The sequence below is a fragment of the Elephantulus edwardii genome, unplaced genomic scaffold (assembly GCF_000299155.1).
Source record: "Elephantulus edwardii isolate Elephantulus edwardi_28Jun2011 unplaced genomic scaffold, EleEdw1.0 scaffold00086, whole genome shotgun sequence".
NCBI lineage: Eukaryota > Metazoa > Chordata > Mammalia > Macroscelidea > Macroscelididae > Elephantulus > Elephantulus edwardii.
This window is the reverse complement of record NW_006399836.1, coordinates 5,454,081-5,525,510: the sequence shown is the minus strand read 5'-3', so window position 1 is coordinate 5,525,510 and position 71,430 is coordinate 5,454,081. Positions and strand designations below refer to the sequence as shown.

At 49.6% G+C, this 71,430-nt stretch overlaps 1 protein-coding gene across 1 annotated transcript; it reads left to right on the top strand.

The window, feature by feature from the left end:
• Window positions 1-24,031: 24,031 nt before the first annotated feature.
• Window positions 24,032-66,414, top strand: FAM83F (family with sequence similarity 83, member F). Its single transcript, XM_006890100.1, has 5 exons — window positions 24,032-24,505; window positions 56,739-56,906; window positions 57,337-57,458; window positions 59,525-60,195; window positions 66,365-66,414. The coding sequence occupies exons 1-5, from the start codon at window positions 24,032-24,034 to the stop codon at window positions 66,412-66,414; spliced, it is 1,485 nt and encodes a 494-aa protein (XP_006890162.1).
• The last annotated feature ends 5,016 nt before the right edge of the window (window positions 66,415-71,430 follow it).

Here is a 71,430-nt window from a genome sequence, read left to right as displayed (position 1 = left end):
TTGATCAGTCAATTGATCTGACTCATTGACACCTGATAACAATAAGATGATAGAAGCCAGCACGCAGTGGGTGCTTGGTGGAAAGCTAGATGGCTTGCTTCTGTTTCAATGTCCCAGGCCACCAACAGGTCCAGAAGCCCTTCCTAAGCCAAATGAGAAGGAATCCACATCTATTTTGGGGGCTTCTGATCTCTTTTCATCACCCTGCCCTCTCATGAGTCTTATCTTCTGGGCTAAGCCTTCCCCATCCTCCGAACACCTCCTGTTTGATAGAAGCAGACTTTCTTGTTACTCCACCTCCATCCCTTCTTAGTAACATGTTGCTACAAAAGCCTCCGCTAGCTGCTTGGGAAACTTGTCTGTCCTGTCTTAGACTCCCCGTCACCTCAGGCTAAAGCCATGGAGAAAACTGATAACTTGCTGAACCATCACCCAAAGTACTATCAGACCTCTCCTGGGCCTCTCCCCACCTCTTCAGGTGATGACTTCCCTTTCACGGCAGCCCTCAAGGGACAAACTGCTCATTATGTTGATTATTGTCATATTTTTATGATTCTTATTATGTTGATTGTTACTATAATTTTTTTAATTGAACTGGAGTTCATATAAAATTAGTCACTTTAATGTGAGCAATTCAGTGGCATTTAAAACCTTCATGATGCACCATCACCACCTGCATCTAGTTCCAGAACATTCCCACACATCAGAAGGCAATCTTGCACCCATTAGCAGTCACTGCCCTTCCTTCCTCCCCTCACCCCCTGACAGCAATCCATTTGCTTTTGGCCTCTAAAGGTTCGCCTATTCTGGATGTTTCCTAGAAATGAAATCCTAAAACATCGCATCTGATATCTTCCACTTAACATAATGTTTTTGAGGTTATACTATAGTCTTCATTCTTTTGCGTGGTTAAATAGTATTCCATTGTATGGCTAGACCACAAAATCCATCCATCCACTGAGAATACCAGGCCAGTCAGGACCATCACCAGTATCCTGGGGCCATGTTACTTCCTTTAGAGGGTCATCTTGTCTCCAGACCATTACCCCAAGGGAGAACTTTAGCCTCAATGAGATACATTGGCACAGTCACCGCCACCAAGGACTTGCACATGACAGAGATGGTTAGGACGGTGCGAGGTGGGGCCAGCTTCCGGTCTGTTGTTCACAGGGTCACTGTGAGTTCTAACTCCATGACACTTAACAACAACGGGGAAGGGAGCACTGGAGGGCTAATTCACAGGGAATTGGGCTTTGCCTTTTTGATGATAAGAATCCAGCAGTGGTTCCAAGGGAGAATGATGAGCAATCTGTTCTTGTGCAACTTACAGTCTCAGAAATCCAATGGACCATCAGGTATGAGTCAGTTCTGTAACAATGAGTTTTGAATCAGGCAATTTCTCTACTAGGTACCCTCCTGCCCTATCTTCTTGGGACAGTTTCAGGGGCACAAGATGGCCTAGATCGGAACAGACTCCAGAGGCCCTCTTTTATTAAGACAATAACAGTACAAAGACAACGGAGACAAGTCTGGCATGAGGGAGACCATCGACATGGTGCTGAAAGGGGTTCCACTGAATCACGGCGCCACTCTTATTAGAAGATGCAGAGAACCGTTTGTTGTAGGCAGGGCGGCCTCAGCAGGCAAAACGCCGTGGCTGCGATAGAGACCTGATTTCTCATTTAAAACTGGCAGGGTTGGTTCCAGGGTTCTTGGTGATATACAGTGTGTTATGTGCTGGATTATTAACGGAAAGGCAGCAGTTCAAATTTACCACAACTCCATGAGAGAAAGAGAGTTTACAGCCTTGGAAACTTGAGGGATGATTACCATGAATCACAATTAGTGCAATCACTAGGGTTTCAGGCTCTCTTGGAGGAGCCCTGATAACACAATGTGTTACGCGTTGGGCTGCAAACAGAAAGGACAGCAGCTCAAACCCCCACTCAGGCCTGGGTTCACTGAAGTGTGTATGCACTTCAAGCTTTGTGCTCCTTGAAGTCCTGCTTCCCCATTTCCCTGTACACTGTTAAATGCACAGGACCAGGGCAGGCAAACACTTAGTAAATATGTATCCCAACCCAGGTCCCTTGTTGTTGTTGTTGTTGTTAGGTGCCATTGAGTTGAATACAGCTCATAGCGACCCTCTGAGCAACAGTTCTGAACCCTGTCCTATCCTGTGCCATCGTCACAATCTCTGACACGCTAGAGCCCACTGCTGCAGTCACTGTGTCAATCCATCTTTTGGAGGGTCTTCCTCTCTTTCTCAGACCCTCCACTTTCCAAGCATGCTGTCCCTCTCCTAGCAACATTCTCAAAGTATATGAGATGAAGCTTTATCGGTTTTGCCTCCAGCGAGCACTCTGGCTGCACCTTCTCTGAGACATACCCATTTGTTCTCTTGGCCATCCATGGTGTCTTCAGCACTCATCTCTCCAACACCACAGCTCAAAGGAATCAATTCTTTTTTCTGTTGGTTTCATATTTGACTGAAAAGATTTCACACACACCCAGTTCCTGGTAATGCAGAAACTGTTCAGCCCCAGCACTGAGGTCACTCTGTGGGCAGCACACCACCCTGCAGGGAGAGGATTGCTCTCGCGGGCAGCACAGTACCAACAATGCCTCTGTACCAGGCTGCACTACTCCCGCTTCTTTGCTGCTGCCAAAAGGAAGTGAGAAGACAGCCGCCCCTCCTTCCCCCTCCGGAGGCTTCAGAGTCCTCAGAGCTTGGGCTGCCTTCTCCCTCAGGCACTAAATGATCTGGAGCTCCCTCGGCCTCTCCCTGCCTCCGTTCCAGCCTCTGCTCTCTGCCAGGTGCATCCATCTAAAGCATCGTTTCCATTTTCCCACGGCCCAGCTCACACACCTTCCCCCACCTGCCAACAGAGTTCATCTCAAGCCCGGTGTGCAAATTCAAGGATTCTCAAACTTTCATGATGCAACAACCCGTATTTCTGTCCCCTCCCCTGGTGTGTGGAGGCTGTCTGTTCTCCAAACACACACACTTTCAAAGTGTGTGTTTTAAAATCTATTTCCTTACTAGGAATCTTCTCTTGATACTAAACCAGCAACAATAGAAGCTAGACCAAAGGGCTAGACTAAAAGATAAGTGCATATTCGCAAAAACTACACGTACATATGTATGCAAATATACACTTATAACACACGCAGATTGTGTGTGTATGGATGTGCTAAGAGTCACAACAATGGACTTGAACATGACAATTGTAAGGATGGCACAGGATTGTACAACAGTTCATTCTGACTTATAGAAGATTGTCATGAGTCAGGGAGCTCTGGTGGCCTAGTGGCAAGAAGCTGTACTGCAATCCCAAAGGTACACGGTTCTAATCCACCAGATGCTCTGCCGGAGAAGGAGGGACCATTTCCTCCTGTACCTGTCAGATCTGATTTGACGGTACATGCACAAAAAATAATAAAATAAAAAATATTAATAAAAAGATTGTCATGAGTCAAAGTAGACTCCATGGTGGCTCACAGTAACACCACACTTGTGCACATCAGTACACACAGCTGTATACACCACACACACACACACACGCACACGCACACGCACTATATTTGCCTTGAGAGTTACACTCATTCACTCATTTATTCATCCATCCATCCATCCATCCTTCTATCCATCCATCGACATACCCTCTGTGCTGGGTGCATATTGGAAGTGAGTGTACGAAGTGGATGGATAGCGAAGAGAGTGTACGAAGTGAAGGAGACACTTCTTCACCAACAGCTTCTACCTAGAACTCTCTCCCACCTTCTTTCTGAACCCCTAAGACCTATAAGCTGGGCTTGAGTTCCCTCTCCGCGGATAAGCCTTCCCATTCTGAGCCCTCAAGTACCAGGGCTTCAAGCTGGTTAATCCTGGGGTTCTAGCCTCTGTTGAGAGTTTTCATTTCCATCCTAGAGATACCGAATCAGAACTTAGGTTTTGACAAGATTTTGATTGAGCAAACCTGAGGTGGAAATGCAAATTCTCAACGTGGGGTTGAACTGGGATGAACTGGCTCTGAGCCCTTTCAAGGCCCTCGTCCTGCTTTTGAACAGTTATAGCAGAGCTGCCTAAAAGAACTGCCTGTGACAACAGGAATGTCCCGTATCTGCACTGCCCAGGATAGCAGTCCCTTGGCAGTCTACAGATCTTGGAGCTGGACGATGATGCAGGAGGACAGAAGTAGTATTGTTACCTTTGATCTGTGCTGTGGAAGAGGAGTATTAAACATCCCACAGACTGTCAAAGAACACACAGTTATGTATTGGAGAAGGTGTAACCAGAATGTTCCTTGAAGGCAAGGATGGTGAAGCTTCATCTCTCATCCTTTAGGCGTATTGCTAGGAGAGGTTGTTCCTTAGAAAGGGACATTGTGCTTGGAAAGATGGAGAGACAGTGAAGGAGAAGAAGACCCTCAACCAGGTGGATTGACACAGTGACTGCAGCAATGGACTCAAGTGTGTCTGAGATTGTAAGGATGACACAGGAGATTCAGGTTTCAGACCTATTTGTTCTTAGGGTCACTTGTTCTCAACTCAATGGCACCTAGCAACAACAACAGTGTGGATTTTTAATACTTCGTGTGTGTTCTGTGTGACTGAGGAACTGGACTTTCACATTGGATCTCATTTAATGAAATGAAATGTGAATAACCTCATGGGGCTGGTGGCAATCCTATTGGACAGTGCAGTTCCATTGTCTAACCCATCTGGTCCATGGTTTCCATGCACTTGGCAGTGGATCTTGGATTGAACCCTTAGCTGTATCACTCTGGGAAGGTTGCTAAGCCCCTCTGAGCCTTAGCTTTTCTCACTATACCTTTTTGTTATTATTGTTGTTGTTACGTACTTTCAAGTCAGAACTGACTCATAGCTGACCCTCCAGTGGGTTTTCAGAAGCAGTAAATAGCCCAGGAGGAGATTGCCCATATTTTTCCGCTGGTGCAGCTGGTGAATTTGAACCAAATACCTTAAGCCACCAGATCTCCCTACTGTACCCTGAGGGGAGCCTAGTGTACAATGTGAAGGTGAGTTAGCTCACACATGAGAACTCCCAGCACAGTACCCAGTGCCTGCTCTGAGAAAATTGGTTGAATTTGAACTTTTGTTTCTGTTATTGTTATGTGTCGTCGAGTCGCTTGCGACTCATAACGCTATATACAACATAGTGCTATAGTACAACAGCCCTATACCCTGCTCTATTCTGTGCCAATCTTACTGTCTCTGACACACCTACCCCCTTAACCAGTCACTGAGTCAATCCATCTCATTGAGGGTCTTCCTCTCTTGCGCTGTCCCTCCACCCTCCCAAGCATCATACCCCTGTCCAAGGACTGGTCCCTCCTTATAACATGTCCAAAGTATGTCAGACGAAGCTTCAGAATCTTTGCCTCCAACGAGCAGCCTGTTTTCACCTTCTCCAGAATGAATCTGTTTGTTCTTTTAGCACACCATGGTATATTCAACACTTTTCTCCAGCACCACCGCTCAAAGACATCAATTCTCTTTCTATCATTCATCATCATAGTCCAGCTTTCTGACACATAGCATGTAATTGCAAAGACCATGGCCTAAATCAGGCACACTTTAGTCTCCAGACTGACATCGTTGCTCTTCAGTACTTTGGAGAGTGGTCTCTGACAGCAGACTTTCCCAATGCAATTCATCTTTTAATTTCGTGGCTGGTGGTATCAGGAATGTTGCTTTTGAATCCTAACAAACTGAAGCTGTTAACAATCTCAGTCTTTGTTTCTAGAGAAATAATTATTTGGGGATAGTGCTCTAAATTATACTGTCAAGCTCAAGTCCATGTTTTTAAAATCTTTGGGACAGACTTTCTTGGGCTGAAATAATCAAGAACTCATACCCTGACTGCAGCTTTGGGAAGAGGGATAGTTGTCTGGGAAGAAACAGAAGACCTTTGGAATCCCCTTGGTTTTCTCAGCCCTTTTTGAGCAAGGTGACCCATTCTTCTTCTTAAATCCTCTACAAAACAGGTCTGTGTGTGTATTTGCTGATGGAATGATTGTTTTCACTGAAAACAATACTCAAAATCCAACCCAGTAAATATTTACTGAGCACATTCACCGTGAGTGGGAGGAGGGGCGATGCACAGGCCCAGCTCCTGACCCTGGGAAACATCATCTAATGGTGGAAGCAAGTTTGCTGATGATTGTGCTGCCCTCTGACACGGAGGGTGAAGTTCCTGGCACGCGGCAGGGAGGCATGAGACAGGCTAAAGCCAGATTCGAAACCTAAAATGGTCTTGGTTGGATTACTGGCCCTGTCTCACCAAAACGCACCTTTGAAGAAAAGCCTGCTGATCTATTTGCAAAAGAACACAAGCATTGAAAAGCTACCTTATGGAACGCATTTGCGATTGCCATGAATCATGATCAACTTTATAGCAACTGCTGTGTGTGTGTGTGTGTGTGTGTGTGTGTGTGTGTGTATGGTGTGTGTTTATTATTTTATATCTGCTTCCTTATCAGGAATCTTCCCTTAATATTAAACTAGCAACAAGGGAAACAAGACCAAAGGGCAAGCTAAAGCCACTGTCAAGGTCAGTGCTCCAGTGACTGCTCTTGCCCTGATCACTGCACCCACAGGGTACACAATGAATGGGCTTCCCCAACAGGGCCAGGGCCCCCTGGGAGGCAGAGAGAGGACTGGCAGGAGTCACTGGGTAAGGAGAAGTGCAAACACCTCAGCCCTACCCCTAAATAGGCCTTTGGCGAACTCTGCCCTCTGCTACCTTTCGGTTTCAGCCCTGGCCCCTGGCCCTGTCAGAACACCGCCAGTCAGAGAAAGGGCCTTCTGTGGACCGTGCTTCCTGGAGAGGGCGTGGATGCTGCTGTCCTTTCTCTTCTTGGAAGAGGATCCAACATGCCCATAGTGTCCCTGCCACGCTCAATCTCTCTCCCTCCCTCTCTCTCATTCACACACGCGCGCGCACACACACACACACACACACACACCATCATTGTAATTTAATGGATGAAAGGATTCACTTACACCGAAAGGCCTTTTTCCGTCTAGACTTTCATTTTTTTATATTTTCTTTTTTGCTGTAGGTTTTAAAAAAAATCTGTTTGCTTTCAAAGTTTGTATACATTGTGTTTCACACTATTCTTCATTCACATTGTGCTTCATACATTCTCATACATTGTTGTTGTTATGTACTGTCAAATTGCCATAGAGATGTACAATAGCTCTGAAGCCTGCCCTGTCCCAAGCCAATCTCACTGACTCCGACACACCTACCCCCATTGCCCTAGTTATTGTATCAATCCATCTCATCTGGGGTTTTCCTCTCCTGCACTGTCTCTCCACCCTTCCAAGCATCATGTCCTTCTTCAAGGACTGATCTCTCCTGGCAACATGCCCAAAGAATGTGAGATGGAGTTTGAAAATCCTAGCCTCCAAGGAGAAACTTGGTTCCACCCTCTCTGAGACAAACCTATTTGTTTTCGTGGCAGTCCATGGAATGTTCAAGACTCTTCTCAACTCAAAAGCACCACAACTCAAAGGCATCAATTCTTCTTCTATCCTCCTAAGATATACATTATGTTTTATAAATTTAATCACCATTGGACCTTGCCCATCAAAGTGCCCTGGTGATGCAGTGGTTACATGCTCAGTTGTTATTTGAGAGGTTGGTGGTTCAAGCCCACTGGCAGCTTTGTGAGGGGAGGATGTGGCAGTCTGCTTGTGAAACAACCTTGGAAACACTGTGGAGCTGTCTACTCTTCCCTGCAGGGTTACCATGAGCTGTAATCAGTTCCGTGGCAGCGGAGGAAAGAGTCTTATGATCTTGCTGTTCTATGGGAGGGGAATGAAGAAAGTCCTATGCAGTTTTGAAAATAAATTCTTGGTAAGTGTAAAGTAAAGTGATTGGGAGACGGCAGGCTGAAGCCAGGCAGTCCAGTGGTTAGAGCACAATGACCAGGAGACACTGTGATGACATGACTGACAGTCCTGTCCACAAAGAAGGAGCCTGTGTTGGTGGTACAGTGGTTAAAGAACTTGACTGCTAATCAAAAGGTCAGCGGTTTGAAAAGAAAGATGAAACAGTCCACCTGCATAAAGATTCACAGGCTGGAAACCCTGTGGAGCAGCTCTAGCCTCTCCTGCAGGGTCACCGACTCAGAGTCAATCCAATGGCAGGGAGTTTGGTTTTGGTGGAGAGTCTCAAGGGATGGGTGATTGGATAGCAAAAATGGTTTGCAGACAAGGAAGATCTGGAGATCCTATCTGCTTCCAAAAGATGCTGTCAAGCCAAGTATGACTTGTAGTGACCTTACAAACCACAGATCTGACCCCTGTCTTCACAGTCTCCGATGCACTCAAGCCCATTTCTACAGTCAGTCCACCTGGTTGAGGTATTCCTCTCCTCCAACGTCCCTTCACCTTTCTAAACTTGATGTCCTTTCCAAGGAATAGCCTCTCTTAACATGCCAAAAATATGCAAGACAAAGCTTCACCATCTTTCCTTACAAGGGGCAATCTGGCTGCACGTTCTCCAAAACATAACTGTTTGCTCCTTTCGCAGTCCATGGGATATTCAGCACTCTCCTCCAAGGCCATAGTTCAAAAACATTCCTTTTTCTTCTTCTTTTTTCTTCTTATCCTTTTTCATTGTCCATCTCTCAGACACACAGCCAGTGACTGAAATGACTATGGCCTGGATAAGGCACACCTTAGTCCTCAAAGTAACATCATTGCTCCTCAGTAATTTGGAAAGATCCTTGATTGCAAACTTGCCCAGTGCGATGTATCGCTTGATCTCCTGAATGCTGGTATCAAGGGTTAGGAACATAGATAGCAATAGTATTAGAGGTAGAGCCCAGATTAGAAGCCAATCAAAATGAGGAGAAACAATCATATACATCCTTTAATAGTTTGAACATGGAATATTTGAAGTATAAATTATAGAAAACTAGACGTTGTGAAAAAGTAAATGGAACATGTGAACATCAACATTCTAGGAATCAGTGAGATGAGGAGGATTGGTTTTGGCCACTCCGAATTAGATAATTACATGGTATACTACCCCAGGAATGAAAAACAGAAGAAGAATGGTGTTACATTTAACGTTAAAAGGACAATTTCAAGTTCTATCCTGAAGTACAATATTGTGAGTGATAGGATATTGTCCATACACATACAACCTGTTAATACTATTCTGAAAGGACACAGCCAAGAAAATTCCACAGAGCTCAGTTCAGTTCTGTGACACTGTGAGTCACAATCCACACAGTGACAATGAGTTCTGACCTTGGTTTTATTCCTCAAGGACATCACAGCCTGCGAGGGAGACAGACCAACACCCACAAAAGTTAGATGTAAAATGGCAGTAAGGGGGACCCAAGCTCACCCGATCCAGATCTGGAGAGCCAGGGATGACTCCGTCGCAGACACGGCCACCACACTGCAGACTGGATGATCCAGAGGAGAAGATAGTAACCTCGGGAGAAAAACATTCCAGGGCCCGGAGCTTCCCAGGCAACGTGAATGCTGAGGCAGAAGAAGAAGGCGACCCAGGAGATACGACACGTGGCTCATTAGTGGCCTGACACTTGGACTCCAGCCCAGGGACAGCGGGGGACCGCTGCAGAATCTTAAGCAGGGAAATAGCGTGTCTATATTTGTATTTTGTAAAGGATTAGCGAGATAAGACTCGAGCTAGGGAGACCAGTTAGGAAGTCTTTGCAAGTGAGGATAGGGACAATGAGGAAATGGGGGTGTCAGCAGAGGTGGAGAGAAGAGGACTGAGAAGGCGATATCCCAGGATGTCCCTAGCTGGCCTGGTGGCAGTGAAAGGGAAGAGTCAAAATGAGTGTTTAAGTCCCAGTTGGCCAACCAGATGGATAGTGTCATTATAGAAGTGAGAAGCAGCAGGTACAGAGACAGAAGAGAAGGGGGTGTGGGTTCCACTGGGGACATATTCCACGAGAGGTGCCCACAGGGAATCCAAGTCGACATGTCCAGCAGGGCCTGGCCTGGAGCAGAGGAGAGCTCTAGAATTGCAACAGAAGCAGGAGCTATCAGAAAGCGGGGCTGCCAATGAAAAGACAGAGAGGGGTGCAAAAGCAAAGAGGCAAAGAGGCTGAGGGTAGCCATGGGAACACTCACGGGTAAGGGACAGACGACGGAGACTGAAAAGGAGGTGAGGGAAAAGGGGGCATCACAGTGCAGAGTGGAGCAAGGGCAGGTGCAAAGTGGTCTGGAGGGTTGGAGGGGTGTGCTTCCCAGACTGTCGTTAGCTGCCTCAGGTCACCCTCAACTCAGGGAGACCCCAAACACAAGGAAACTAAATGCTTCCTGATGCCCACGACCACAACTATTTGATTGATGGCATCGCCACTGATTTTAGACGTAGAGCACCAGGCCTTCCTTCCTAATCTCTTTTCATTTGAAAGTGCCCCTGACACTTGTTTATCATTCATTCTATCAATACACAAGTCTCCACTGATAGATAATGCCTATCTCTGCATGAGGACCACTGACCAGGAATCAAACCCCGGTCTCCAGAGCAGGAGGCAAGAACTCCAGATACAACAGAGTCCTCGAGTCTGGAAGCTCTATGGGGTGGGTGGTCAGAGGCTCAGAATCTACACCCATCTTCCCCAGAGTGCCCTTTTGTCCCCACTTCCCCTTCCTCTCTCACCCTCCCTGGGATGAAGCAGAAGCAAGGATTTTGCAGAAGCATCAGAGCCCCAAAGTTTTGTAACAGGAGCTCATGACACAAATTGCTACAGAGGGGAAAAAGTCAGCCCTGGAAAACTTAGCTAAGAATATATCATGAGGTGGGCTATTTAGGGACTCAAATTACACAGGAGGGTCTGAGAAAAATAGACGTGTGCAGGGGATGAACACAGCTACAATTAATGCTAACTATAAGGTGTCATATCTTTACGGAACACACAGGCTGCAGTATGCGTGAGGCAGCCAGAGGAAGGTGAATTAGAGCCAAGGGCCCAGAGGGAGGGGGCGGCGGCTGGGGAAGGAGGGGAAGCTGGCGTGGGATGCATGATTTCTCAAGAAGGCGCTCAGTCACCTTGGGCAAGGTGGCCTGGAAACTGGAAAATAACTGTGATCGGGCCTCGCCTAGCTTGGGGAAACTCCAGACCTGGGACTTGAGGAACCGGCGGAGGACTAGGGGCTTTCCTGGGGTGTTACGGCTTCAATAAGTCCTACCAACAAAAAAGTGCTTAACCCAATAATTGAGGCTTGGGCAGAGGGTGGGAATCTGTTTCCTAGCAACTTGTTGTTGTTGTTATGTGCCATCGAGTCGCCTGCGACTCATAGCGACCCTATGTACAACAGCCCTAAACTCTGCTCTGTCCTGTGCCAATCACACCATCTCCGACACTCCCATCCCAATTATCCCAGTCACTGAATCAATCCACCTCATAGAGGGCCTTCCTCTCCTGTGCTGTCCCTCCACCCTCCCAAGCATGATGTCCCTCTCTAAGGACCGGTCTCTCCTCACAACATGTCCAAAGTATGTTAGATAGAGCCTCAGAATCCTTGCCTCCAGGGAGCCACCTGGTTTAACCCTTTCCAGGACAAATCTGTTTGTTTTCCTAGCAGTCTATGGTATTCTCAATACTCTTCTCCAGCACCACAGCTCAAAGGCATCAATTCTCCTTCTATCCTCCTTGGTCATTGTCCAACTCTCTGATGCATAACAGGTGATTGCGAAGACCATGGCCTGTATCAGACGCACCTTAGTCTCCAGAGAGACACCATTGCTCTTCAGCACTTTGGAGAGGTCCCTAACAGCAGACTTTCCCATTGCAATGCGCCTTTTAATTTCCTGGCTGCTGGAGCCAAGCAAACTAAAGCTGTGTACAATCTCAATCTCTTCACCATCCATCCTGATGCTGCCAATTGGTCCAGTGGTGAGAATCTTTGTCTTCTTGACATTGATCCTCAATCCATATTGTATGCTGGAGTCCTTGACCCTCTGCAGCAGGCACTTCAGGTCCTCTTCAGTTTCAGCAAGCAGGGTTGTGTCATCCGCATAACGCAACTAAAGCAATGAAAAAAAACAGTTAAGCCCTTTGACCACTAGAAGAGAGGCTGACGCTTCACACTCACCCAGAGGCACCTTAGAAGAAAGGCTTGGTGATCTGCTTCCAGAAGGTCCCAGCTTTGAAAACGTTACCCTGCGCACACTGGGTCATGACAAGTCAGAATCAACAACCAACAACAACAAGTTTCCAGAAAACTTCAACAACCACAGGCAGAGTGTTTTACCATGTGGATGTGGGAGGCCTTCTGGGGATCCTACTGAGAGAATCTATGTCTCAACATGTCCACTTGCTGGCCAATCCCTTCAGCAGACCATTACAATTTCTGGAGCCTCAGTTTATTCATCTGTGTTCCTGTGGTTGTGTACTGTCAACTCTGAACCGACTCACAGCTGAACCTCCAGTGGGTGTTCAGAAGCAATAAACCCCATTGGAGGAAATTGCCCACTCTTCTCCCATGGAGCATCTGGTGGATTCAAACTATGTGTCTCTGGGATTGCAGTGCAACTTTTTAGCCACTAGACCACAAAAAAGCTTAATTTTTATTCATCTGTAACCTCACCATAATCTCTTCCTCAGTCAGCCTAGCTAAATATGCACACCTATTCGTCCTGCCAGGTCTCAGTAGATTATCATATGTTACAGTGCAGCCATAGCCTGCACCCTCTCTGGGAAAGCCATGACTTGGCAGCCTGCCTTGCAAAGATGGCTGTGAGTGTCTGAGCAGGTGAAAGCTATGGGAGCCACTGAAGCTGCTGGCTGTCATGTCTGAGTCTTCGTTTTCTCCTCATGCCAAGGATATTAGCTGCTGCTGTTATTCTTGTTGTTGCTGTTGTTAGGCACCACTGACTTTGTTCTGATTCATAGCCACCCTATGCACAACTGAATGAACCTCTGCCCGGTCCATCCTCACAAGCTCTGTTGCAGCTGAGCCCCTTGTTGGAGCCTATATGTCAATCCACCTCCTCCAGGGTCTTCTTTTTTCACTGATCTTTCCTTTTCCTGCAGTTGCAACTTCGGGTGTATTTTTAGAGCCAAAGATGGTGAAACTTCATCTTAAGTGCTGTGGGCATGTGGTCAGCAAGGACAAGTCCTTGGAAAAAACCTTATGAAAGGTAGAGGGTTAGAGAAAGAGAGGAAGCCCTCCAGCGAGATGGCTTGGCATGGTGACTACGAGTGTGGGCTTGCAGCATCCCAGAAAGGGGAGGATAAAGCAGGATTAGGGGAAAGCTCGGCTCGTCCACAGGGTTGCTACGAGTCATAGTTGCACCCAACAACAACAACAACAACTTTTCCAAGAATGATATCCTGCTCCAAGGTCTGCTCCCTCCTCTTGTCCAAAGTGCACCAAGGAAGCGATCAAGCCGTGTCTAACACCTCTCTGAAGATAGACTTGTTCATTCTTCTGGAAGCCACGATTTATTCAATATCCTTTGCTAATACCATAACTCAAAGGCTTCCATTCTCCTTCAGTCTTTCTTATTCAGTATAGTCCATGGACACTGACCCCAGCTTGTTAGAGATGCCCAGTCTCAGGCCCTGCCCTAGACCTGCTGACTCAGACTGTGTAACTTAATGCACTTGAATCTCCCTGGTGGTTATCATTAAGTCTTAGGAACACAATCATAAATACTTTCAGCCAGATGCGTATGCTTATTAATTAAGCATACGATCTCATAAATCCCTGCAACAACCTCAGTGTTGTTTTTGTTGTTGTTATGTGCCATCAAGTCACCTGCAACTCATAGTGACCCTATGTACAAAAGCTTCAAAATCTTTGTCTCCAGGGGGCAGCTCAGTTTCACCCTCTCAGGACAAACCTCTTCCTTCTTTTGGTAGTCCATTGTATGTTCAAGACTTTTCTCCAGCATCACAACTCATCATTCTTCTTCTATCATCCTTGGTCATTGTCCAGCTCTCTGATGCATAGCAAGTAATAAAAAAAAAAAAACAACCAAACATGGCTTGGATCAGGTACACCTTAGTCTATAGACTGACTTTCTTGCTCTTCAACACTATGGAGAGGTCCCTGAAAGTAGATTTTCCAAATGCAATTATGTTGGTACGAAGACAGGAACAAAACAAGCTGAAATCGTGAACAATTTCAATCTCTTCTCCATGAATCATGATGCTGCCAGTTGCCCCACTGGCAAGAATCTCTTGATGTTGAACTTCAACTACTTACACGCAAGTTCAAACTGAAGCTAAAGGAAATAAAATCAAATCCACACAAGAACCAAAGTTTGACCTTGAATCTCTCTCACCTGAATTTAAAGGAGCTCAGTGTTATTACTTCATTTTATAGTTGAGGTTACTGAGGTTCTGAAAGGTGAAGCCAAATTTGTTTTTATCAAGTTGATTTGGATTGATAGCGACCTTACACGTTGGAATAGAACCATAGAACCGCCCTGGAGTGTTTCCAAGGCTGTCATCCTTACAGAAACAGAAAGCCTCCTCTTTCTCCAAAGGAGTGGCTGCTGGGTTTGAACCATTGGCTGTTTGGCTAGTAGGCAAGTGCTTAACTACCAGGGCTCCTCTAGAAGATTGTTGTTGGGAACATCATGTTGACTTCAAGTCATAGTGACCCTATCTATGTTCAACATATGCTCCTCCTCACAATCTCGGCTGTGCTTAAGCCCTTTGTCATAGTCACGACGTCAGTCCATCTCATTGAGGGTCTTCCTCTCTTTTGCTGACCATCTACTTTCCCAACCATGGTGGCTTTTCTAGGGACTGACCCCTCCTGAGCACATGCCCAAAATATGTGAGATGAAGCCTTGCTTCTAAGGAGCACACTGGCTGCACCTCTTTCAAAGTAGATTTGTTTGTTCTTTTGGCAGAGATTAATTAAGTATCTGAAAATGAACCCTCCTGGATTGTTGCTAGTCCCAGTCGACCCTCTCTGTCTGGCATATCATCACTGCTTCTCCCTTCTTAAATGTTTCTCGCCCTTTCAGACTCCACTGAAAATCCCTTCCTGCCATAGAAATCTTTTTTCGCCCCCTCCCACTGGGAAGATTAATTGCTGCTTCTTCCCCAGAGTTCCCACAGCACCCTGGATACATCTTTCTCTTGGCCTGAGTTCATTCTTTTATTTAGGAATGATGTACTTAGCACCTAAGGCTTCTTGAACCACTTTGGTCCCAAAGCATTTCTGAGCAGCTTTATGAAAGCACTTCATCACACGTGTCTATCCTGCTTTAGTCCGCCTGTCCCCTGGGCTCCTGTGCGTCCCCAAGGCACAGGGCCTGGCATCTTGAAGGACTTCAATTCTTCAGGAAACAAATTAAATGTTCTCCTTTCTACAGATGTAATTTCCTTTTACTTAAGAGTGGAGTGTTGCCAGGAGTCTTACCTTCCAGTTCCCAAGGGTACAAAGGACACAGAGGAAGCGAGAGACTCTTTACTGTGCATCAGCCCTGAACTTCACACTGGCGCTGAATTCCAGAGCTGACGGTTGTCATGAAATTTGTATATATAAATCCACCAAATCAAAGTCCTGACATGATAGGCAGCCTCTGCAAATTTCCTGACTCTAGCAAATAAATAGCCAATAAGCACATGAAAAGATGCTATTCCAGAATGAAGGCTGCACAGTGCAGTGGGCTTGGGGGAAGGGATTGCATAGCAAGGAAAGAGTCTTTCTTTTACTCATCAAGGAGAAAAGTGAATTGGGGGGGAGGAGGTGGGCAGGGAGAAAAGTGCAACAATGAATGACTGGAAACCCTAAGTCTCTGTAAACTTTCATGAAAATTAAGTTTAAAAATATGCTGTTGCTGTTGTTATTACATGTGATGGAGCTAAAACTGACTCATAGCTGACTCTCCAGCAGTTTTTCAGAGGCTGTAGGAGGAGATCGCCCATCTTTCTTTCTTCTGCAGAGTTGCTGGTAGATTTGAACTGAGAGCCTGTGAGATGGGAGTACAACTCCTTACCCCTCCACCAGTGCACAACCTTTTTACTCATTGTTGTGAGGTGCTTGTCAGTCACTTTTGAAGTCATAAGAGACACCGTGTGACAGAGCAGAACTGCCACATGAGAGTTTCTAGAATCTGTATAGGAGGTAATTACCAAGTCTTTCTCCTACATGGTCACTAAGAGGATTTGAACCGCCAGCCTTTAGATTAACAGTCAAGTGCTTAATGTCTTGAAGCACCAGAGTTTCTTTTATTAGTCAGTAACTCTCTCACACACATTGTTGATGAATCAGGACACACTCACAGGTGATCTTCCATTGAGTTTCCAAGGTTGTTAATCACATGGGAGGAGATTGTCCATCTTTCTCCCTCCCCCCACACACAGTCGTTGATGGACTTGAACCACCAGAGAGGTGCAGCCATTGGGTTCGCAGCACAAGTCCCTAGGCACCAGGCCACCAAAGCAGCCTTATTAGTCATTGGAGGAATGCAAATCAAAACCACAGTGAGATATCACTTCCTACACACCAAGATGTTGTTGCTGTTAATTGCAACTAAGTTGGCTCTGAATTGTAGTGACACTGTCTGTGGATGTCAGAACACAACCCCGCCCAGCTCTGTGCCAACCTCACAATTATTGCACGTTTGAGCCCGAGGCTGCAACCCCTGCGTCAATCCATCTTGTTGGCTTCCTCTTTTTTTGCTAACCCCTGACTTTACTAAGCATGATGTCTTTCTCCAGGAACTGGTCTGCTCTGAAAATATGTCCAAAGTATGGGAGTGAGATGAAACCATGGTACCCTCAATTCTAAGGGGGGAATTCTAGCTGTACTTCTCTCAAGAAAAAGTCATTCATTCTTCTAACAATCCAAGCTATATTCAATAGTCTTCATCAACATTCAAAAGCATCCACTCATCTTTGACCATCCTTAGTCCTTGTCCATATTTCTGATGCCTATGAAGCTATTGAAAGTACCATGATGTGGGTCAAATACACTTTAGTTCTCAAACAGACGCCTTTGCTTGTTAACACTTTAAAGCAGGAGATTAGCCCAACAAGTCATTTGATCTCTTGTCTGCTGCTTTCACAAACACTGATTGTGAATCCAAGCAAAATTAAATCCTTGACAACTTTTGTCTTTTCTCTGTTTTTATGATGTTACTTATTTAGACAGTTGTGAGGATTTTTTTTTTCTTTATGTTGAACTGTAATCACAGTGTATGTTGTTGTGGTGGTGGTTGTTGTTACATGCCGTTGAGTCACTTGCTACTCATAGTGACCCTATGTACAAGAACCCTAAACCCCGCTCTATCCTGTGCCAACCTCACTGTCTGACACACTTACTCCCACCACCCCAATCACAGAATCGATCCATCTCATTGAGGGTCTTCCTCTCCTGCACTTTCCCTCCACTCTACCAAACATGATGTCCCTCTTCAAGGACCGATCCCTCCTTGCAACATGCCCAAAGTATGTCAGATGAAGCTTCAGAATCCTTGCCTCCAAGGGTTCTGCTTCACCCTCTGCCAAGCTTCACCCTCTCCAGTAAAACCTGTTTGTTCTCCTAGCAGTCCATGGTATATACAACCCTCTTCTCCAGCACCACAGCTCAAAGACATCAATTTTCTTTCTACCATCCCTAGTCACTGTCCAACTCTCTGATGCATAGCACGCAATTGCGAAGACTATAGCCCAGATCAGGTGCACCTTAGTCTCCAGCCTGATATCACTGCTCTTCAATACTTTGGAGAGGTTCCTGACAGCTAACTTTCCCAATGCAATTCATCTCTTTGATTTCCTGGCTGCTGGTACCAAGAGCATTGACTATGGAGCCAAGCAAACTAAAACTATTAACTGTCTCAATCTTTTTCACCATCCATACTGATGCTGCCAATTGGTCCAGTGATAAGAATCTTTGTTTTCTTTCTTTCTTTTTTTTAATCTTTGTTTTCTTGATGTTGAACTTTAATCTGTATTGAAAGCAGCAGTCCTTGACTCTCTGCAACAAGTGCTTCAGATCTTCCTCAGTTTCAGCAAGCAGGGTTGTATCATCTACATAACGCAGGTTGTTGATGACTCTTCCACCAATCCTGATGCCACATTCCTCCTCATACAGCCCAGAGTCCCAGATGAGCTGTTCTGCATACAGATTGAAATGGTATGGAGACAGAATACATCCCTGGCAGACCTCCCATTCTTCTCAGAGTCAACCATAGCTGCTTGTGATCCACACGGTCAAAAGCCTTTGCATAGTCAATGAAGCACAGATAGACATACCTCTGGTACTCTCTGCTTTCTGCCAAGATCCATCTAGCATTATCTATAATATCCCTAGTTCCACGACCTCTTCTAAATCCAGCCTGCACATCTGGCAGTTCTCTGTTGACATATTGCTCCAGTCATTTTTGGATAATCTTCAGCAGAATCTTGCTTGCATGTGATAATAAGGATATTGTTCAATAATTTCCACACTCTGTTGGGTCACCTTTCTTTGGAATGGGAACAAATATCATTCTCTTCCAGTCAGTTGACAAGCTGCCTGTCCTCCAGATTTCTTGTTATGTAGCCTTTAATCTTTATGTTGTTGTTGTTGTTGATCACCTTTGAGTCAAGCACAACTCATAACGACCCTATGAACAAAAGGCCTGAAGTCCCTCTACAACTATTGACAAGTTCATATCAAAGTTTATATAGTTTCCGGAGGCATGTAGTTTAGGAATTGGATGCCACTCCTGCTTCCAAACCGGACATAGTATGTTATTGTTGTTTTGTGTCATTGCTCTTCATTTTAATCTTCATAAAAGGACTTTTATCTACATATCACAGGTTATTGATGAGCTGTCCTCCCATCCAGACATCACACTCTTCTACATGTAGTCCAGCTTCTACAGTTAACTAATCATTGGAGAGAATTACCATAGAATCCAACCATTGCAGCCCTAGGTATATACCAAAAGAATTGAAAGCGTAGATTCAGATAATTGTACACTAGTGTTCATTACAGGACTGTTCACAGTAGCCGAAAGGTAGAAATGGCCTAAATGCCTGGTAACAGATGAATGATTAAGCAGAGTGTGGTGCACAGGTACTGTTTTAGTTATGTGGTGACGCTGCAACACAAAGTGGATGGCTTTAACAAACAAATCTATCTTCTCATAGTTAAGAAGAGAAGTCTGAATTCAGGGTGCCAGCTTTAGGGAAAGGCTTTCTTTCTCTGTCAACTCTGGAGGAAGGTCCTTTTCTCTTAGTTTCCCTAGTGATATATTCACGTGGCTTAACATTGTCCCCTAACTCAGCTTGCTTTTCTGTTTAATCTCTTTTACATATTAAAAGTGAATGGCTTAAAACACATCCTACACTGATATGGTTTCTTAACATAGAAAGCCCATTTCCTCACGTCTAAGGGATAGGATTTACAAGTATTTCTAAGAGACATAGTCTAATCCCTAATGCATACAAGCTTGGAAGCAGGAGTGGCATCCACTTCCGAAATAGCTTGCCTCCAGAAACCCTATGAACTTGGAGAAACGAAGAAAGTTATACAAGTGTTCAGGTCTTTCATTCATAGGGTCATTATGAGTCACCTACTACTTGACGGCACTTAACAACAACAATGCATACAGTGGACTATTACTTGGTCATAAGGAGAAATAAAATGATACTTACTACAACATGTACGCATCTTGAAAACATGATACTAAGTGAAGTAAGTCAGTCACAAAAAGGACAAATATTTTACCACCTCACTTACATGAAGCATCTGGAATAGGCAAATGTATCAAAACCAAATTTTATTAGTGGTAAGGGTGATAATTGAATAACATGAGAAACATAATTAAAGCCACTGAATTGTACACGGGAAGACTGTAGAAATGGCAAACAAATACACACACACACACACGTTGTCGTTGTTGTTATGTACCATAAGGTCAGAACTGACTCACAGCTGACCCTCCAGCAGTTTTTCAGAGGCAGTAAGTCTCACAGGAGAAGACTTTCTCCCAAGGAGCAGCTGGTGGGTTCGAAGCATGTGTCTTTGGGTTGGTAGCACAACTCCTTACCACTAAGCCACCAGAGCTCCCCTATATGCTGACTCATAGCTACCCATACGCAAAAAGATGACACTGCCTGATCCTGCAGGATCCTCACAATCTCTGCTGAACTTTACCCACCATTCCCGCCACTGTGTCGCTCCATCTCACTGAAGGTCTTCCTTTCTTTCCCTGACCCTCTACTTTTCTAATCATGATGCCCTTTTCCAAGGACAGTCCCTCCTGATAGCCTATCTAAAGTATGGGAGATGAAGTCTTATTACCTTTGCTTCAAAAGATTACTCTGGCTGCACTTTTTCCAACACAGAATAATTTATTCTTTTGGGAGTCCATGGTATATTCACTATTCTTCACCAACACTACAGCTTAAAGACATCAATTCTTTTTCCATCTACTGTATTCATTGTGCAACTTTCACATGCATAGAAATCAATTGACAATACGATGGCTTAGGCCAGGTGCACCTTAGTCTTTAAACTGAAGCCCTTGCTCTTTAGCACTATAAAGAGATCCTTGACAGGAGATGTATCTAGTGCAGTAAATTACTTGATTTAATTTTTCTGGGTTTTTTTTTTGCACATAACACAATTTATTATTCTTGAGATATTTATAAAGCAAAGCCTAGCAACACTTATTAGCATAACAACCTGTGTTGGTTTTTTTTTTATTAATTTCAATGAACATTTACAGAAATTTTGGATTTCCATTCATTCATGGTTGCACTTTTCTCCCCACCCACCCCACCCCCACCTCCAATTCGCTCTTCTCCTTGAAAAGCAAAATAAAAACTCCTTCATTGGTATACAATCCCCCCTGCACCCCTCCACCCCTACCCCGAGTATACTCCACTCTGCAACCCTCACTCCGAACTCTTATGATAATCATAATGCCCTAAAATATATTGCTTTTAAACTGTTCTTTCCCTCATTGGCTTCAATGAGTATATATAATTTTGGGTTTTTAAGAGAAGAATTTTTTTTTCTCCTTTATTCATTGTTGCACATTTTCTAACCCATCTTCTCTCCTCCTCCCCCATCCCACACTGCAATGCATCGCTTGTTCCTAATTGTTCTCATACACATAATGCATAATCTTATATTCCTTTTCAGACAGTTCTTCCCCTCTGTTTTAATGCAGTGTTCATTATCTATTCACTCTTTCCCCATTCCCTTTCCAAAACCCCGTGTCTGTCCTATTTTATGACAATAGTGCTATACAGTATTGCCATTTGATTTTTTTGACTGCTGCTTCTATTGGTGTTGATTGTGGATCCAAGTAAACTGAAATCATTAAAGAAACCTCAATAATTTCTCCCTTAATCATGACATTGCCTGTTGATCCATTTGTGGGGATTTTTGTATTCTTAATGTTGAGATGTAATCCATACTGAAGGCTATATAATTTTTTATCTTATTCAGTAAGTGTTTCAAGTCTTCTTTACTCCCAGCAAGTATGTGTGTGTGTGTATAGTTGTTATTAGATGTCATTGAGTCCATTACCACTCATAGTGGCTCTATGCACATCCAGCCTGAACTCTGTCCTATCCTAATTCCATCCTCATCATATCTGATACACTAGAGACCATTGCCAAAGTCACTAGGTCAGTCCACCTCCTTAGGGGTCTTCCTGTCTTTTGCTGACCCTCCACCACTCTAAGTTTTATGTACCTTTCAAAGGAATAGCCTCCCCTAGCTACATGTCCAAAGTATGAAAGACAAAGAAAGCGTCACCATCTCTCCCTCCAAAGCACTCTGGCTGCACTTTTTCCAAGATATATCTATTCTTTCAGCAGTCCATGGGATAGTCAGTACTCTTCTCCATCATCACAACATAAAAAAAACACCAACCAACTAAACTTGTTGTTGTTGTTAGGTGCCATAGAGTTAAGTATGAATCATAGAGACCCTTTGAACAACAGGTCTGAACACTGTCCTTTCCTGTGCCAACCTCACAATCTCTGACACACTCTAGTCTATTGCTGCAGTCACTGTGTCAATCCATCTCGTTGAGAGTCTTCATATCTCACACATGCACAAATTTCCTAGGGTTGAAATCAGATCCCTAACATCTTTTCATAAGAATAGCAGAAGGGGTAAAAGAGGCTGCGATTTATCTGATGATACCAGACAGAGACCCTGGTAGACCCCCACTCAGCAGCTGCTACTTTTAAGTTGGTAAGAGGTGCCTGCACAAATGGGGCCCCAATGCAGAACAGATTATCTGGGAGGCTAGGCTCTATGAGAAGTGTGGCATCAGGATTGGAGGTAGATTTATCAACAATCTGCGTTATGCAGATGACACAACCCTGCTTGCTGAAACTGAGGAGGGCCTGAAGCGCTTGCTGCAGAAGGTTAAGGAGTGCAGCCTTCAATATGGATTGAAGCTCAACGTCAAGAAAACAAAGTTTCTCACCACTGGGCCGATTGGTAGCATCATGATAGATGGTAAAGAGATTGAGATTGTTGACAGCTTCAGTTTGTTTGGCTCTACAATCAACACTCTTGGTACCACCTACCAGGAAATTAAAACACATATTGCACTGGGCAATTGAGCTTTGGTGCTGGAGAAGAGTACTAAATATACCATGGACTGCTAGGAGAACAAACAAGTTCGTCCTGGAGAGGGTGAAGCCAGGCTGCTCCTTGGAGGCAAGCAAGGATTCTGAAGCTCCATCTGACATACTTTAGACATGTTGCAAGGAGTCCTTGGAGAGGGATGTCATGCTTGAGAGGGTGGAGGGACTGCACAGGAGAGGAAGACCCTCGATGAGGTGGATTGATTCCTTCACTGGGGTAATGGGGATAGGCATGTTGGAGACACTAAGATTGGCAAGGGATAGAGTAGTTTAGGGCTGTTGTACACAGTGTTGCTATGAGTCGCAGGCAACTTGATGGCACATAACAACAACAACAAAATGAGAGGGCGGGACTGGTTCCTAAGGCTCCCTCCAGCTCTAACCTGCTGTGCTAGAAAATGAGAGAAATGTGAGCCTTTGCTGTGATCTGAAAACATTTTGAACGTGGGGAATCAAATTGTACAGCGGCATCCGAACAAAATCATATGTTAATGACTAAGAAGATTGTATTTAATCCAATGGGAAAGAGCAGAGCTGCAGCCCCAAGCTACAAGCTACGAGTGTGTATGTGTGTGTGCATATGCGGCTTTCTTCCTTGAGCTCAAACATAAATTTTAAACCACTAATACAGTAATCAGGCCTCTGGCAGCCTCTCCTGCCCAAATACACACACACACACACACACACACTCACACACTCTACTCTCTCTCTCTCCCCTCTTTCCCTCCCTCCCTCTTCAAATCAAAATGAACACACACACACACACACACACACACACACACACTAGATTAAAATGAGGAAGGGAAAAAAATTCCACCACAGCTGCTTACATCTTTTCTGTGTTTGAGTGGCTTTTATTTTTTTTTTTCTATCGTGGCGATGGTGTTGGATTGACAGGCCCTGCAGGCCTGGAATCTCAGAACTGGGGCGTGTGGGCGGCGAGCCAGGGGGATTCATTAGCATTTTGCGCTCACTCCGCAAGCGCCCCCTCTCCAGCCACCTCAATCCAAGGACAGGCTATCTCCAGCTCCAACTGGGCGAGTTGTCCCCAACGGGGACGGTCAGATGGGCAACTGAGACGCCCAGGCCAGACACGTGCTAGGACTCTGCCTGTGGGGGAGGGGGATGAAAGTGCACAGGACACCGGCTCACTGGGGGCCCACAGCGGGAAGGGTCAGGCGGCTGACCTTCCCAGGGCGAAAGGTCAGCTCTGAGGCGACAGTGACCCAGCGGCCCGGGCCTGGCTCTGGCACCTATGCTGGCCCCGGGGACCAGAGCGCACTGGTCCCGCCCGCCCGTCCCCACCGGTGGCCGCGCCCTCGCCGGGATTGGGCGGTGCGCGGCCGGGGGCGGGCGGACGGGCGGCCAGGTGAGGCTCCCGCCCTCGGCGGCTCCAGGTGCGGTGGTGGGAGCGGGGCCGCGGCTGGGGCGCCATGGCCGAGTCGCAGCTGACCTGCCTGGACGACGCGCATGTGAACGAGCGGGTGACCGAGGCGCAGGCCGCCTTCTACTACTGCGAGCAGCGGCGGGCCGCCCTGGAGGCGCTGCTGGGCCGGGGCGAGCAGGCCTATCGCCAGCGGATCCAGAAGGATCAGCTGCGGGACTTCTTGTCCAGCCAGGAGCGCCAGGCCCTCCGCGCGGCCTGGACCCCTTATGAGGACGCTATCCCCGCAGGTGGCCGCGGCAAGAACAAGGCCAAGGCCAAGGCCGAGCCCGCGGCCGCCGAGTCCCTGGCCTACTGGCCCGACCGCTCTGACACCGAGGTGCCCCCGCTGGACCTGGGCTGGACCGACACCAGCTTCTACCGCGGCGTCAGCCGGGTCACCCTCTTCACTCATCCCCCCAAGGAGGAAAAGGCGCCCCACCTCAAGCAGGTGGTCAGGCAGATGGTCCAGCAGGCCCAGAAGGTAAGGCCCCGCTCTGTCCTCACCCGAGGGTACCCCAGTCTGGAGAGCTTTGAGCCAGGGGACAGACTCCATAACCACCTTCTGGACAGTGGTCCCTGAGCGCCCTCACCTTGTGTGTGGGCCTGTGCAATGGCCTCCAGGGAGGAAGCAACACTCTTGGACAGATGTTAGTCATCTTAGGACAGTGTCCAGAGGCGCTGGCTTTTCTCCGCTCTGGCCTTCCCTGTGACTTCCTTCTCCGTAGGGAAGAGTGAGCACCATGGATCCCTGAGATTAAACGGCCGCTCCAGCCCTTCAGTCATGCTCTGTGCGCTGCCCACTCAGCCATTTTCTCATTTACTCATCAAAACAGCCCAGGAAGTTGGGGTGAGGCACCCAGCACAGCCTCCCTAGAGAAGCCCCCAGAGTCAAAGCTGACATCTTACCTCCATTTTCAATATCCCCCTCCCCTCCAGCTAGTACTAGCTCTCTGGCCGTCAGGAATGATGGAGGGAATATCTCTAGAGCCCCTCCTGCGTGCCTGGCCCTCTGCTAGACACTTAGGCAAAGGCAAGTGGCTGGACCCAAAGCTCCCACTTGTCACATCTGCCTCTGAGTGGCTGATAAGAAGACTGGAGGCAGTGGGCAGGCTTGACCTTTACTCTGTGGCCCTTCTGTGTAGGGCTGCCTTTATTTACAGAGAAAATGCAGAACATTCAGGTAAATATGCATTTCAGGCAAATAAGAAATGCTTTTCAAATGCAGGAAGCACTAAAAAAAATTATTCAGTAAGTATACATTCATTATCATAGACTCAGATTTAATTGGGCAGTGTTTGGTTTTGTTTGCTAAATCAGGGCTCCCTACACTGGCGTTTGTTAAGAAACACCAGCAGCCTTTTGCGCCGCATTCAGAATACACCACAGCAGCGGCGTGGGTTCACCACAGTCCGCTCTTGAGTGTGGTGGGAGTCCCGTTACCTTGGGAGAAGGGAAGCTTATCCTGGGAAGCCCAGTGGTGGGACTCCTTGCCCCAAAAAGATAATCTAGGTTGTTAACTAGCCAGGCAGCCAGAAGGAAAGGTTACGTTTCCCTGCTGTCCTTATTTCCACCCTGCCTCTAAGTAATGCCTCCTCATCCGACTGAAAGTCCTTTGTATATTGCAATTTGCAGAAGAGAAAGGCAAGTTTGAACACACACTCACTCTCTCTCTCTCTCTCTCTCTCTCTCTCCACTGCCATCCGGACTTTTATTTCCCTTTGCATGTAGTCCCTTTCTCCTGTCCATATCTGTTCATCTTGCCTTTCTAAGGAGTGGCTGGTGGACTTGAACCATTGACCTTTTGGTTAGCAGTAACCCAGTTAGAACGCAGGGAGAGAATGGGGGTGAGATGGCCCTGAAGTAAGAACCAGGTATAGTGAAGATGCCAGGTATAGGTTCACTATAGAAACTCCCAAACGTTAGAGGCCTAGGAACTGCACTGATTTAGTCTTCCATAAGTGTCATACCTGCCTTTTCTTAGTCACTCTTTGCAATAACTCAGTGAGATGGGACTTTTTTCCCTTCTGTTCCTTTGTTGTTGCCGAGTCAGTCTGGACTCACGATGATTGTGTGTGTTGGAGTAGAATGTGCTCTGTAGAGTTTGCAGTGGCTTGTTTTTCAGATGTGTATCTCCAAGCCTTTGTTCCTAGTTGCCTTGTGTAGATAGGAACCTCCAGCAGCCAAGCATGTGAACCGTTTATACTACCCACACGCTTCCGTATGCTTCTTAAGAGAAGTGCGAGAAGAAATCAGAATCCAGAACGGTTAAATGGCTTGCCTGTAGTCCTGTAGCTCGTGAGTGGTTTAGCGGGGATTGAAACACCAAAGTTCTTGCTCCTGATGGCTGTGGCAGCCTGGGCCTCACGCTGAAGGCTGGTGCAGCAGGATTAGGTCTAGGCATTTGAGTGGAGCCAGCCTAGCCGTTGAAAGCAGTGTATGTATTCCTATGAGAAAAGCCAGGGGCTGGGCCTGCCAACTGGGGCCACTAGTCACACATTAGATGATAGCACAGAACTCTTGTGCCATGTTCTTGCCTCTTTAAATGTTTGGAAGTGTAAACCTGGATAATGGTGGACCAATATAACATATATGTTGTACATAATTAACACAGGTAAAGCCCCCAAATCCCTGTTGCCTGTGAATCATTCCAGCTCATGGTCACCCAAGTGTTGTGGGTGCCAGCTGCTCTAGAGGAGGCCTTTTTGTCTGTAATCTCCAGAAAGCAGACACCCAGGCCTTTCTTCCGTGGTGCTGCTGGGGCGGTTCAAACCTCCATCTTGATGTTCATTGTCAGTGTAAACTGTCTGCACCACCCACAGACCCGTTGACCCGTAATTGTTCCCTGCATATCCATTGAGTGTCAGTGCTAGCCGTGCAAAGCATACAAGCTCTGACCTTCCACCCTCCCACCCCAAGGATCTACTCAAATGTGGGGGACCTGCTGTGAGGGAAAGAGTTTTTGAGGCTGCATGATTAGGCAATCTGAGAATTGCAGGGTTGGAAGGGAAGAGAGAAGGAAATTGGGCAGTTTGTCAGTAAGAGGGCGGGAGTAGGAGTGACAAGCTTTCGTTTTAGAGAAGCAAGCAAGTCTGATTGGTGGGAAGAAGCTCGTCACAGTGAAAATCAGACCTGGATGGGCCTGGTACAGGTGTACGAAAACGGGGCCAAGGCAGGCGACCACCCGTGAAAGAAGCAGCATCTGAAGCTGTTCTGTGTACCCACTGCACCCCCCCACTCCAAGTCCCTCCAGGCCATCTTGCCCCTCTCATCACTGCCCCTCACTTCTGTGCATACCTTCTTCTCAAAGCCCCTGAGAAGGACGTAGGACAGAGAATCTGAATGTGTGTCAGAGGTAAGGAAACCGAGGCACAGAGGCGGGAAAAAGCCTCGCTGCCATCAAGTCCATTCTGACTCCTGGTGACCCTGTGGGACAGAGTAGAACTGCCCCGTAGGGTTTCTGAGGCTATTATCTCTGTGGAAGCCGACTGCCTGCCTCACTGTTCTCCAGAGGAGTCGCTGGTGGGTTTGAACTGCCAGCCTTTCCCTTAGCAGCCCAACATTTAACCCACTCTACCAGCAGGCCTCCTAATGAAAGAAGAATAGTTGCCCCTGTGGTTGGTTAAAGGAAGACCAAGACAGGAACACCGAGGTCCCTGGCTTCTGTCACAGCTGTCCTATTTGGCCACCACTGCCTGCCCCACCTCTCAGCCTGCTTGTCTAGCTGGCAAACAACTCTTCCTGGCCAATAAACCAGATCCTTCCTTCTTCCTTTTCACCCTCAGGGAGAGAGTTTCCTTTGTTTTCTGTCAAGGCTGGGCAGGCCAAATGTGAGCTGGTTTACCTGCAGAGACAGGTGACCAAGCAGGACATGCCCACAGGAGGACTGCTGTATGCCACTTATTTTTCCCTTTTGGTGATGTAAAACCCAGAGTCACCTTGTGAGGAGGCATCATTTGAATTTCCGAGTCCCAGCCCGGAACTGAGGCCGAGGTAGGGGTGTGGTGGGAGGATGCTGTGACTTGACCACGGCTTCGCTAGGTCCTCAGGGCTGGGGACAGTCTCAAACTCATTGTTGTGCGGTCATAGCTGACCCTGCAGGGGCTTTTCAGAGGCTGTAAATCACATGGGAGGTCAGCATTCTTCTTTCTACCTCGAAGCCGAGGGTGGATTCGAACTGTCAGAGAAGTGGCCCCGTTTGGGTGAGCAGAGCAAGTATCTACAGACGATGCCACCAAAGTGCCCTAAGCAAGGAGAAAACCAACTTTACCCCATTGCTGTCGATTTGATTCTGACTCAGACAGCCCTGTAAGACACTGGAACCCCCGCACAGGGGCTCCAAGGCCACGTCATTCTTCCTTGTGTGGACTAGTGGCTTTGAACGACCCACTTTATGGGTAGCAACCAGCTACTTTAACCACTGCTTCACTGGGGCTGTTTTGAAGCAAAGCAAAAGGAGCCCTGTTTACATATCAGACTGCTAACAGAAAGGTTGGCTGTTCAAATCCAGCAGCTACTATTGTGGAAGAAAGGCAGTCTCCTGCAAAACTGAACAGCTTCAGGAACCTGATGGAGGCTGTAATTCACATGGCTGTAAATCACATTGACTCTGTGGACGTGGATTTGGGGTTTATGGGGAGTTTAATTCAAAATGCAGACTGAGAGGAAGGGCAGAGGGAGGTGGCCAGTGAGCAGAGTGCCCAGCCTGTGGAGGTGGCATCCTGTGGGGAAACCCAGGCCTTTGGGCAGGGGTGACTTGATTCTCTACTCTCTGGGCTGCTTGCTGCATATGGCAGAAAGCCCTCCGAGGCCCTGGGAGTGTAAGCAACCTCAAACCTCTGCTGTTTACTTACAGGGCGGAGTTTCTTCTTGCTGGTTTTCTCTCCTTGAGCGATCCAGTTATTTCAGCGTCACTGAGCGGTGTGTTACTTAAACCCCGAAGAGCCAGCGTCTTCAGGGATGGGGACGTGAGCTCTTGGTCTGGCTCATAGCCACAGAAAGATCAGGGGCATTTGCTGACCTTTAGGACACCCGCTGACATTTAGGACTGCTAAGTGACTGCAGTCCTGGGGGTGGGGGTGTCAGAGACAATAAGGCTGGTACAGGATAGAGCAGGGTTCAGAGCTGTTGTACACAGGGTCACAATGAGTCACAGGCTACTCGACGGCACATAACAATGATGACAACAACAACAAGGTCATCATAACGGCCAGCAAGAGGACTAACAGCAGAACCAGACTGGGGAACTCTGGGTTCGTATTTACCAAGCTAGAGGAAGAGGGCTTTGAGAGCTGTTCATATCAGGGAGGAGATTGCCTGTCTTTCTCCCTCAGAGCAGATGATGGATTTGAACTGCCTGCCTTTGGGTTGGCAATGCAATTCCTTATCCAGTTAGGCAGGCCACCAGAGCTCCCTAAGAGGGCCAATGATCACAATTAAGATGACTGGGACTGGAAGGACAGTGGCCGTTTGAAACATAGTACTTATGTAGAAAGCAGTCATGTAAAACACACCTCTGCACTTAACTAGGCTAATAAGCTGCTAAGCCATCATTATAATCTAGAGTGGGGAGGGCTCGCCAGAGGGTGCGGCAGGAGGGGAGCTAACCCAGCCCCTACACCCAGTTAGAGCCAGACCTTTGATGCCAGAGACCTGTCTACAGGCATGTCTGAGCGCAGCAGGCAGGGTAGGATGGCACCCAGCCAGCCGCCCATCCTCGCACCCGGCCGCCCTTGTGAGAAGCTGCTGAGCAGGTCTGTGAGTGATAGACACAGTTTGCACTTAGACCACAAACCTGAAGGCTGGAGGTTCAAACTCACCCAGTGGCACTGCGGAAGAAAGGCCTGGCAGTCTGCTCCCAGAAAGATTCTAGCCAAGAAAACCCGATGGAGCAATTTGTGCCCTGTAGCATGCAAGGTCACCATAACCAGGAACTGATGGCAATAGGTTTGGATGTGTGTGTGTGTGTGTGTGTGTGTGTGTGTGTGTTTGTGTGTGTGAGAGAGAGAGAGTTTTGAGAACTTTCAGGACAAAAGAAAACTTATTGCCCTTCATCAAAGATTCTTGACACCTGCATTTCTGGGCCCCACACCAGATGCACCAACTCCTCAGCTCCCGTGGTGAGCCACAAACCACCCATTTGCTCTGAGGCTCAGTGAATGCACAAGGCAGGCTGTTCTCTCCACTTGTAGGACAGCCCTCTAAGGGCTGAGAGCGGAACCTCTTTGTCTCTTAGCTGAGCACAGCTTCTCCAGGTCCTTAGCCAGGATTACTACTGACCCCAAGCAGATTATAAAGCAACCCTGTAGAGGGAGTTGCCAAAATAGGTAATATTATTAACTTGATCTTTTTCTCACTATTGCCAGTAAAACAGCCCTACCTGGTTGATTGGAGAAAGAGGAGAGTGGGTGGCCAAGCTGTCCCCATTCCCAGCTCTGCTTCTTTATATGATTTGTGTCCCCTTTCTTTCATGGCCTGGCTCGGATGCCAGGTGGCATAGCACCACATTCTTGATCCAAAAGCAAGCTTTTCTCTGACACAGCTCCTTGAGTGCCCAGCTTTGTGTGGCACACAGCTGCCTTTATGGGGCCACTTGGTCCTCCCTCGGGCTGAAGGCTTGGGAAGGGGTTACCTCACTCCCCTCAGTTTCCTTTGAGGAGCCTTGGGAGTGCAAAGAGGTATAACTGTCACAGGAGGTTAAGTGTTTGTTTAAATGATTGGATTGAGAACCCCTGGTCACCCAGCCCTTGAAGAAACAGGAGTCTGGAGGCATGCCCTGCAGAACGGCACCATTCTTTAGGAGACTCCTTCAATCCCCAATGCAACAGGCTGTCTTGCAGCAGAGAGAGATGGCTCTAGACTGTAGACAAAGGCAGATGGGGAGCAGAGAGAATGGAGGATGGGTCCCAAACCAGGGGCATGGCCCCTCAGGCTAAGCAGCTGCTGGGGATGAGCAGTTAGAAGCCTGGGAAGTGTGGTAAAGTTTGACGCGCCGTGTCTGTCTCACCAGAGGCTCGGCCTCAAAGATGGCAGCCTTTGCCCCTGAGAGACATTCAGCCTGGTATCCCTCATCCAGCTCCATCCAGCAAACCATGCTGGCATTGTCTTTGTACCAGCCCCTTGGCTGGGCTTTAGGCTCTAGGTATGATGTTGTCAGGTACTGTTGAATTGTGTGCAACTTATAGCAACCCTATGAACAACAGATCTGAACCTTGTCCTATCCAATGCCAGCCTCGTTAGCTCTGACACTTAAGCCCATTGCTACAGCCACTGTGTTACCATCTCATTGGAGATCTTCCTCTCTTTCACTGACCTTTCACCTTTCCAAGCATGATGTCCCTTACCAAGGAATAGCCTCTCCAGCAGCATGCTCCATGTCTGAGAGATAAAGCTTTACCACCTTTGCCTCCAAAGAACACTCAGGCTGCACTTTTTCCAAGACAGATCTGTTTATTCTCTTGACAGTCATTGGGAAATTCAGCACTCTTCTCCAACACCACAGTTCAAAGGCATCAAGTCTTCTTCTGTCCTCCTTATTCATTGTCCAGCTTTCAAATGCATAACAAGTGATTGAAAAGGCCATGGCTTGAATCAGGTGCACCTTAGTCTTTAAACTGACATCATTGCTCCTCAGTATTTTGGGTAGGTTCCTCCTCAACTCCCTGACTTGTATTGGGACTTGCCCAATACAATATGTCTCCTGACTTCTCAATTGCTACTACCAAGGGTATTGATTGTGGATCCAAGTAAGATGAAATTGTTGATAATTTCAATCTTGTCTCATCTATCATTATGTTGCCTATCATCCCAGTGGTGAGGACCTTTGTTTTCTTCATGTTGAGATGCATTGAAGGTTGTGTTATTTGATCTCCTGCAGCAAGTCCTTTGAGTCCCTCTCACTTTCAGCAAGCAAGGTTGTGTCCTCTTCATAATATTCAGCCTCATGAATTATTTGTTCAGCATAAAAATTGAGTAGGTATGGAGAAGGGCTACAACCCTGACACACAGCCTTCCTGATTTGAAACTATGCAGTATTCCTTTGTTCTGTTCCAACAGCAGTTTCTCGGTGTACATAAGCTTTCATATGAACATAATTAAGTTCTGGGAATTCCCATTCTCAATGTTAGCCATAATTGTTAGGATCCACATAGTCAAATACACTTGTATAGTCAATAAACACAGAAAGGCATTCTTGTGTTATTCTCTGCCTTTAGCCAAAATCTATCTGACAGCAGCATTGATAATCTTGGTGCCACAACCTCTTCTAAATCCCACTTAAACTTCTGTCAGTGTACTTGTTCTAGCCAGTATTGGATGGTTTTCAGCAAATTTTGCTTGCATGTGATATTAATGATACTGTGAGATAATTTCCACAAAGCAAATTAAAAAAAAAAGGTATATTAGAAGAGTTACTGGTTTATGAACTCTAAGCATCTGAGGATGCATTCATCAGTCTCTCCACCACCTTGACTGTGTTGTTAATTGCTGACAAGTGGGCTGTGACTCACGGTGACTTCATGTATAACAGAAGAAAATGTTGCCCTGTCCTGCGGGGTACGTACCTCACCCAAACCCCACCCCTCTGCCTTGTTCTGGAACTATCCCTAAGGCCCTACCACTCCGCCTCCCCTTCCCCAGTCTCCTCCCATGTCATCTCAGAGCACAGCTGACAATCCAGGGCCTTCTGAGCTGCCTCTCAAAAGCCATATTTAAACACCATCTGTATGCACCCTACAGTTTCTGGGGAGAATGCAAAGCAATGAGGGGTCTTCTGTGGGCAGGCAGGGGACCACACACTGTCCCCTCAGCCTCATCCTTCATCCCTTATGCAAGTGACAGTCCACTCATGCCCTGTTCCCGAGGCTCCAGGCAGTCTCCACCCCGCAGAGGCTGGTAGAGGACAGCTGCGCTGCAGCTCTGGGCAGAGCCCCTCCCAGCCCTGCCCGGCCCTGCCCTGGCCTGCCTGGCACTGCGTGCAGTGGTCCTGTGTTCCTGTGCATGCAGTTTCTCCTCCTAGGAGCCGCCATTGCACGTCAGGGACGAGAGCCCAGCTCTGACACAGAAAGGTCAACAGTTCCCTTCTGTTTGCTTGCCCATGTTCAGGCAGAACTGGTGCTTCTCTTTATTGCACTTGACTGAGAAGGTCAGTGTCAGCCCTGGACTGAGCAAGTCTGTTGGCACCATTTTTTCAAGACCTTCCACCCATTTGTGTCACTGTGTCACATTTTGGTAATTCTGGAAATATTTCAAACTTTTACATAATGCTATTGCACACTTCCATGACTGTCAAGCTGAACCCAGTGCATCAAGTCCAACCTGTGGCAACAAAAACCCGTCAGGTTTCCAAGGCTCACCGTGAGCATGCAGCCTCATCTTTCTTCCTTGGAACGACTGGTGGGTTCGAGCTGCTGGCCAGCACGTATCCCTCTGCACCACCGGGGCTCTTCTCAGTGCCTCCGGAATAGTGCAGATACAGGGTTTTATCTCTTTTTCATTGCTGGCGAGTTGGGACCGACTCCTAGCTGACCTTCCCGTGAGTTTTCGGAGTCTGTAAATTGCCCGCGAGAAGATTGCTCATCTTTTCTCCCGCTGATATCCTCTGAGGAATCAGAAGATTCACATGTTTTGTGTGATTGCATCATTTGCTTTATCGCCATGTCCCGCTGAAACTAAACACTCCATCCCTCCGGGGTTTCCTTGTGCTGACCGTTCCCTCCCGTGACTCTCTGAGACTCCTCCCTCATCAAATGGGGACGGTAATAACACGTGGCTAGGTTTCTGTGACGGTCGTGGAAGCCAAGCAGACACTCTGTGGGAAAGCTGGAGACAAAGATGAGCTGCCCCCCACCACGAGCTGCCCCCTCGTCAGCCTGGCGCCTGGTGATCTTGGGTTTCAGAAGTGAGTCCGCAGGCTTTTCTGATGAAGCACTTCTGAGTCGCCCAGAACTTCCAACCTTTTAGCCTACCGAGCTTCTTAACCTTTGCACCACCCTAATCCTCCAGAAAGTGTTGTCCGAATGTTAATTATTCTAGAAAGAAACTTTGCCTTCTGTGTCTCCTCAGGGTTGAAGAGAAGCGCCTTGGAATATGGGGTTCCTCCGGCCAGGAGGTGTGAGCCAGGCGTTGTCTGTCATTGGTGGGGCAGTAAAAGCGCCTGTGTGCTTCCTGCGTCCTCTTCCGAGCGGAGGAGAGCAACTGCCTGAGGCCCACTCTCTCCATTTCACTGTCGACAGCTTGACAGGGTGACTGCCTGTCTGCTTCCTCTGAGCTGCCCCTGTATCCCCAGTCCTGGGTCTTCAGTGGTACCCATCATTCAGGGAACATCACCTGAAGCCATTGAGTCCATTTGGACTCAGTGACAACAGGACAAAACTCACGTGGATGACCATGCGGACGCTGCCGGCCCCGCACCGCCCCCTTGTGTATGTATGTCAGTCCATCCCATCGTGGGTCTTCTTTCTCACTGGCCCCCTGGTTTACCAAGCATAGCCTCTAGTGACTGGTCTCTCCTGACAACATGTCCCGAGGATGTGAGACGAAGCCTCCCCACCTTACTTCTGTAACTGGCTGTGGTCAATTAGTTGTGGCCTCCGCTGACCAGCGTCCCCGCCTTACGTCTAAGGAACTCTCTGGCTTCACTTTTTCTGAGACACATTTGGAGAGACACATTTGCTTCTGACAGGCCATGACATGTTGTTGACGTGGATGTAGTCCAGAACTCCTGGGGGTCGAGTTAGGATGTAGATTCTGGTTCATTGTGTCTGGGGTAGAAATTCATGTTCCCAGAGTGAAGGTCGAACCAGGATGAACTCTTTCCCATTTTAAGGGTCAGCTTGAATCATGGAGGGACTAGACAGGAAGGGACAGGGAATCCCCTAAGGGTGTTCCCCTAAACCATCATCCTGATGGGCCTGACCGCCTCACAGCCCAGCCCAGAGAGACCGAGGGTGGGTGTGCAGGGATGCCCCAAGTTCTGTGATGACATCAGGCTTTGGGCTATGTGTCCCTCTTTGAGAAGAAGGACAGGTTCAGCTTCTTTGTGGAGAATGTCCTGGAAAATAGGCTCGCTCTTCATACCTTTCTCACAAGTCCATGGGCAGCAGTCACAGGAGGCCCAGGCCACTGCCAGGGCAGGGAGGGCTTGACTAGGGGCCAGGAGACGTGGGCGCACTCACTCTCCTTTCTCTTCATCACTGGGTGACTTTGGGCAGATCATTTGCCCTCCTGGGTGATTTAGCGTCTCCTTCTGTAAAATGGGAATAGCCCGTTGTCGTGATGGCTTTCAACAGATTACTCTGTGAGGAGAAAGCACATTGGGCTTAAGTAATGCAGAAAGATGAAAGAGGTTTCCATTGAGAAGACTAAGAGATAGGAGCTAATGCATGTTATCTCCTTTAATTAACTGCCTACAACACCTTGAGAGAGAAGAGGCTGGCAGCCTCCCCAGGCTCTGAGGAAGCACAAAACGTTCGTTAGCCAGGTGTTCGCCTCCTTTCCCAGTATGAGGCTGTGTCCTGCTGCTAAAGGTGTTTTGGCCTTTAGGGATTGCTTTCTGGGGTCATCTCTCCCCTCTGAAGCTCCCAGAAACCTTCACAGTGTTCTGTGACCAGCCAGGACCTGGGCAGATCATGGACTAACTAGGAAAACGGACAGCTCAGCTGCTTGCTGCTTCAGTCCACGCTAAGCCGGGGGGGGGGGGGAACTCCCTCCCCGCAGCTCGGGGGCAGGTGATGCAGGGACTCATTAGGGTGGCTTCTAGAATCTACCCTGTGCTCTTCATGGCCACTCTTGGCTGTCTGGGACTGGCTTCCATCCCAGACAGACCAAGTGTCTGCTGGGATGCCCACTCCACCTTTGCCCCTGGGATGCTGCCCACCTTGTTCCCTGGATGTATAAAGCACAGCCTGTTCTGAGACAGGCTTCTCATCCAAGCCAGGCTAGGGCACAGCAAGACAGAGATGAGGGAGCCCAGCCAGGCCAGGTCCTGGCTGCCCACCTGCCTCACACGCCTCACACGGTGGGCTGAGTCACCATGACCAGTCTCACACCCCTGACCTCGTCCCCTAACCACTAGATGACCTGACCAGCCAGCCTGGGCTACATCTGCTGCTTCCCATCTTGAGTTTCCGACTCAGAGATCTGGGCTTCTGGGCTTGCTAATGATTCCAGGATCTTCACCCTGGAAGCGCCACTGGCTTTTCTGACTGTCGTCCTTCTGCTTGGCTTTCCTGCTCAGCCCATCCCGGCACAGCTTGTCCCCTGGTCACCATCCCAGCGGCCGCTCACAGTCTGGCTGGCGTGTGGGAGGCTCAGTCACTGCTCTTCTAGCTTTGCTTGTCAGCAGTGAGTCAGAGGTGGTTGGCGCGGGGTGGGGGCCAGGCCTTTCTTGTGTGTCTTCAAGGACAGATCATGAGTGTCCGTAACTCCCCCACCAGAACATCACCTTGGCTGCTTTGAAGACTGCCTGGTGACACCCCTGCCCCAATGTGTCCATGTATCCATTCCAGGTGTTGCCAAGAACCTCTTGTGTCCCAAGTGCCAGAAATTTACAGAGGAATAAAATACAGCCAATGAGTCAGATCGAGTTAGTGGTAGCCCGAGGTCTAATGGGAGCGATGAAGAGAAAACAAATCACATTATGGTGGGAAGAGGGTGTTGATAGATCTTGTTTACCAGGCACTTCGGTTTGAGACATGAACCCAACTCTTTCAGAATATATCTTTTCATCCATTGTTCTCAACGCCACAACAACTTTCACTGAAACAGATGAAGAGACTGAGGGTCAGACAGGATGTGGCCACACTGCCGGTGAATCGTGGAGCTAGGTGGGAACCAGCCAAGGCTGACTCCCAGCTTGTGCTTTTCCAGCCGTGAGAGGCTGCTTATGCAGATGAGCCCAGAAAGCCCAGGTACCTCACCTGGGCAAGGCAGCAGCCAGGCGATTCCACAGGAATTGACAGCTGACTTAGCTAGTAACAGAAGAGAGGCCCAGGGTGGTGCAAATGGCTAACAAGATTGAGTTAACATATTTGCTAATTGAAAGGTTAGAGGTTCAAATCTGACCAGGAAGGTCTAATTGAAAATTTTTAAAAACCAGCCATTGAAAACCTCACCGAGCAGAGTTCTACTCTGACATGTGTGGGGTCTGAATCATCATCAGCTCAGCCAGCTAGTTTAGCTCTCCCTAGGTTGGTGGTTCAGTTCCACCCAGAAGTGCCTGAGAGACAGGCTTGGTGATCTACTTCCACAATGTCGATCATTGGAAACTCTGTGTCACAGCTCTCCTCTGGAATTGGCCTCTAGCTAGGAGCTCTGGTGACATAGCCCATGTTGTTGTTGTGTACTGTCAAGTCAGAACCAACCCATAGCTGGACCTTCCAGTGGTCTTCAAAGGCTGTTAATCACACAGGAAGAAATTGCCCATCCTTCTCCCACGGAGCAGCTGGAGGATCCGAACCATGTGCCTTCAGGATTGCAGCACAACTTCTTGCCACTAGGCCGCCAGTGTGCCCTTGGCATAGTGCATAGGATTGTTAACCTAAAGGCAGCACTCCTCTGGAGGTTCGAATCCACCAGCTGCCCAATGGGAGAAAGATAGGCCATCTCCTCCTGGGCCAGTTACAATCTCTGAAAACCCACTAAAGGATGAGCTTGAAGTCTGTTCCAACTTGATGGAAATGTGTTTGCGGTTTGGCCAGGGGACAGGGTGTGCATGGACTCACACCCTTTATGTCCTCCTGACCCCTTTCACCAACCACATCTCCCAGCTTGCTTCGCTGGGGAAACTTCCCCAGGTGACAAGGCCTGGTACTGACCCACAGTCAGCCTTGCTGTCTCTCAGAACCTTCTCAGGCCAGCGATGGACCCATCAGTGTCTCAGCAGGGATTCCCTGAGCCCTGCCTGCTCTGCCCACGTGCTGCAGTGCCAAGGGCTCGAGGCCAGCAGCCCGAACCAGCAGATGATCCCCAAAACCATTTGTGTATCTTCACTGGATTTTTTTTAAGCAGCTGATTTATCTTCCTAATTATGTTTAGCTTTAAGCTAATGTTAAAATGAGCTTGCATTAGATAATTTTCACTAATTAACAGCAACTTAGTGCAGGGGAAGTCATCCCAGAACGTGCTGTGGGGCAGGGAAGAGCTGGCCTCGGCTCTTGGAAAGGTTTGCTGGGCTCGTGCCCCAGCGGGTCACGTGAGGTTGCTCATGTCACATTGGTTGGCCTTGCTCACGTGGTGAAGTTTCTCCTCTTTCCTGGAAAGCCACCAAGGGTCCCCGTGGTATGTTCCCTTCGCCTGAGGCTGTTGAAAGTGTTGGCTTCTAAGGCTGTGAGCCCAGTGGGTAAGGTCGATCTGGAGTGGCCTCTGGAATGGGACAGAGGCCTGTCGGCAGGAGGAGGTAGCCAACGTGGCAGGACAGGATGAGGCCTTTGCAGCCAGGGAGCGGGGTGTTTCGTTCTAATTATCGAGCCTGGAACAATAGAATGTGCTACAGACGGCTGAAAGCCTCGGCTGACAGCACACAGATGCCTCGCAGGCAGGACGGGCAGTGGCATCTTGATCTTGGCCCTGTCCTCTGGGAGAACCAGGCCTCAGGCCCAAATTGCTTCCTCAGCTCCTGAGAGGAGCCCCAACTGTGGAAGTTCTGTTGAGAACAGTGATGGGTCACTGTCCCCCACCCCTCCTGTGTGGACAGAAACCAGGGCTGAGAGGCATGCTTCTGGAAAGGCACACACTGGGTGCAGGGACAGAGGACCATCAGGATGACGGGAGCCGGGGCTCTGTGGCAGGACTTCAAACTGAGCCTGTCACGGCCATCGCAGCCAAAGGGGAGCAAACCAGAAGGTGCAACTGTGGGTGACCAGAGCCAGAAGAATGCTGAGTTTGAGGCCTGGGGTGGGAGATTCAGTTGCTGCGCAGTGGGGACGCTGCCTTTGTTTCCTGAGAGGGAAATTCCATTTCTGGCAGAGCGTTGATGGGTCATTTTCTCCATCCTAGCCGTCGGCCTGGGTCATACGCATCTTTCAAATTCCTGTCTGTTCCAGTTTCACTGTATCGGCCATAACTGAATTGAGACAAGCCAGTTCGACTGCCCTGTGGGAGTGGACATTTCTATAACCAGGGCCAGGCCAGCTGAGGCAGGAGGGCCAGTGCACCCCAGGGGCACACCGGCCAGAGCTCGGGCGAGGTGAGCCTATTGTCAGGGAGAGGGCTAGAATGCAGCTCTGGATGGGCAGGGAGGAGTCACCATGTCTCAGCAGCGGGGACAGCGTGTTTACAGATGTGGCGCTCCTCTAAACCTGCTCACGTGTCCTTCTACCAGGTGGAAGTGCCATTGGGGCAACGCCAGCTAGGCCCCATGGAGCTAATGCCAAGCACCTGCCGTGTGCTGGGCACTGCCCAAGAGGAAGGGCTGCAGGCAGGCCTCTCTCGAGACTGAGTAACCATCAGCCCGTCTCTTTTCCTTCTCGCCCAAATCTTGGAGTAGCCTTGTTCACAGGTGAAATCCAAAGGGGTTATGGAGGAATCCTGGTGGTGCTGGGGTTAAAGCAGTTAATGGCTGACCAAAAGATTGATTGGTGCTTCAAACCCAGCAGCTGCTCCACCGAAAAAAACAAAAGAAACGATGGTCTCATGGCCCTGGAAAACCTATGGGGCAGTTGAGTTGGGTTCAGCTCCATGGCAGTGGGTTTTTATCTCAGTGACTGGTCTCAGCCAGTGCAGAATATCGGGTTCCAAAGCCTGTGCTTTCGCCTCTGCCACAAACTGTGGGGCCATGGAGATGAGTTGGGGCTTGGGGGCACTGTAGAGGAAGACAGTGGTTTTCCATGGTTTCCTGTAGCTCAGGCCCCTCCCTGGGTGCTCGGCAGACCTCTTTGCCTCGTTTTCCCCGGATTACAAGATAGGACGCTTCAGATGTCACTGTTGTGTGCCGTGGAGTCTGTCCTGACTCAGAGGGATTCCCAGCGATATTAGAACTGCCACTGTGAAGAGGCCCGTTGGTGTAGTGATTAGCGAGCCGCCACTCCAAGGGAGAAAGACGGAACCATTTGCTTCCATGAGGATTTACCTACTTGGAAGCCCTCGAGGGCAGTTCTACTCTGTCCTGTATTGTTGTTGTTGTGTACCGTAGAGTTGGAACTAGCTGACCCTCTGGTGGGTTTTCAGAGGTCGTTAATCGTATGGGAGGAGATTGCCCATCCTTCTCCTGCAGACCTGGTGTCCTTCGGGATTGCAGTGCAACTTCTTGCCACTACTCTGCCCCATAGGGCCACTGTAACTAGTGAGGCTTTTGGGGTTAATCTTCCAGAAGCAGATGGACAGATCTTTCTCCTTCAAAGCTGATGAGTTAATTCAGACCATCATTGTTTCTATTACCAGCCAAATACTTAACCACTGTGCTACCAAGACTCCTTAAACTTCAGGTAAATATTTGCTATTGAACTGTTGACAATTTCAGTCAACAATGAATACACTGCCATTGGGTCAATTCCAAGGCATGACAGCCCTCTGTCGGCTCTCTATAAATCGTTATAATGACTGAAAACTGCGGAACACAGCTCGACTCTGCCCATCCTTCTCCTGAAGAGCAACTGGTAGATTCAAACCATCAATCTCCCTGTTAGCAGCCCGACCCCTTACACACCACACGCCAGGGCGCCGTTGTAACAGAGCCTGTGGATTAAGTAGTGACGATCATTCTCATCAGGCCCTGTTGTAGCCCTTGTCACCAAAGCAAATGTGCAGAAGTCGGAGCCCGCATAAGGCAGAAACCTGTCAGATTAGGAAAAAATATTTTCCACTACTAGAGAGCGAGGGAGATAAGAGAATAGAGAAAGATAAGACTGAGCTCCACCAAAAGTGGAAAATTTATGAGACTCAGAAAAACAAGGCAGTCCCCGAGCAGGCCATGGAGTCCCCTTTCGCGTCGATTTCTCTGTTTGCAATGTATTCGTTGCTTTGCATGCATGTGAAGGTTGGACAGAGAATCAGGGAGACCCAAGAGGAGTTGATGTCTTTGAAGCATGACGTTGGTGAATAGTGTTGAATACACCATGAACTGCCAAAATAATAAACAAATCTGCTTTGGAAGGGTAGTGAGCGTGCTTCTTAAAAGAACTTTGAGCAGGGGAGCTCTGGTGGCCTAGCGGCAAGAAGCTGCACTGCAAAATCCCAGAGGCGCACGGTTCGAATCCACCAGATGCTCTGCCGAGGAAGGAGGGACAATCTCCTCCTTTACCAGTCAGATCTGATTTGACGGTACACACGCGCACACACACAAATAATAAAAAAAAATTAAAAAAAGAAGGAATAAAAAAAAAGAACTTTGAGCATGTTATCACGAGGAGCCTGTCACAGGATAAGGACATCACCACGCTTGGGACAGGTGGAAGGGCAAGAAAAGAGAGAAGGACCCTCCACGAGATGGATTGACAGAGAAACGTCAACACTGGGCTTCCGCACAGTGGCAGCTGTGGATGAGTTAAGGTTTCGTTTGGCAGCATCTGACAATAACAATAGTTAGTCTACCCCCAAAACTGGAGTGCTCCCTTGCTCCAGCAGAACCCCTAACCATTGCGCATGCCCTGAAGCCTCAACCGTCCTCAGAGCTGGCCCGCTGACTATTCTGACAGCATATTCACACTGCTCTGTGTGCGGTGCCCATGCCCAGCTTTGCTCCAGGAACAGTGCATAGGGCACTTCACTTAATTGGGCTCCTCTTCCTCCCAATTAGCTCAGGTTCTGACCCCTATGGTAGTGCATGGAGCCTGGACTTTAACCACCATGCTGGGCTGGGCTGCAGAGCACGGTGTTGTGTGAAGGGGAAATATCCCCACCTTGATGTCTGTCTCCCAGGGATCCCAATCCATCTCATACAACGGACCAAGCAGCACGCTTTCAGCAACTTGGCATTTTCTCCTGTAAAACCCAGAGCAATCCTGACAAGGTATCTTCTCTCCATTTTCCAGTGAGGACACAGAGGCTTAGCCTGAATAACCCACACATCACCTAGTGAAGCTGGAAATGAAGCTAAGAAGCAAACCTAGACTTTCTGCTTCCAGAGTGTACATTGTATTTATAGGCAAATAGCGTGTGGGGTGCTCTATGGTTGAGTTTTTGTTGGCTTATTTCAAACTCCGCTGCCTCCATTGTAGATTCCTTTGTCCCCATTTTGAGCAGCATATGCATTGTTTAGGAGGCCACCTTAGATGTGAAAAGTACTTTCACTGGCTTCACAGCACTCCTGTGATCCACCTTTATATCACCTGGGGGCAACCCAGGCCCTGGGATCTGCATTTTCAACAGGATACTCTACTCCCTCCCCTTATGTAAGTCTTTGCAAGTAAGTTTGCTGACCCGTCCTTAGACCTTGAACCCCATTCTGGGCAGATCAAAGGGAGCTTCCATTGTTGGAAGCAGAGCTGGGAAGCTAAAGGGGCTGATTAAGTGCTAGCCTCCCTGGAAAAGTGGACCGCCCGCTTCATCCCAGACAGATAGCTCTGAGCTGCCCCTGGGCTGCCAGACAGTGACCATTCCAAGAGGCAACAGCTTGTTAGCCTAATTGCTACCCTTCCTGCCTTGAGAGGCCTGACGGCTTAAGGTATTAAGAACTCGCCCCACCCACCTTGTAGTCTTGGAGTTTTATGATTCCCTCATAACTGCACAGCTGTCCTGGGAATTCACGTGATCTCATCTAAACCTCCCTGCAGCCCGAGAGGCAGTCAGGTCAGGAGTGGGAAGTGAAGCCCCAAATTCACACTGGGAAAGCGGGGACTGGGACCATCACTGTGCTAAGATGCTTCTTCAGGTTCCCTCTCTTCCCTGTCTTGGAAAAGTGACTGTCAGCAGAACACCCCAGGGCTGCAGCCCTGAACTGTGACTTTTTTGCTTTTTCACTATATGGACCTGAGTGGGGCAGGGGTGGAGTTTGGGCCTGATCTCCCCAGGCAGCTGAGCAAACCTCTGAGGGAGAGGACGGTATTGCTCACCTGGGTTGGTGTGATATACAGCCTGGTTTGTGTGATTGGTCTGGGGTGCTGGAGGTGGCCTGGATCCTGGTCGGAGTATGCCCTGTGCGCCTGGCCTGGGAGTGGCACTCGGGGCTGTGGGAAGCACAAACTTTTGTCCTATGCTGGCTGAGCCCAACCTGGGAAACTTTAACCTCAGAGGCAGCAAGGTGCTGTCCAGGTTTCCTCCTGTCCAGCTCAGGAGCGAACCTCTAACACAGGACCAAGTGCTTGGGGCAGATTGTTTCGTACACATGAACTTGGCCAGGGAGACAGGGTGTGGCGACAGGTATGTAGCCGACCTCCACTAAGACCTCCACTAAGAAACTTTGCACTCTGTCCCACAGAGGACCGCACCTCCTTGTACTCTGCAGAAAGGTGCTCACTGCAGGTGCTGGAGGTGCCCTGTCCCTTCCTGAGTCCCTGCTGCGGGGCTTCTACTCTGTGGCTGAGTCCCATTTTCAGTCATAAACTGGCGGTTCCTTTAAGAGCCTGCATGGATGGAGTAAAGGCAGAGCGGTTTACCTTTGAACTCGTGTCCCTTCCCTGTACCTCTAATTTGGGGAAGAACTGCCCCACCTTCCTTCTAACTCAAGAATCTTGCTCTGCGTTCATTTAATCACCACCCCCATTAGAATGCCTTGACAGTGAGTGGCTTAATGGTAAGGAATTGTGATGCCACCCCAAAGGTGTGTGGTTCACATCTACCTGCTGCTCTATAGGAGAAAGACGGGTAGTTTCCTCCTGTTCAGTTAACTGACTCTGAAAACCCACTGGAGGGTCAGCTAGGAGTCCGTTTTTTGTTTGTTTTTGTTTCCTTTCTTCCTGTATACCATCAACTCAGATCCGACTGGCACAGCAGATTGCCCCCCTTCTCCAGAGGAGAGCATCTGGTGGATTCGAACCGCATGCCTTCAGGATTGCAGTGCAGTTTCTTGCCACTGGGCCACCAGATCTCCCTTATGAGTCAGTTTTGACTCAACAATACAGATCAACAGCAGTGCCTTGACCAGGAACCATGGTGACACTGTAGGTTAAGATTTGGGCTGCTAAGCAAAAGGTTGACAGTTCAAACCTAGCAGCCCCGGAGAAAGATGAAACCACATCCTCTCATAAATATTTCAACTCAGCTCATTGCCGTCAAGTCAGAACCAACTCATAACTGACCCTCCCGTAGATTTTCAAAGCTAAAAATCACACATGAGGAGATTGCCCGCCTTTCTCACCAGGAGCAGCTGGGGCCTTCAGACCTTCAGAGAGACTCCGGGTTGGCAGCACGACTCCCTACTGAGTGCGCCTCCAGGATTCTCCCAGACAGATCCACAGCATCAAACGCTGTGGGAAGTTCTGCTCAGTCCTGCAAGGTCAGGGTCGCAGTAGGGAACTGACTCCATGGCGGTGAATGAATGCTTCCACGCTTATAGATGAAGGAGGCAGCAGCAGAGCCACACTGCACCCCGCACACACACACCCCCTCCTGCTACAGTCGTTGACACCACAAACATAGCTGACTCTGAGGTCTGTGCTCAGGGAGATTTGAGAGAAGCTGGATGAGCCCTGCCCCCCAGGAGTCCACACCGATTAGGGAACAGAGATGTTTAGCAGATAAACATCTGCTTTTGACACAACAAAGTGTCCCAGCATTCTGTTATCTACCCAGAGCACCAGATGGGCAGGAGGGGAGGCTGGGTTAACATTACAGGGTGGAGAACTTCAGGAAATCCTTGGCTGCATCTTGAAAGACACACAGATGTTGCACATCTCGCATGGAGAGAAACAAGAGGGCTGGATGCAGCCTGTCTCGTGCTGAGTTTCTGGGGCTGGAAGTAATTCCTCCCCTCCCCAAGACATTTATCAATGTCAAGTGCACCTGACCCAGACTGTGGTCTTTTCAGTCATCTCCTAGACATTGGAAAACTGGGCAATAAAAAAGGAAGACAGAAGAACTAATGCATTCTAGTTGTGGTATTGACAAAGAGTATTGAATATGCTGTGGACTGCCAAAAGGGACAAATAAGTCTTAGGAGAAATAATCGAACCAGACTGTGCCTTTAAAGTGAGGATGGTGGAACTGACACATGTTTATTTACACAGCATCTGGAAAGTCCAATCCTTTAAAAGGACACTGGATTTGATAGAGAGCCAGCAAGAAGGGAAACCTCAGGGGAGTGGATTCATATGATGGTCACAACAATGGGCTCAAATATTACCAACAGTCACAAAGTTGGCACAGGACCAGGTGGTGTTTTGTTCTAATATGTGCGTGGGAGATCAAAGAAGAATCAATGCCTTTGGATTACGTTATTGATGAAGAATATTGACTATCCCAGGAGCTACTGGATGCACAAACAAATCTGTCTTGCAGGAACTGCAGCCGGAATGTACCTTAGGAACAAAGATGGTGAGACGCTGTCTCCTGTATTGCAGACATGTTGTCAAGAAAGAGCAATCCCTGGAAAAAAGGCATCATGCTTGGGAAAGTAAAGGATCAGGACAGAGGTAGACCTTTGATGAGTTTATGTGGCTCAGTGGCTGCCACAGGGGGCTGAAGTATAGCAGAGACAGTGAGGACGGCACAGAATCTGGCAAGCTTTCGCTCCAGGTGCATAGAGATTCGTTTTTGTTATTATTGTTCTGTGCCATTGAGTTTCCTGCAACTCATAGTGACCCTGTGTACAACAGCTCTGAAGCCTGCCCCGTCCTGAGCCAGTCTCACTGACTCCGACACACCTACCCCCATTGAACCAGATACTATATTAATTGATGTCATCTAGGGTCTTCCTCTCCTCCACTATCCCTCTACCCTTCTGAATATGATGTCCTTCTCCAGTGACCAGTCCCTCCTGACCATGTGCCCAAAGTATGTGAGATGGAGCTTCAGAATTCTAGCCTCCAAGGAGAAACTTGGTTTCACCCTCTCCAACACAGACCTGTTTGTTTTCTTGGAGGTCCATGGTACATTCAAGACTCTTCTCCAGCACCACAACTCAAAGGTGTCAATTCTTCTGTCCTCCTTTGGTTATGTTGCTAGGAGAGGTTATTCCTCTCCGTTATCCATCATCATGCTTGGAAAGGGGGAGGAACAGTGAAGGAGCGGAAGACCCTTAACCAGTTTGATTGACACAGTGACTGCAGCAATGGGCTTGAGGGTATCAGAGATTTGGCACACGAGAGGACAGGGTTCAGATCTGTTATTCATAGGTTGCTATGAGTCGTGGTTGACTTGACAGCACCTAACAACAACAACAACAACAGCGAAGATTAGTAGTATATTAGTCGAGAAACCCTGTTAGAGAAACTAAGTCACCCATCATAGCTGAAAATACGGTCTGGGAACAAGACGTGACGCTGGAGAGAGGAAAAGGATGATTATGAGACCTTGGACCCACGTTGAGGAGTTGGGGAGCCTTTGTGGGTGAAGGTGCTAAGGAGTGAGTTTTCAAGAGGACCTGTGCATTCATCCTTGGGTCCCACTAACGGTTACATGCTCAGCTACTTACATTAATAGTAAGTGCTTAAAGTTGATTGTTTGAATACACCCAGAGGCATCTCTGCAGAAAGCCCTGGCTTCCAAAAAATCAGCTGTTTCAGCAGGTGAGTGAGGGGTTGGAGAAGGGGGCTGTCAGGTGAGGAGGGCGTGAGTTTTTGCTGACTTTGAAATTGCCTGCGGGCCAAGCAGGCTGAGCCGTCCACACCGCAGTTGTCCCTGTGACCTTGGCCAGCTGTCATCAGGTAGTGACATAGTCCCCGCTGTCGTGGTATGGTGGGTTGCGTGGGGAAGGTGAAGCCCTCCTTGTAAGTTTTGCTATCTAGTGGTAATTAAGGAGCGCAGAAAGAGAATTAGGAGAGCGCCGGCAGTTTAATTAAAGTTGAGTGGCAGGTCGAGGGGAGTTCTGCGGCTCCCCCCTCCCCTGCCGCTGGGGCAGGATATATCAAAGCAGGAGATGTGGCGGCTAAGGAAACACCCGATGAGAAGCATTACAACATCAGAGCCTCTCAGCCTGGCCGCTCGTGACAGCTTCTGGAAGCCACTGCGGTCTGGAATTAACCTCTCTCTCCAGCTGTGTGCACATCACTGGGCAAGCAGGTGGGCGACGCTGAGAGCAGGAGCCAGTAGGGGGGACGGAGCGAGTTCTGTCTCCTGAAAATCCATTTCATTTCCCAGCCTTCTGAGCCGGTGACAGTGTTCCATTTTCCCAGAACCTTGAAGTCAGGTTGGTGCTGGAGGATCATGGGAGCGAGGGAGCTAGGAACTGGTTTTCCTGGCCCTGATGCTGAGGAGCCGAATGTCAGAGGGACCCCAGAGACCATAGGCGAGGGTAATCATCACCTCTCCTCCACGACTACAAGGCAGGAGTCAGCCAGCAATTGATTTTGTTTTAAACTGGAGATATTTCACTGTTTAATTGGTAGTGACACAGATGGCTGCCTCCCACCAGAGTGCTGCTAACTGCTCCTCCTGAAAGGGAGCTCCCTCCCCGGTTGTGAACCCCTCTGTCCTTGGTCAGGTGAGGAGAGGGCAGGCCCACTTCCCTGCACCCTCCTTCAACCACAGAGCAAGAGTGAAGTTGGAGACCTGACAAGAACTTGGGGAACCAGTCAAGCAGTTCCCAGCTTAACTGTTTAGAGTGGAGAGCTTGGAGTGAGGAGACTCTGGACTCTGGCCCCAGAGGGAAGTTTGGAGATAAGATAACAGGACACTTGGAGGGAGTGTTTTAGTCTTTGGGCTCCTAGATGCCTGTTGAGAGACGAGGATTGGACTTTTGAACATCATGTGATCTCTTGCCACCCTCTAGTCTCACCCTCTTTTCCAACTTTGTCTCTCATCACACCGTCCTGTGCTTCCTGTTCCACTTAACTAAAGGGCTTGAATCTTTGAAAGGTTCTTGTTTTAGGGGAAGGGAAGTTCTAGTTAAAAAATGGCCTGTATACATCAATTCATGGTATACAGCCATAATCAACCCATGAAAGACACTCTCATTTTTCTCCTTCCCTTTCATTCATTCTTCCTCCATAGGTTACCACCCCATGTAGACTTCATTTCCCATAGTATTTCATGCCCTTTCATAGAGTTTTCAAGGCTTCTCCAAGAAGCTGGACTATATGAAGAAGAATGTGGCATCAGGATTGGAGGAAGACTCCTCAACAGCCTGCATTATGCAAATGACACAACCTTGCTTGCTGAGAAAGAAGACTTGGAACACTTGCTGCAGAAGACTACAGTCTTCAATTTGAATCACATCTCAATATCAAGAAAACAAAGTCCTCACCACTGGGCCAACAGGTGGCATCATGATAGATGGAGAAACGGTTGAAGTTGTCAGTGATTTCATTTTGTTTCCACAATCAACACGCTGTACCGGCAGTCAAAAAAATGGAAAGATATGTTGCACTAGGAAAATCTGCTGTCAAGAATCTCTCCGCAGTGCTAACGAGCAACGATGGCAGCATAAAGACTAAGGTGCTTCTGATTCAGGCCATGGCCTTTTCAGTGACTTGCTATGCATCTTAAAGTTGGACAATGCCTAAAGATGACAGACAAAGAGTAAATGCCTTTGAGTCGTGTTGGAGAAGAGTACTGAACATCCCATGGACTGTCAGCAAACAAATATATCTTAGAGAAAGTGCTCCTTGGGAGCACGGATGGTGAAACTTCATCTTACATATTGGTTGGAGAGGCCAGTCCTTGGGAAAAGATATTCTTGGAAAGGTGAAGAGTCAGCAGAGGAAAGGAAGACCCTCAACAAGAATGATTGACACGGTGGCTCTATCGATGGGCTCAAGTATATCAGAGATGATGCCGATGGCACAGGACAGGGCCAGGTGCAGATTAGTTGCTCCTAAAGTCATTGTGAGTCATCATCAACTAGATGGCACCACAAAAAACAATAGCTTTCAAAGTTTCCAATGAAAATATTCATTCTTCGAAAGCTTTGCGAGTCCAGAGTGTAAGGAGTTTCTCTGCCAGTCCAAAGGTAGGTGGTTTGAATCAACCAACCGCTGCACGGGAGAAAGAAGGGACCCATACGACTCAACTGGCTCTGAAAATCTGCTGGAGAATCAGCTGTGAGTCCATTCCAACTTGATGATGCATAACAACAAACCAAAACCGCTGTTTGTTTTAACTCATAAACACCCTTGTTGTTGAGTATTGTTGCGTCAGAATTCATAGCTGACCCTCCAGCAAGTTGCCAGAAGCAGTAAATGACGCAGGAAGATTGCCCGTCTTTCTCCGGCGGAACAGCTGGTGGATTCAAATCACATGCCTTCCGATTGACAGTACCGCCACTGACCACTAGACCACCAGACCCTGGTGGTGGTGGTGGTGGTGGTGGTGGTGGGTACCATCAAATCAGAACCGACCCATAGCTGACCCTCCAGCAGGTTTTCAGAGGCAGTTTAATCGCATGGGAGGAGACTGCCCATCCTTCTGAGGACCAGCTGGTGGATTCAAACTGCATGCCTTTGGGATTGCAGCTCAGTTTCTCACCACCAGGCCACCAGACGGAATACAACTGCCCCCTGTGGTTTCCAGGGCTATGATCTTTATGGAAGCTGACTGCCGGGAGGAGTTGAATCCTTCCTTCTGAAGATTTGATCTGCTAGCCTTTAGGTTGTAGCCTAGTGCTTTATTATGCAACCAGTACTTCTTTCTTACAGAGGGTGTGCTTAAGTTACATTTGAGAACGGATCTTATTTTATATTATACTTTGTAGTTGATTACGGTATATTAGAGCATTACAGATACATGTTCTCCTCGTATCTTGCAGTTTTGCCAGCGTTCCTTATTTTTAGTAGTCCTCTTGATTTTTCTGTATAAATGATGAGATAATCTCTAAATACTGATAGTTTTATTTCTTCTAATACTTCTCTAGGAAGCTCTGGTGGCAAAATGGTAATGAATTGCTTTGCCACCCCAAAGGCAGGAGGCTTGAATACACCAGCTGCTCCCCAAGACAGAAAGAGAGAAAAACATCTCCTCCTGTGGGATTCACAGCCACTGAAAACCTGCTGGAGGGTCAGCTATGAGTCAGATCTGTCTTGAGGGCACATCACACAAATACTTATGTGTCTTATTTCTTTTTCTTTTTTTTTAATTGTGAAAAACAAGTATGAGGATACAAGAGGGTGTGTGTTAGGAGCAGAAGAGTGAGGATGGGCAGGGATGAAATCACAGGGCTGCACAATTTGGTGGAGAGGGAAGTAGGTGAAGGAGATGAGAAAGATCCAGTGGGGACCAGAAGAGACAGGGTAATGGTGAGCATAGTCCAATGGTGATTTTTTTTTTTAAACAAAGAAGTTGTCTTATTCATTTGTGGGTTTCTCATTTGGGAATGGGGCACAAACTCTCTGACTTCTTCATGCTGAACAGGGACATTGATGTGAAGGGGGAAGGGGAGCCCACTTTAACACCTTACTGGTGGTGCTTGGTTGAAGCCACATGCGTTCTTGTTCAGTTAGAAGGTATTTTCCTGACATTTACTGCCCTCTGGACTGCAAAATATTTGCCAAGGTGGGTCCAGTGGGGATTGCTGGCTGAACCCTGAGGCTCCATCCTCCCTCGCTTCCTATTTCCCCCTTGTCTCTGGAACTGGGTTCAGGGCCCAGGCCTGGAGTAAAACTCAGTGTTAAGGTTATCTATAGTAAAGGGAGCAAACTTTAGAGAGGACAAACTTGTGAGTTACAAATAGAAGGGCTTTGGAGGTGTTACTTACAGGTGTACTGGAGGAGAAGGTGGGAGAAAATGGCTTAGATAAAATTATTTGTATAAGCTAAGCAGTTTCCCCTAGAGACCTGAAGGCTCTTCCCAGGGGCTGGACAGCATACCCTCAAATGGCTCTCCCCGAGGGCTGAACAACTGTCCCCCGGGGCGTCTTGAGGGCAACTTGGCTCACCCTGAGGACCAACGGCTCTTATCTTATTTCTTTGTCTTGTCTTATTGCATAGTCAGTCTCACCATCACTATGTTAGTGCTGTAAAGGTATGTTAGTGTTGTAAAGGTATCCTTGACTTGCTCTAGACTCAAGAGCCTATACCAAACACTTAAATATGCTGATTCCCTCAGTTAAACAAGCTGATGCATGTGGGATTTTAATAGCTAGCCCTTATCAGGTTAAGGAAGGTCCCTTTTATTACTACTTTTTGGAGACTTTCCATCACAAATAGGAATCTAACATTATCAATACTTTTCTGAAGATTATTAAAAGAATTAAAATTTTTCTCCTTCCAAGATTCCTTTAATGTGTTCTAAGATGACTGATCTCACATACTAAGGATACATTTCACTTGATTGTGGTATGTTTTGTTTCATTCATGTCTCACACATGTGATCCATGTCATTGCATTTCCTTGTTCACTATGTAATTAGTCCCAATAGTCTTGTTATCTATCTTAAGGTTTCTTTATTGCTCTCAGTATTAAGTCTGTAGTTATTTCTCCCCTTCATTTGGTATTTCATATCTCTTCTCTTTGGCATTCGCAATTGCCTGTTATGCATCAGAGAGCTGGGCAGTGAGAAAGGGGGACAGAAGAAGAATTGATGCCTTTGAGTTGTGGTGCTGGAGAAGAGTATTGAACACACCATGTACCACCAGGAAAACTAGTGGATCTGTCCTGGAGAAGGGTAAAGCCAAGCCGTTCTCTAGAGGCAGGAATTTGGGGGCTCCAGCTCACATATTTTGGGCTTATTGCCAGGACATACCAGTCCTTGGGGAGAGAGACATCGTGCTTGGAAGGTTGGAGGGATAGGGCAAGAGAGGAAGTCCCTGGAAGAGAGGGATTGACAGATACAGTAACTAGGGTAGGCGAGACAGGAAGAGTGGCCCAGGATAGAGCGTGGTTCAGAGCTGTTGTGCATGGGGGCATTATGAGTCACAAGTGACTCAACGGTACATAACAACAACCACAACCTTTCTCTTTGACCTAGTGAGTATTGTGTTGTGTTGCCAAACCAAAGGAAAGATGGTTCAAGCCACAGATGGTCCATGGAAGAAAGATAGGCAGTCTCCTCCTCTTCTACTGACAGTCTCTAAAACCCCCTGGGGGGGACAGCTTCCGACTCAGTAGCAATATGTTGAATTGCTTAGCTTTCTCTTTTTGTCAGTGTTGACAGAAGTATGTCTATCTTATTTAGTCTTCTTAAAACATCAGTTTGCTTTCTCAAAAAGTTGCAAATAGAGATACCATTTGACCCAGCAATTCCACTACTGGGAATATACCCCAAAGAGACCATAATTGACATCCAAGCAGATACATGCACACCCATGTTTATCGCGGCTTTGTTCACAATAGCAAGGAGTCGGAAACAACCTAAGTGCCCATCAACAAGTGAATGGATAGAGAGCTGTGGTATATTCACACAATGGAATACTATGCTGCATTGAAAAACAAAGAACTCATGCAATATTATTCAAAATGGGTGACCCTGGAGGACATTATGCTGAGTGAAGTATCTCAGTCACAAAAGGACAAATACTGCATGGTGCCACTGTTGTAAAACAGGACTGACCTCGGGGTTGGGGGGAGACTGAGAAAGATGGGTTCAATAGTGTATACTGCATTGAAACAGATGAGGGAGAAAACTGTGTAAAAGGGATGTGTGATTAGGTATTTTTGTCATGACAGAAGTCCAGAGCAAAAGCTACATACATGGTCAAGTGGACCTGGGAGAGGGTTTGTAAAACAATGAAAGAATTTTTCTTTTACTTTTCCAAGAGTGTAGTGTACTAGGGGGGAGGGATGGGAGGGGAGAAAAGTGCAACAATGAATGAATGGAAATCCAAAGTCTCTGTACATTTTCACTGAAATTAATAATAAATTTTAAAAATATATGCACATCAGGGGAAAAAAACCACAACAGTTTTGATCCAAGATTTCAAAAATAACTTCTAGCTATCCTATCTCTGTGTGAGGTGGCTGTCCCATATCTCCATGTGAGGTGGCCATCCTGTCTTCATGTGAGGTGGCCGTCCTGTCTCCGTGTGAGGTAGCTGTCCTATCTCCGTGTGAGGTGGCCAGTAGCCATCCCATCTCCATGTGAGGTGGATGTCCCATCTCTGTGTGAGGTGGTCGGTAGCTGTCCCATCTCCATGTGAGGTGGTCAGTAGCCGTCCCATCATCTCCATGTGAGATGGCTGTCCTGTCTCTGTGAGGTGGCCATCCCATCTCTGTGTGAGGTGACTATCCCGTCTGTGTGTGAGGTGAATGTCCCATCTCCATGTGAGGTGGCTGTCCTGCCTCTCTGTGTGAGGTGAATGTCCCATCTCCATGTGGCCATCCCATCTCTGTGTGAGGTGACCGTACCGTCTCTGTGTGACCTAGCCGTCCGTCTCCATACCTCCTCAAGGCTCTGGTCAGAAGGATCAGTAAGCACATCTCTGCTCTGCCACAGGCTAGCTGTGTGACCATAAATATATGACTTTACCTCTCTGAGTTTCCTTGTCTGTAAAGTAGAACTGGTAATCCTTCTTCCTGTAATAGTTGGGAGGATGGAACCAGGAAATTTGCATGAAGCATGGGAACTCCATGACACAGCAAGTGTTCAGGGCATGTTAAGTCCTGTCTCTGTGCCTTTTTGCTTTGCCCTTTGCCTGAAATTCCCACTTCCTAGGCCCTTGCTTGTCTGTTTGCTGTGTTGTGGTTACTTGCACGTGGCTGTGCTGTTGGAAACCATGCCAGCAGTATTTCAAAAAGCAGCAGGGTCACCCGGGGATGGACAAGGTCCATTTCAAGTCTTAGCTTCCAGATGAAGACAGACTAAGAAGAGGAACTGGCCATCCACTTCTGAACTAGCAGGCCCTTGAGACCCTCTGAATAACTGGAACATGGCTCAGTATAGTGCTGGACACTCGATGTACAACTTAAGAAGAGTTGCCTCCTCAAAGCAGAGTCAGGCGTCAGTGATAGGGACTGACACAGTGACTGCAGTAACCAGCTTGAGCATGGCAGGGACATGAGGCTGGCATGGGTAGGGCAAGTTTGGGTGTCTTATTCACAGGGTTGCTGTGAGTCATAGCCGAGTCCTTGGCACCTAACACCAATAGTGGTGCATGTGAGCACATGAGTCCTGAGTGAGGCAAACAGTGTGTTCAGCTGCTAACTGAAAGTTCACCCAGAGGCCCCTCAGAAGACAGACTTAGAGATCTACTGACGAAAAACCAGCCACTGAAAACCTTACGGGGCCCAATTCTAGTCTGACGTGTGTGTGTGTGTGTGTGTGTGTGTGTGTGTGTGTGCGCGCGCGCTCCAACTCATAGCGGATGTGATGACAAATGAACTGGTTTCTTCAAGCAGGCAGAGCTCCCACTCAGCCCGGGGCACAGGCTGCATGCTCTGCGGGGCGGCCCAGCACTGCCTTTCTAGGCTGGTTCTCCTCCCTGCTCATTCTCATACTTCCCAGAGGCTCTACCCACCGTGGTCAGGTCTCCGCTTCCTCAGGGACGTCTTTCTTGTCCTTTGAACATACATACATGCCATTCATGCATCTCTTAACACATCTTCTTTTACCTGATGTGTCAGTTACTTTGCGGAAACCCTTATCAGTTCAACGGGATTAACCTGTGGACGTTAAAGGGTTGTGGTTTAGCAGTCTTTAGACCCTCATGCTGCCTGCAGGGCTCAGTAGATGTTAGTGGTATGCATGATTGAGTATCAAATGTGGGAGCTAAGAGCCTTGGACATTGTGTGAACTCAGCGCGGGCAGTCATTAGCCGCAGGCGTGATGTGAGTGCTCAAGTGAGAAGGTGACAAAAGAAGACGAAACTAGATGATGGTGGTGACAAGGATGATGATGGTGATGATGGCAGTGATGGTGACGGTGTAGGGGACAGCAATGCTGATAGTGACAGTTGTAATAGTGGTGGTAGAGGTGATGGCAGTGATGGTGAGAATAGTGACACGGGTGGCGGTGGTGACAGTAAAGATAAGGTCACAGTAATGACAGTAGTAATAGTGACAGTGACCACAATGATGGCAGTGGTGGTGAGGGTGACAGGAATAGCAATGGAAGTGATCGTGGCAAGGACAGTAATGTGATGGTGACAATGACAGTGACAAAGACGGAGGCGGGAACCATGGTGGTGATGAAAGGGACCGCTTCCTTAGCTCGCCTGGTGCCAGGCGCTGTGCTGGACACATTCATGGTTCATCTCACTGTGTACTTGAAACAGCGCGATGGGATCGGTCCTGCTGTGGTGGCCCATGTTGTGGCCGAGGAAGCTGGGCACTGGCTGCTGGTGCAGCACCGGGCCTGGCTGGCCTTACCTCACAGTCTGCACTCGCAGCTATGACGACAGGCGGTCTCCTCCAGAGGCCGTTTATTGAGGACTCCCTCCATCCCAAGCGTGTTGTCTCTGACTGCACACCAAATGCTTCACGATTGGGGTAGCCTTGCTTTGCAAATCAGGCAACAGAGGTAACTCGCCCAGGATTATTCCAGGTCAAGACGGTTCTGTCATGATGACAGAAACAGGGAGTGTGCACATGGCACAGCCACCAGATTGGTGGCACAACAGATTTGGGCCACGTGGTGCCCTGCTCAATGATGGCGGCTGACACAATTCAGATCAGTGAGGTCGGCCACCAGCTTTGATCAGGGCACCACCGCTGCTTCCCAGCAGCACAGAATGACAGGCACAAGAGCCCTGGTTACTTTGCAGCATGTTCACTGCCTTGTGTCCATAGGCCATGACCAAAGCACTTTTAGCTGGTTCAAAGCCATGGTTTATACACAGCGAAACTAGTGGATCCAAGATTAAAACCATACCTCTGAGCCCCCAAAGCCCATGACTTTTCCTTTATATCATGAGCCGCAAGTAAACTCTTGCAGCTGGAAGGGAGGAAGACTTAGGTTGGGAAATGAAAGATGGTAAGGATAGAAAGCACAGGTTAGAACAGGGTTCAGATCTGCTGTTCATAGGGTCACGATGTGTCCTCCTCAACTCATCAGCACTAACAACAAGGCTAGGAAGGAGTCCATGGGCAGTGCAAGCCATTAACATGCTCAACTACTAATCCAAAGGTTGAAGGTTCAAATCCACTCAGAGATACCTTGGAAGAAGGGCCTGGAATCATACTTTAAAATCAAAAGCCCAGCCATTGAAAAGCCTGTGGAGCACAGTTCTCTGACACATATGAGGGTGTCCTGGGTCGGGAGATGATTCCACAATTGCTGGCAGGATGGAAAGGCGGACCAGCCTCAGGCTGCAGGGGCCTGGCCTCCCAGGGTGGGTGATTAGGAACCAAGCAGTGTCTTCCATTGGAGGGTGAGGTGGGTGGCCTGGGGAACCCAAGCTGCCTGGACCTCTGCCCAGCTGGGCACTGGGGATGCCCAGGGCTTTGCACAGCTGCTGGGAGAGTAGAGCCCAGGCCTGCTGGGAACATGGCATTCAGCAGATCTGAGACTCTGTAAACACTTCCCTCGCCTTGCATCACAGCAACTCCAGCTCCTGGCTTGCTGCCCTTCGGCTTCAGGACCAACTTTCCTCAGCCTCCTGATCCTTTGGTTTCTGACGAGCTGTTGCAAAGTTCCCAAGCTGGGGGGGTGGGGGGGGCAGCGGGGATGCTCCAAGGGTGAGGTGCAGCAGCCCAGCCTGCCCCCTCCAGGGCTCAGATTGGATAAGAGATGGCAGGTGGCTCATGGCCACCAGTAACCCCAGGGTGATCTGGTTGCATCTGATGTCATGATGTGTTTCTCTGGTGCCCTGCCCTACCCAGGTCATTGCTGTGGTCATGGATGATTTCACCGATGGTGACATCTTCAAAGACATCGTCGATGCTGCCTACAAACGCCGGGTCCCAGTGTACATCATCTTGGACGAGGCAGGAGTGACGTCCTTTCTGGAGATGTGTCGGACTCTGGAGCTCACCGACTTCCGCATCCGGGTGTGTGCCCCACCTAGAGATGAGACTCTGCCCCAGGACCCCGTGTCTGTCCCCTCCTGGGTTCAGGGGACTTCAGAGTCTCAATCCCCTTCCCTCCTGTCTAAATCGAGCTCGTGATGAGCAGGTGACCGCTACGTCCTGTGCCCACTTTCCGTTGTCTCCAAGGCTGATGGAGACCGCGCTGCCCACACCTCAGATCACTGTCACGCCCAAAGCTCTGGCCCTCGGGTCGGCCTGTGGGGACACTTGGGAGCAGACAGGGACCACCCTTAACTTGTCCACCCCCAACGGGAGACTGTGTGAAACCTCAGTCTCGGGGCTGCTGTGAGGCTACGGGAGGCAGAGAGTCAGTGAGGACAGGAGCCAGAGGCAGGTCCCAGGGGCACACCTGGTCCACACCAGCTGACTGCCTCTCTCTGCTTCTCAACAGAACATCCGAGTCCGCTCTGTGACCGGCGTGGGCTTCTATATGCCCATGGGGAAGGTCAAAGGCAACCTGTCGTCAAGGTTCCTGATGGTGGACGGTGATAAAGTAGCCACTGGGTCTTATAGGTGAGTGGGGCCAGGTGAGAGAAGAGCCCGTGAGGCCTTTATCCAGAGTGGCTGTTCTGAAAGATTCCAGGCGGAAGCCATCAAGGTCACAAGTCTAACAGACATCTTCTGACCTGATGACCAAGAACCTCCTGACCAGTCCTTCCCCTCAACCTCCGGGATTCTGGGGGATCCCAGAGAGAGAACCCCCCTAAGTCTTCCTGAGCATTAGCTCTAGCGCCCCTGTCTGGGTGAACAGTTCACCTGCTCAAATGCTAACTGAAAGATTAGAGGTTCAAGTGTATACAGAGATGCTGAGGAAGAAAAGCCCGGGTGTTCCACTCCTGAGAAATCTGGTCTTGAAAACCCTGTGGAGCCCCGTTCTTCCTGGCACATGTAGGGTCACCTTGAGCTGGCATCGACTTGACAGCCACAGTGCTACTTCTCGTGGTCCACAGCAACTAGTCACATATCAAGGCTAGTTGTCGGGTAAGACATGCAGGAAGGAGAACGGATCAGATCTGAGTAGGACTCATGAAGACGTGCACAGAGGGAGCGACAGCCAGGCAGGCTTCAGATTTGACGTGAAATCGGCAGAACGTGTGAACTTGTGTCTGTGGAGACCCTGCCCCCCAATTAATTTAAAATCTAGATGGGACAAGTCCTGGCCACGTGAAACGGTTCATAAATGACATCACATCCTCTTCCTCGGTGGTGGTAGATGTTGTTGCTAGGTGCTGGCAAGTCGAGCACAGCTCGTGGGGACAGATCTGGACCCTGCTCCGTCATCACCATCTCTGATAGGTCCCAGGTCACGATGTCCATCCCTCTTGTTGAGAGGCCTCCTCTCTTTGTCTGACCCTCCACCAGTCCCAGTCTGATGCCACTGTTTCAAAGACTCCCTCCTGACAACCTACCCCAAGTAAACAAGACAAACTTTCACCACTCTTGCCTCCTTGGGACACCCTGGTGGCACTTCCTTCAAGGCAAGCCTGTTCTTGTGGCAGTCCGTGGGGTATTCAGGTCTCTTTGCCAGCACCACACTTTTACGGCATTGACTCTTCTTCAGTCGTCTTTATTCATTATCTGACTTTCCAATGCATAAGGAACAATGAACTTGCCATGACTTAGACCATCCTCACCTTGGTCTTGAAATTGATTGCCCTTTACTTGGCCAACGTATAGGATTTTGCACATTCTGCAGGATCTGGAAATCCCCCTGAGGCCTAATAAGGGGAGTGGCATTAACAGTAGTAGCAGCTGTGGTTGTTACGTATCAAATGTGCGTTGTGCGCCAGGTACGAGCTAAACGTTTTATACCAGTTATTTCACTCATGCCTCGCGACAACTCTGTGAACGCAGGTCCTCTTAGCCCCCTTTCACACGCGATCCAAGGGTGACGGTAGTAGTTTTAGATGCCCCGGAGCGACAACAAACCTGTGAATGAAACACCACCTGGTGCTGCACCGTCTTCACCCGCGTTGCTACATTTGAACCGTTGTTACAGCCCCTGTGGCCGCCCATCTCACAGGGGGTCCTCTCTTTTTCCTGACCCACCCCCCCACCTTCCCAAGCATGATGTCCTTCCCCAGGAGCTCAACCTTCCTGACCACATGCCCACAGTATGTGAGACACCATCCTCCCTTACAGCTTCACTTTATCCGAGGCAGAGCTGTCCATTCTTGGGGCAATCTAGAATCAGTATTCAGGCTGACACCATCATTCACAGGCCTCGGTTCTTCTTTGGTCTTCCTGACTCATTGTTCTGTGTTAGAAGTTATATGAGCCAGAGGCAGAAACATCAAATGTCAGAAGAAAGCCCAGATCTGCCTTCCCATACCCTTGCCCTTTGAACTGAGGACCAAGACATGGGCACACATAGGGTCGGGGCCAGTGGAGGGTGAGCTGTCACTGCCAAGGTCCCAGCAGAGAGGAATCTGAAATGTCCATTCAGGCTGGGGCGGGGCAGCAGCAGCTCTCAGCGGCCTTGCCAAGGGCAGGCTGGCCAGCGGGCCTGGGCAGGTGTGGTGGCCTGGGGGCCCAGAGACACAGAGACACGTGTTTTGCTTTCCTGTCCATGTCCCCAGGTTCACCTGGAGTGCCTCCCACGTGGACAGGAACCTCCTCCTTCTCCTGACGGGCCAGAACGTGGAGCCCTTCGACTTGGAGTTCCGCGAGCTGTATGCCATCTCCGAGGAGGTGGACCTGTACCGGCAGCTGGGCCTGGCCGGGGGTGCAGGCCGGCCGGGCCTCAACTTCTCCTCCTCCACAGTGGCCCGCAAACTCATCAACCCCAAGTACGCTCTGGTATCCAGCAGCCGCCAGCCCCCGGGGGAGATGATGCGCTGGGCCGCCCGGCAGCAGCAGGAGGCAAGGGGCGCCCTGGAGGAACAGGAGGCCGGGGGTGGCGAGTCTGCACGGCGCCTGGAGAGCTTCTTGAACGACCTGGTCAGTCTGGAGCAGGTGCTTCCCCCTGTGGATCCCCTCCCCCTGAGCCAAAAGGATCTCAAGGGGGTCTCTCAGCTGAAGGCCAAGCCCTGGGAGGCCCTAGGCCAAAATGGCAGAGGAGAAGCCGGCAACGGGGAGGCCGCCCCCGCCAAAGAAGGCAAGCGCTTCAGTAGCCGGTTCTTAAGCCGGCGGACCAAGAGGCCAGCGACACCCAACGGCCTGGCCAGCTCCTGCTCCTCTGAGGCCTTTGCTGATGTGGAGTTCAAGATGGGGAAGAGGCCCCTCGAGGGCTCCAGTCCTGATCTGTCAGGTAAGTCCTCTGTCCCCAGCCCCACAACAGCCCCCGTCAAAGGCAGAGGCTCGCTGGCCGTGGGTCACACAGCTCCAGGGGCCAGTGTGGCTCTGGCCTCTCAGCCTGGGGCCTTGGCCTGTCACGGCATTTGTCATGTGCTCACTGCAGTGCTGGGCATGAGGGCGGCTGGGGGCTACCTCTCTGAGTCACTCCAGTAAATAAGGAAGAGTGGAAAAAACAGAGCACACCCCATCCTAACTGAGTCTAGGGCTCCACTGAGCTAACCAATCCCTGGTCACCTGATCCCCTCAACCTAACCTATTTCTAGTCACCTCTTCAGGCCTGGTCTGGTCAGACCCATCCCGCCCACTCCCTCGTCACTGCTCTGACCACCCTCTCTGTGTCTGTGTGCAGAGAGGGGTTTGGCACATGGTTTCTCTTCTGCAAGAGAAGGCTTCCGGTAATAATGTCCTCTGTCTCTTCAGGACGCCCAAGAGCCCCTGCTTGGCTTTTCTCTCCCTCAGAGGTTGATGGTGACAGCCTGGGCTGCAGCTGGTGCCTTCTCAGTTCCGTGTCCCTGAGCTGAAAGAGTTTCCACCCTGGGATTTCTGTCCTTGGGGCTGTGGGCTTTGCAGGGATGAGACAGGGTTGTCTGAACATAGAGGCAGGTGGGAGCAGGGAACATGGCCTTTCCCTGTGCAGCCTGGGCTCTCTCTGGACTCAAGCACTGTCCACCCCCAGCTTTGATTGCCTGGACTGTAGGGGGCACTCCCAGCACCTGCTACAGTGCCCCCTCTGCTCAGGATAGGCTGCCACTCCAGTGTCTTCATGTGACCCCAGGCCTGGGCCTCTTCATGAAAGGGTTCAGCTTCTCCCAGCCCAGCCAGCAGATTTCTCCTGAGGCCTCATGTTCCCAGGAATAGACTCCTAGCTGCAGCTTTCACAGAGGCACAGTGGAAGCTTTGAGAAGTGACTTGAGGTGCATTTGGGCCCTTCTCTTCTGAGGAAAGGGTGGCCAGCCCATGCCCACGCTTTGCAGGGCCCCTGACTCCCCCAGCTCCAGATGCTTGCAGCCTCACACCTCCTGTTTAGAGGAAGGGTTGCCATGGTGAACACCTGGCAGGGAGGAGGAGGGGTGGCCCAGCCACAAAAGGGACTGATTTCCAAGTCCTGGATTGAGGTGAGGTGGAAACTTTAGCTCCCCCAGCCCCCTCACCCTGAGGTGCTGTTTCTATAGAAACAAAAGGCCCATTGTCTTGTCCCTTCCCTGCCTCTAGGGACTGTCTCTCAGCATTGGGTCCCCCAGTAGAGGGCTTAGATTGTCCCCTGCTACCACTGCTGCCTCCAAGGGCATTTTTTCCCCACCATGCCCACAACAAGCCAACCTAGACCAGACCCTCAGGAAGCCCCTCCCCAGAGCACCTGGCTTCAGACCAAGCATGTGTGAGCTCACCTGCATGCAGAGTTCAGAAGCACGAGGGACACCCCACAAGGTCAACCTTGTCCTTCTTTGCTCTCTACAAAGAGGAGTGGCCATTGCCAGCACAGCCTCCACCTACGTAGGTCCCCAGATCCCTCAAGAGGCCCCAGCTCCTTCCAAGTCCCCATTCCCCCAAAGGCTGGGACAAGGGACAGGGACTTGTCTCCCCAGAGGCCCTTTGTAGGGGCCTCCAGGAGCTCCTGGGTGCACAAGCTATTAATGCACCAACTGCTAACCCAATGGCTGGAAGTTCAAGTTCCCCTGAGCACTTTTTTAAAGGAAACCCTGACAGTCTACATCCCAAAAAGTCAGCCCTTGGAAATCCTAGGAAACACAAGTCTGCTCCGACACACATGGGTCAACCCCACTGGGTAACGGGTAGTGGTGGTTGTGGTTGTGGTTGTATACCGTTGAGTCAGAACTGACCCAAACCTGGCATTGCAGACAGTTTACTGAGGCTTAGGAGGAGATTGCCCTGTCTCTAGTAGAGCAGCTGGTGGATTTGAACCATATACCTTTCCATTAGCAGGACAATTCCTTACCACTAAGCCACCAGTTATGGTGGTGCTGGAGGAGAGTATTGGCTATCCTGTGGACGGCCAAAAGAACAAACATGTCTTGGGGAAAGTGCACCCAGAGGGCTCCTTGGAGGCAAAGATGGCGAAGCTTCATCTTACTTTGGTTATGTAGATAGGAGAGGCTATTCCTTGGAAAGGGACCTCCTGCTTGGAAAGATGGAGGGTCAGTGAAGGAGAGAAAGACCCCCAACAAGGTGGACTGACACGGTGACTTCAGCAGTGGACTCTAGTATGTTAGAAATGATGGGGTTGGCCCAGGATAGGGCAGGGTTCAGGCCAGCTGCTCATAGTGGCCTACTCAACTGGACAGCACCTAACAGCAATGACAACAAGCCACCAGAGTACCTTATTGACCCCCCAATGTGGGGGTGCGGCTGGACTATGCCAGGGCCTCTCTCTGGCAACCAAAGGTGAGTGGCTGCAATTCCTGTGAGGGTGCCTGGGCCCCAGGAACCCGAGCTTGGTTCACTCCCTAAGCAACCTCACAACTGTCATCATTAGCTTCTCTCGTAGGACCTCTGCCCAGGGAGGAACCCCTTTTCCAACTGTAAACATTTAGAGCTCACAATAGCAGCCTTGCCGATTGCAGCTGGCAGCACAGTGCTGTCCCCTTCCCCCGTGTCCTGGACGCATCCTTTGACCTGTCTGGGACCCTGACAGCTCAGATCTGTCGCTGTCCTTGGCCAGCACTGTCCTCGCTACCTCTGCCACTTGATACCTTGTCCTGGGAGGTTGGAGACAGAGTAGGTGAAACAGGAAAAAATAGCAAAAGCTAAGAGCTGACAGCCTGTAAAATAGCGTGATAAGAAGTACATAGTTGTCAAACAGCATGCAAATATTTGCGAGCTCAGGTGTGGCCCCTGGGAGAACTTCACAGAAAGGAAGTCGCTGCCTTTGCGGCTGGGGATCCGGGCAAGGGGCTGCCCTGTGGCTTAAGGGCGCACAGCTCCCTCTAGTGGCAGAAGCTGAGAGCCTTTTTCCTCTGCACTCAGCACCGTTGCTCAGGTTCCTGTCTGTACTCTTTCCACGCTCTTAGGACAGGCCTTGGGGAGCAGAGATCCCAGACCTCAGGTAGGAGAGTACCACGGAGGTCCTGGTTAGAAAGGCATATGACAGGCCCCACCCTCGCAAAGAGTCTGCACAGCAGCCCTCAGGAATCTGCATTTTAAGATCCATCCCTAAGCTCCCCCAGGGCCCTGGCCAGCTGGCTTCCATCACACAGACCGTAGCATGCGGCTGGCAGGTGATGTTCTGAGGGCAGAGACCATGGCTCCTTTGCTTTGTCTACTAGGTTGGCATGGTGCTTGGTGCAGAGTAGCTCCTTGTAAATGTGTGTGGAACAAATGAATGAATAAGTCAGGGAAACCAGTGTTGGCATTGCTGTTAGAGCCATCAAGTCAACTACCACTCACTGTGACCCAATGAACAATAGATCCAAACCACCTGCTGTCCTGTGACATCTTCACAGGCTCCAGCGCTCTCGAGGCCATTGTGGTTGTCACTCTGACACTCCATCTTGTTGCCGTTCTTTCTCTCTTTCACTGACCCTCCTCTTTTCCAAACTGTTGTTGTTGTTGTTATGTGCCGTCGAGTTGCTTGCGACTCATAGCAACCCTACGTACAACAGACCTAAACTCTGTTCTGCCCTGTGCCAATCGCACTGTCTCCGACACACTCATTCCAATTACCCCAGTCACTGAATCAATCCACCTCATAGAGGGCCTTCCCCTCCTGCGCCGTCCCTCCACCCTCCCAAGCATGATGTCCCTCTCTAAGGACTGGTCTCTCCTCACAACATGTCCAAAGTATGTCAGACAAAGCCCCAGAATCCTTGCCTCTTTCCAAGCAAGGACTGGCTCCCACTGGTAACACGCACAAAATATGTGGAAGATAATTTTACTATCCTTGCCTCTAAGTTACAATCCCTCCAAGACAAATTTGGTTTCCTTTTTGTTGTTAGGTGCCATCAAGTGGAGTGTTATTCATAGCACCGTTATAGCAACAGATCTGAACCCTCTCCTATCCTGTGCCAACCTCACAATCATGAACATATTCAAGCTTATTGCTGCAGCCATCATGTCAATCCATCTGGTTGAGGGTCTTTCACTGACCCTTCACCTTTCCAAGCATACAAAAAAATGATGCCTTTGAACTGTGGTGTTGGAAGAGAGTTTCTTTTGGTGGTGGTGGTTGTACTGTGGAGTTAGAATCGACCCATAGCTGACCCTCCAGCGGGTTTTCAGGGGCAGTTAATGATATGGGAGGAGGTTGCCCAGCCATCCCCCATGGAGCAGCTGGTGGATTCAAACATCACACCTTTGAGACTGCCACGCAGCTTCTCACCACTAGACCACCTGCACCAGTGAGCTTTCAATGAGCGGCTGGGCTCTTAATCATCTACAGTACCCAAGAGTGCCCCGTGCTGGGCAGACAGGATGTGAAATGCCATCACACAGACTCAGGGAGCCCTCACAACCAACTGGCCTGACGGCACTACTTCACCAAGACCCCCAGGGCTGTGGAACAGCTGGTGGATTTGAACTGCTGACCTTCTGGTTAGCCACTGAATGCTTAATCACTGCACCACCAGGGCTCCTCCTGGGCTGGTTCACTGGCCTCTGAAATGCTGCTGCCTCCAGGGAGGAACTTGGCATCTGCCTGGAAGGTCAAGCAAATGAAACAAGGCACCAGGGAGAGGAAGTAGGCAGGGCTGAGGCCAGGCCAGGGCGAGGAGCCATGCCAGAGGGGGCACCAGCTACGTCTCTCTTCCTGTCAGCTCAGCCTCCTGACCTAGTCTGGGGGTGCCCTAAGGAGTGGATCTGTAGAAGAGTTGGTTCCTTTTGGCCTGGACAAGGTTTGGTTCTTGGCCACTGACAATGGCCTGGTAGCCGTCACCTGGGTCCAGGGCAGGGAGGAGCCGCCAGCACAGAGTCCCGGTTGGCTTGGTGAAGTGCCTCTGCTAATGGCCCGGAAGGCGAGGCAGAGGCCACCTTAATTAAATTCACAGCTGAAGTGATACTGGAAGGTGATGTGCACACCAGGGAGACACCCCTCGCTGTGCGGAGAAGAACTGGCAGGAAATAGCAGCAGCGAGCTCCACCTGGGAAAAGGCAGCCCAGCCAAGGTGGGACAGCAACCCCCACCCCACACAGGCGAGAGGTGTCAGCACTGCCCAGCCTGGCAGAGAGTGGAGCCAGAGACAAGGAGAAATGGCCTGGCTGGACTTGGGGTGGTCAAGGAGGTGGGAATGCATCGTTGGGGCTTCTCATCTCTTTTCCCTCCGTCCACACCCTGAAGTGTAACCCTCTCTGTCCTCTCTGCCTCTACACTGTCCCTGCCCTGTAAGGCCTCCTCAAGGGGCACCGGGTCTAAGGAAGGAGCTGAGCCTTTGGGTTTAGAAGGCCAGAAGCTGGCACTGATAGTCTCTGCGCCGTTGGCCTCTCCACCCTCAGCTGTAAAATGGGACTGCGGAGGTCCATCTCACAGCAGTGCCAGCTGTGCGGATACAGGAGAAGGACTGTGGTTGTGCTTTGGGAGTGGTGAAGTGGCACGTGGTACAACCCACCGACTGACCACCTTCTGGCCAGACTTTGGAGCCACTCATTGTGACTGACTCCTGAGTCCCTTGTCCCTGTTGTGCCCAGCTGTGACTTTCCCTGACAAGCTGGTGGCTGTGTGGGTGGGCCTCAGAGTAAAGCACTGAATTAATTACTACCTGGAAAGGATGGTGGTTCAAATCCACCCAGGGGCATCTCACAAGAAAGACCTGGCAATCTGCTGATGAAAGATAACGCCTATTGACAACCCTGAGAGGCATTGAGTGGCTGGTATTAGAAATCTAATGTGCTGTGTGAGCTGTCACCAAAAACACAGTACAATTCTTTTTCAAAGAAGGAAACCCTTACCAGGCACAGTCCCGCACTTGCACACTTGGGGTTGCCTGTCAGATGCAGCAGATGGCACTGATTTGGTTTTGGTCTGAGGTGTTGGAAGTCACTAAGGGGTACCACAACCCTGTGGTTGCCAAACTGAGGGGTTCTTCCTGAAGCTGCAGGGAAGGAAGACTCCCCTCCCCCGCTCTCATGCCTCTGGGGCTCATCACCCCATCCCTTATCCCTTGTCTCCGCAGGTAAAGCCAGTGTTGTTTCTGCGAAGCCCAACAACTGTGTCATTTCCTGAGCTACAGGATGGTGGCAGGAGGGCCCACGGGCTCCAAGGCTGGGCCCGCCCCCTGCGCTGTGCCCTACCAGGACAGACCCTGCGCCACTTTGCACATTGGACTCCAGGCCAGCCTTCTGCCTAGCAGCCTCTGTCTTGGTCTCAGGGACCCCAAATCCCAGACAGGAGGGTTATCTGCATCTCAAAACAATCCCACTCCAGAGACCTCCCGCCCCAGACAGGGGTCTCTGCCTCCTCACCTCCTTGTTTACACAGAATGGGGGAAGCTCTCCAAGTGCCTGCCCCCCCTTTCTGCCTGGCCTCTCCCTGCATTGGGCTGGCCCCTGCTGCCTCCGGCTTCCACACAGAGTGAGGGTCCTGCCTTTGTGCCTTAATGTGATGGACTCCCTGACTCTTTTGCGGGCTCCCTCCCTACACTTCTGGTCCCTCCAGGAGGCTGGTGGGGTAAAGGAAGAGGACAGTCTGGCTCTGGTCTCAGGTGGAAGGTGTCTGGAGCCGTCTCCTTCAGGGTCCTCCAGCGCACTTTCTGGGTGCTCCTGCACAAAGCCCAGCAGAAAGAAGGGACGTTCCCCCAGTCCTGACACTGCCATTTGGGATGCCCTCACCTGAGGTCTCCTGTCACTCTGCAGGGTCTGGGTGTCTTGGCGCTCCAGGGTCAGCATCTCTGTGGTGACTGCCCACCTCGGGCCTGTTGAGGGATTCTTGTGGTGCTTTCACCTGTTGTCCCCCCACAAGGAGAGGCGTGCCCGAGGTGGGGTGGGTGGTTGGTCCAGGCAGCGGGGCTCTGTAAACAGGTCTGCTTGTCCTCCCTGGAACGGGCCTGAAGCCTCCTGTGCCTTCTCTGTTACACCTGCCAAGCAGGTGGGTCAGTGATGCCATGGTGGCCAGTGACCAGCCAAAGTACCCACAAACTCTTACCCACTGTGAGTGGCAGGGCTGGGCAAGGGGGAAGAATGGACAACCAGGAAATTGCCAGACGGCAGACTCTGTCCCTGAGACAAGCAGAGGCCCAAGGAGGGAACAGCTTTCCCGGCCTCTCATTCTGCACTAAACTTCTGTCCTTAGTTCTTTCCTTCTGGGAAAACCCAAGACACTGCCAGCCCCGTGGTGGACAGACAGACTTCTAGAAGACAGCTGACTGGGAGCAGGAGAAAGGGGGCCGTTGGCCTGCCCAGGAGAGCAAGGGGAAAGGGGGACAACACCTTAGCTCACCTGAGAAGAGGGGTGTTGTCAGGGGGAGCCAAGGTCCCGGGACTCCTCTGTCAGTCCTGGGTCTGGGGGCAGGTGTGCAGCCCCCAGCCCACCTCTTTGAGTTTCCGTGAGGATTAAATGCTTCTTGGGAAGCACTGCCTGGACAAGAGACCTGGAGTGTGGCCATGCTTGTTCTGGGAGGGAGGGACGACACCTCGGCATGTGGGGTTCACCTGACCCTCATCTTCTCAAGTCCAGACAGTATGATAGAGACCCCAGCTCTAGTCAGATGCCACACACTTCCAGGGATAGGGCCCTGGACAAGGCACTGCTTCTAGAAGGTTCTGTGGAGGCCTTGTTGAAACTGTGGGAGAAGCAAGCCTGCTCCTGCTCCCTCTCCTGACCCAGGAGGTCAGGTACCGCTACACCCCCCCCATCTGGGAGCATGGAGCCAGGCCTCCTGCCTCAGTTTCTCCACGTGCCACAACAGGGTTGCTGTCATTTTCCCTATGGGAAAGAGGTGGGGAGGGCAGGCCAGCCCAGAAATAGAAGCAATTCCATGTAGCAGGAAAGGTACCAGGCAGGGCACACCACTCCAGCCTCAGTTTCCCACCTTTACAGAGGTTTGAGCATTGATCTGTGCCCCTTCCCCACCTCCAAATCACTCCCTGCAGGTGTTGCCAGGAGAGGCCCCGGCAGAGATCAATGAGGGTCTGAAGTTGCCGATCGCTTCTGTTCTTGCTCCTCTCCCGAGGCTGAGCCTGTTGGTGGCTCAGGCTTCACCCTCTGGGCCTCACCCTCCGTCTTCACACTTGGACGTGCTCGCTGAGATGTCTCCTCCCTCATCGGGTCTCAGAGGTCCATCTGGCCTTCCCAGCTGGATGGCAAGTTCAAGGACAGGTCGTGCCCTTGGTCCCATCACAGCAGCCTCCACAGGGCTGGGGGCATTGCGAAGTTCCAGGAGGGACAGGAATGAGATCCCAGAGATCTCAGTGGGTGGCCTAGCTGCCACCCCACCAAGCTGCTGCCTTACTGGGGGGACAGAGGTTAGTGTGTTCACTCACCCTTTATGGTGCTTTCAGAGGGTGTCTGCTGACAACACACGCCACACTATGCTGGTACAAAGCTCCACAGACTCAACACCATGCCGTGCCTGTACACAACTCCACAGACTCAACACCATCCATGCCAATACACAACTTTAAAGACTTAACTCCATGCTGTGCCTGTACACAACTTCACAGACTCAGGGATGAACAACATCCGAGATTTGGGAGAAACTGCACCCTCCCACCCCGGGAGAAGGTGGGTGTTTACCCAGCAACAGGGAGTTGCAGCACTGGGACCAGGGACCAGGCTCTGCGACTGCTCGGCTTATTCCTGAAGGAGCCGTGGGCACCCAGGGCTGCATCTGAGGTGTGGTGGGCCTGGCGCGTGCCCCAAACACCACCGTGCAGTTTCTATTAACCATCACCAGCTGTACAAGATTGTTCACCAGGTTAGAACTGGTGTCTGTGTGTAAGAGCCCTTTCTTGACTCCAAGGAGCCATCAGGGTGGCATAATTGGCTGGTGACCAAATGATCAGTGATTCAAATCCAACAGTCACTGCATGGGATAAAGACGAGTGCTCCCCTCCCGTCAAGATTTACAGCCTAGGAAAGCACAGAGGGTCCCCGTAAGTCTGAACTGGGGGGTGCGGGGGCTGCTGTCCTGACTTGAAGGCTTCTCTAGCTGCCCCCCCTCCCCACCCAACCACCCCTCAGCCTCCACCTCCCAGGTCAGCCCTACACTGAGAGCTGCCCAGCCCAGGCCTCGTGTCCACCTAGCTTTACCTGGGACAGTTTCTAGAGGCTGTGGTTGTTCTTAGGTGCCTTCAAGCCAAGTATGACTTAGCAACCCTGAGAACAACAGATCTGACCCCTGCCCTATTCTGTTCCGTCCTCGCCACCTCTGACACGTTGGGCCCATTGCAGAAGTCACTGTGCCGCTCCATCTCATTGAGACTCTTTCACTGACCCTCCACCTTTCCAAGCATGATGTCCCCCTCCGAGAAGTAACTCCTCCCAGCCACGTGCCTGAAGTATGTGAGATGAAGCTTCACCATTTTTTGCCTTCAAGGAGCACTCTGGCTCCTATTTGTTCTTCTGGCAACCTGTGGGTTATTCAGTGCTCTTCTCCAACACAACCCAAGAGGGTAAGGACTGTTTTCTCCTGCCGTCACCCTCCATCAAACTGGAGTAGAAGGTGGCCTGAGGCCAGAGAAGGGTCAAGGAGCTAAAGCAATGTGGAGCGGTAATGAGGGAGGGACCAGCAGTTGCTTTTGTGGGTTTTTTAAAGTAATCTTTCTTCTGTTAAAATGAGTGAGGGGCCCCAAGGCGAGGTCTGGCTGTTGGGTGAATCATCCCGGGTGCAGGATGGGAGTTGGATGTTTGGGCAGAGGCAATTCTAGTGCCTGCCATATGCACCTCTGCGGGTGGGCAGTGAGTGGTTGAAGTGCTTGCTGATACCCAGATGGTCAGCAGGTGGAACCCAAGAGGTGTGTTGATCTTGCATAAAGACCCCAGCCCAGGGATGCTCCGGGGCGGGGCTCCTCTGCAGGGCAGTGGAATCAACTCATCGCAACATGTTTGAGGTTTGTTTGTTTGTTTCTTGAACACCTACTGCAGCCGCCATCATGCTAGATGTTGCAGACTCGGGGCTATCGAGTCTGAACCCCCTCACCGCTGACCCTCCACTGGGTCTCCAAGGAGGTAGAGTGCACCCCTACTCCTTCCACAGACCGCTGGTGGATTTGAACTGCTGGTGATGCGTGGCCTGTGGCCTGGCACACAACACCCTAGGGTTTGCCCCAGAGCTCCCTGGGGAAAGTTAGTCACAAGAGATTTTAAAATAAGACCAACTCAGGAAAGGACCCTGGACAAAGCTTTGCTACATACATATTTGAGGACGGGGTCCCATTAAAGGGCTCTAGTGACAGTGTAACAGGTCAGGCTGCTGAACTATAAGGCCAGTGGTTCAAATCCATCAGGCTGTCCTTACAGGAAAGGTAGGCCATCACTTCCTGTAAAGATGCATTGTCTCAGAAACCCAATGCATGTTGGAATTGAGGCAAGGGGACTTTCGTCGAGGGGTGGCAGGGTGGGTGTGGGAGGCTTATTAAGCTGTGTGACGAGCAATGCAGATCTTAACCTCGTCTTCTGGACCCTGTGACATGCTGACCTGATCTGCTCCTCTCCCGAGCTCTCTCAGCCTGGCACTGTCCACATTTTCGGGTTGGGGACTGTTCACTGAGGGAGGGCTGCCGCACCTTGGAGGACGCTGAGTGGCATCCCTGACCTCTGCCCGTGCTGGGTACCAGGAGTAGCCCTCCTGATGAGACAACCCCAACCACATCCCTGCACCCGAAAGAGCCTGCTGCCACCTGTCAATTCTGAGTCCGCGTCCCTTCCATTGGGCTTCTGAGGCTGTCAATCTTTACTGGAGGAAACCACCATCCCTCTCACCCAGAGCAGCCCGTCAATTCCAACTACTGACCTTCCTGTCAGCAGCGCAATGCTGAACGCACTGTGCCACCAGAACTCGTTCAAGATGCCCTACGTGTTGCCAGATGTCCCTTGCAGGGTCTGATCGTCGGGGTGAGGACCCATTGCTGTCCGCGTGCAGTGTCTCCCTGAGCCCTTAGACCTTGCTCCTCTGCCTGTCAGCATCTGAGACTCGGTCACCTGGGACATTCGCATTAGTGTCTCCCATCTCTGCTCCCCTTACCTGGCCTGGCTCGTCCCTATGCTGACTCCCCAGAACCCGAGAACAGGAGCGTTTATGTA

Excerpts from the sequence above, each read along its gene's own strand:
- FAM83F (XM_006890100.1), top strand. The coding sequence starts at position 24,032 with ATGGCCGAGTCGCAGCTGACCTGCCTGGACGACGCGCATGTGAACGAG. Across the intron at positions 24,506-56,738 it reads TGGTCCAGCAGGCCCAGAAG|GTCATTGCTGTGGTCATGGA; the intron begins GTAAGGCCCCGC and ends TGCCCTACCCAG. Across the intron at positions 56,907-57,336 it reads TCACCGACTTCCGCATCCGG|AACATCCGAGTCCGCTCTGT; the intron begins GTGTGTGCCCCA and ends GCTTCTCAACAG.